Source organism: Stegodyphus dumicola, chromosome 4, assembly GCF_044657685.1.
Source record: "Stegodyphus dumicola isolate Sdum_Otavi_A_Nest chromosome 4, ASM4465768v1".
Classification (NCBI taxonomy): domain Eukaryota; kingdom Metazoa; phylum Arthropoda; class Arachnida; order Araneae; family Eresidae; genus Stegodyphus; species Stegodyphus dumicola.
Window position 1 is genome coordinate 47,810,141 of NC_140771.1, and position 72,089 is coordinate 47,882,229.

A 72,089-nucleotide genomic window follows, 5' to 3' on the forward strand; every position below is an offset into this window, starting at 1 on the left:
ACTTTCGTTCTTCCAAAAATTTATTACTTTAACTTTATTCATGTTGCCAATGCTAATTGTTCAATGTCGAAAAATCTGGGTTTGCACATTTTTAGTTCGAACTGAGGAAAGTGATGAGAAAATCACAACTTTGAAGATTTATGTAACAGACAATGGTCGGAATTTCAAGAAATTGGTGGAAGTAACCCGAAATTTCCTACTATAGGTATAACGGAAAAATTTAGAGTGCAGCATATTATTGTTTAGAATAAATTCCATGTGATAAGGAAAACAAATGAGGTGTAAAGTAGTACAATAAAATTAAACACAGAAGCCCTTATAAAGTATACGGAAATCGCAGTTCAAATGGTATGGAATCAAAATAAAATAGAAACCTGATAAACAGGAGTATTTGATGCATTAATTAGCAAAATAGAAACAAAATGCGTGGGCCATGTCATGGAGGTTAGAACAGATAGACTATGACAATGTGACAATGTGACGTCACGACTTAACATGGCCATCATGTAGCATACGGCTAAGACTACAAAACACATTTTTAAATGCAGTTGCCTTAATTTTGAGAGCAAATACCAAGGTAGGCTGCTCAGCAAAGTGTCTTTAGGCAACATTTGCACAAAATATGATTAACCGGTAGAATCATTTCACAAGCTGGTGTATATTTCTCTTATAGTTATCATTTACACATTCTCATGTACTTTATTAAATTTGAAATAGTTATTTGTAGTTCTTGTGACTTTTCTATATGCTAAGTCGAAAATCATTTATGTTAAATACTTAGAATGGGAGACCTTTCAGTGATGAGTAGCTAACATGTAGACAACACCGATTAGAATGCAAACAAAACCAATGACATCGGCCATGATATGGCGTGATGTCACACCGTGACATTTCATGGCTTCATTTTCATTGCACGGTAGATACGGGGAAGGCTTACTCCATTTATTCTAGCCTTCTGGGGCCATGTCTGCTATAATAATTCTCACTTCAAATGCTGGTGCAGAGTCAATATTTTACTGGGATTCCTATCAAATAGTGTAACATTCTAATAGTTGTAAAAATCGTTTCCAGAGAGCGAAAGTTTCTTTAGAGCAATAAACCACTTTTGAAAAATGTCATTCTCAACAGAAAAAAGACACATCTCGAAAAATAAAAAGCCTCATTTAACGCAACATTGTTGAGTCCTCATTCATTTCAGTTGCGTCTCCATTCTTTGTAGCTCAAGAAGAAACACATCGTTTAAAAAATGATAAATCAATAATCTTCGATTTATGAAACAAAAGTAATGACAGAGTTCAAAGCGCTCCCTTCGTTTGTGCTACTATAGGCTCACTAGACCAATGAAAGAAATCCGAACATTTTTCGCATCTTTTTAAAGCATGCACTCCCAACCTTTTGAAGTGTCTGGGCCGCATTCCCAAAGGAAAATATTCCAAAAGGCCGCCATTCTGAAACATTATGCCACGTTCTGCATCTAGAATTTAATATTTGATAATTATCTTCACGTAAACTGTTGTGATAGCTCATAAATATTAAATTCTATATTATTTTTAATAACATTATATTCCTTTTTATTCAATTAGGAAAAATGTAACTTAAAAATTTTAAGTCAAAACTAAACTGGTTTTTACATCGTGCATGTGAACAGTTTGATAGACGTTGTGGCAGTAACGAAAGATATATTCAAGATGTTAATCACAGAAAGTTAATACCAAATGTTTGTTCTTATTTTACTTTTTGTACTTCATAATATAAAACATCTGCCTTAAGATGTACCATATTTCTTAGACTCTAAGATAGACTCTAAGATCTGTTTAATTTTAATACCTACTATAAAAATAAATGAATAAAAACTAAAATAATTTAATTCTAAGAAAATAAAGTCTCTTAGACTCTAAGATCTGTTTAATTTTAATACCTACTATAAAAATAAATGAATAAAAAAATAAAATAATTTAATTCTAAGAAAATAAAGTCCCAAACCATTTAGCAAACGTTTTTAATAACAGATTTTGATTTCCACGAACAATAATACTTTTATTTGGTTCAGTAATTTGGAAAATTTTATATTTTAGGAATAAGTAATAATTTAAAAAAAGCAGTAGTTCCGAAATGCATCATGATTTTAGCGATGCTTAAAAGGAAGAGGGTGTTTATCTTAGAATTAAAGAAGTACGGTATATGGTTTCAAAAAAAGGAGCATGAACAAAAACCATTCGTGATATGAGGCAAGGTAATTTATAAAATTCCACTTCTTTTCTTTGCTCTGCATATCTGATAACTAGTCTATGCATTACATTTATAAGTTCTGTGGGTAAGTTATATATAGAGAATCACATTAAATTCATGTGTTCTGAATGGGAGATTGCTGCGATTTCAATTTAGTTTGGATTACTGATATTCTTTGAGAATCATTTATTAGTTGCTTTTCTCTAAAAGAAAAGGTCAGTTACTTTAAGTAAACAGTTATGACCAATAAACATCGTCTATTTCAAATTCAACATTCCATGAGCTTCTCCTCCTATTATTTTTTCCATTATGCTTAGCAAGGTTGCATTCACGGCTTTGAAGCCTGCCTGTAGCATGTGCTCAGCTAGGTTCTCGGGGTGTCAACTACTCAGTCCATGAGTAAGCTAAGAATACCGTCTAGTATCCAACAAGGAGTGTCTATGCTAGATACCTGCTGGCGATGAAGTATCTGAAATGATCAGGTTACTATATTTGCACTCCCTTTTCATCTACCTAATTTTGCTGTAATTTTAAACTTGCTAACTTTTAATTTCAGAAAGTCTTTTCCTTCAGGTGAATAAATCTGTAACTCCTCACTGTAAATTAGTTTCTTCAAGCGACTCCAGGAGAATAAATCTAGTTAGATAAATACTTGCAATTCAAGGAGATGGGTTGATTGTGTTCAGTCCATTATCTGGAAAAGAAGTCTAGCATATTCTTCAGGAACATTGGAAAATGCGTAGCCTTTGTAACATGGTGAAAGAAATGCAGTTTGATTTATCGCTATCCTTAGTTTTAAAGAACAACATTGTATCTCTAAACCTTCACATTCTCTTCATTTCTTTAGCACATATATTTCGGTACAATGCTATTTAGTGATAATTCAGTCATTAATAGCGTTCAGTGTAAATTCAGTAGCTTTCGTTGAAACAATTAAGTGTAGACCTTTATGAGACATAATTTGCCACCACATTATATGTTAGAAATTATGTGTATTTATCAATGGATTTCTATACACATTTTAACACATTCCTATGAAGCTTTTCCTTATCTGTATACTGGGTATGTTCATTTTCAGCTAGTCAAATATATATATATTGTTTACAAGCACAATTTATCTTAAGGATAGACACTAAAAGTAGTCTAAACTGGCAACAGCCTAAGATGTTGGTGATTATAATAGTTGACGGTTTCTAAAAAAAAAAACCCTTAATTTTAGCATCTTCATCTGCTGCAGAGCTATAAGAATTTTAGCCAACATTTTGTTGCTACATATTAACAACATGCTCTAGCTCTTTTCTGCACTTTCTGTTTCTTTCGTCGTGTTCTATCAGAATGCAAATTATTTTGGGCTTAAATAAGAAGCGAAGCTGTAATCTAGAGAGAGCATTTCGGCAATTAGCTGTTAGCTTAAGAAGAAGAGTCGTCTTACTTAACTGGCCGATGAATTAGTGAATTCTATATTTGTCAAAGCGCATAATTTTAATCCCAAATGCTGTAACCGAATTGGTATTTTAAAGTTATACTGTGTGTTGTATTGTCTTAAACATCTGACATCTTCAATCCTCTCATGTAGTTGTGGCTAGTATTTGTTAATTCATAGTTATACTACAAGATTTACTTTTGTGGTATCCGCACTGCAAAAATAAAGAATGCTTTTTCACTTCATTAAAACGTAGATACTACAGAATGTACTAATGTTTTCTTTCCTGTAAAGGAAACTTCTTTCTCTTTTATCAAAGGTAACAAGGTTAAAAATTGTCCTTTAAATTTCACAGCCAGAGTTTTTTAAGTCTTGTTATTCCCATTTTCCTCTTAGTTTAAAATCAGTTTTAAAGCTATTTGTCTTTTTATTCAAATTATTTGGCATAGCTTTTTATTTCCGTAAATTACATACAAAATAAATTAATATCTAGCTTATTCAAAACTTTTACTAACCACCAATAAGCATGATTAATTATAATAAAAATTTATGTTAAAATATTTTATAATCTCTTGAGTGAATTATTTCAATTTCTCAATTCCCTCCACAAAATGTAAATAATGAAATTATTTTTTGACTTTTATTTTCCGTATTAAACAAACATATTTCTTAAAAGATGTTCTTTTTCTTTTGAAGAGAAAATCTTTTACATCATTTTATCTCAAACAATATTAAAAATAGGATCTGGGATTACCTCTTAATAATAAAATATTTTAATATTTTAGTTGGTTGCAGGCCATCAGTATTAAAGCAATTAAGAAAAACGAACTTTGAAAGCAAACAAAAGTTCACTTTAAACACAGCGCCGAAGCGACATACTTAACTTTTGTTTTTATCAAAAGAATTAAAACGCAGAATCGTCTGCAAAATTAATAAATCGTTCAGAAACATTCTCGCATGAATGATTTGAACATTAGGGACATCCCGTTCCATTAGCCAATCACAACATACCTCTGGAATGCCTCCGGAAAAAGAGAAAAAAAATTCTTTGTGCTTCTTACTTTATTGGGCAGAAATATCTGTTTCCATGGAAGCGTGAAGAACTTTTTGGAGCGGCAACAGTGATTTAAAATTTATCGTGCTAAACACACGGAAAATCTTAAGGACATTGAAAGAGAGCAGGATGCCAGGACAAACTAAGGAAAGGGAAAAGAAAAATGCCGTCGTGGTGAAAGAAGAGATTGTAGTTTTCGTTGCCATGGAACATGATTTTGGAGCAAGCTCGGCTGTGGTTTCCATTATTTGTAATTCTCTTACGATGACCTGTCTTTTTTTTTTGAAAGCTCGACATTTATTGTTTGATGATACTGTAGAATTTTTTGCGCTTCTTAGTTATTGTCAATGAAATTTTTCCCCAAAATTAAATGATTTTTTGGAAGGAAGAAAACTTAAAACGTCTTTTATTATATGAAAATGTTTTTATGAGTTTTTAAATGTGTTCGTAAGAGCGTAAAAATAATAAAAGAAAGATTAAAAATTACTACAGTCTGAAAACTTTAGATTATAGTCTAACACCTCAAAGAAGTGTTTATCATTAAAAAACTTTAAATTTTCTTTCTCAAACACAAAAAATTTAAAACTATGACAAATCATGCAAATATTTCACTGCTTTCTTATATAAAAAATAATATTTATTGTTGGAAACTTGCAAAGTCAAATCTTTATTCTTGAATAAATCAAAACTCCATTAAAAAAATAAGTTCACGAAAATACATTTATTTCCGATTTTTTTTAAGACATTAAGTGTTACGAACAGAAAAATTTCAAAATATTAAAGCACACTATCGTTTGACAAAAGTCAAAAATAAAAATATGGAGAGAAGTTTTTAATCTGCACGTTACACAAAAATATCATCGTAACCGCTAGATGTGTCCACCAGCGCCCAAGCCGTAAAGTCGCTGAAGACTTGCAGCTAGGTTCGGGATTCGAATCCCGGGAAAGGCTCGCTGCATGGGCTTTTCATGGTTTTTTCCATGTGTATTCTTTCATCACAAGTGACGATCCTGTCCAAACCTTTGTTCTTGCGTTGATATTCGAGCAGATTAATCCCAGCGATTGAACTTGTACGTCAAGTTTATGCGATGCATAACGCGACTAATGGACATGGCGCTAAGAGACGAACGTCTTCCCTTAGCAAGTTCTCGAGTGGTTGTGTACTAGTCTTTTTCCACACGTTTTCGCAGGCGGGCCTCACCAACATCAGTAGGCCGGCCAGAATGATGTTCTTCTTGAATGTCATAGTCCTTGTTTTTGAACTTTCGGTACCAAACCTTCACAGTGTCATATGATACGTACCTAAAACTGTACACATGATTTGTGACATTCTGTAGCTGACGTTTTGCAACAGAACTGTTGGTAAAAGAACAGAAGAAAAGAAATGTTTGCAACAGAACTGTTGGTAAAATAAATGACGGTTATAATCTGGTAGCGTGATAGTTCCATTTCAGACACTTTGTACTTAATGATAACGATATTTTTTTTTTTTTACAAATTTCAAAACACAGTTTTCTAAAGCAAGACTCTTTCTTTCTAATGTCAAAAATCGTTTGACAAATTATGATTACACATTCCAACGCGAAGTGTTTGCGTAGACGATATTTGCGGTGGCGGAAAACTTTCGTTAAAGCCCAATATTTAAAATCCTTATTCTCATAAATTTTTGTTTCATTTCGTTAATTTTGCTCACTAGAGGATGTCAAAAGTTTTCGTTCGGTTATTATCCTTATTTTATTTTATTTAATTCATTACCTCCCCAATATTTTATTCCAAAACCAGAATGAGGTGTTGTGTTCTACATATTTAATGATTTGTGATGGTTCACCCTCTCATTTATTCAGTTCGCTATTCGAAAAGTCCCATTATCGTAGAAAATAATTCTGTTCCTTACTGTCTGAATGTCATTGACCTAATCTCTACAATTTATCTCGGAAGCTTTTAGCACGAAAGTTGCTCAAATATCGCAGCTAAAGAATAGTGCCTATTTCTGGTTCTCATTAGAGTCACCGAAATATACCCCTTCTTCACCTTACCGAGCAGTATGTGCTCTCGCAAGCGGGAACTGCAGCGCCATCTATCGATCCAAAACGAACTGATCGTGATTACCATGATGATTTCTATATTGCTTTATTCTTGAGAAGGAAACTGTTCATTTATGTTGTGTCGGCGATGAAATTCGAAACGCGGACGATCTTTAGCACCAGGCCTAAATCTGAAGATTTCTTTTACAATATTACGCGCTAGGATCTCATTTGTTCTTCAAGTGCCATTAATCAACCGAATAAAAATAAAAGTGGTTTCGCATCATTTCATTTTAGTTTTATATACAACTCCATTAAAAATATCAATATAAAACTCACTGAATGAGCTTTTAAAACATCTGTTCTATAGGGACAGAATAATTTTTGAAGAAATAACTTTAATTTAGAAATCTTCAGAAAATTAGCAGAGGTTAGAAAAATGCAACTCAGGTTGGAGACTCTTGACTTTAAAACGTGGTTGTAATCTAGGCCATTTCAAAATATCATACTATTATATACATCAAATCACCGTAAGAAGTTTGCAGTTCGTCATTTTGAACAGAAAATAATTTTAAATTAAAAATATTTGCAAATTAATCAGGTTTGTAAGGAAACGTTTCCAAATATCCTCTAATTTCAAAACTAAAAACTGTCTAAAATCGAAAAACATTTTAACTGCTTAAGATGCTAAGCTACACATTATATAGTTAATTCAAATGAAAAGTTTACTAATTTAAAGAATTATTTAAATTACGAAATAAATTTAAGCATTTTTAGTAAAAGGGAAAACAGTAAAGAGAATTATTATGTACTGCGTAAAAAAATTAATATTCTCCACGTTTTGTTTTGAAGTGCTTTTTAGCTTAATCGATAGGAAATTCTAAGATTAATTAATTATATGTCTTTTAGTTTCCTTTAGCAAAATATTCTTAAATTTCCAAAGCCTTCATTTTAAATATTCGACGTTCAGAAAGACAGCTGTGTTTGCATTTCTCCGACAAAGCGTTTACGGCTTCAGAAGAATTCTGCTTTATATTTGACGTAAAATCTTTAAACAAAAAAAGCTTAACTATATTTTTCGCTGACAGCGCAAGTTTAATGCTTGGTTGAAGATCGGAAGTTAATACACGGTTAATTAAATATACGTCAGATCGTCTGCCTCGCGAATTAACCGTTTGAAGGGAAGTCAATTCCATTTACAAAATAAATTCCATAGGGTTGAGTTGTTTTGCATTTCTACGCTGTCAGACGATTTGAATGAAGTTAAAGAGCAGAGCAAAGATAATTATAAAACGTTCAGTGAATATTTATAAAAGCGTAAGTATAAAATTCTATTAATGAGATTCAATAAGAAGAAATCTTTGAACAGCAATTGAGTAAACTTAAAATTTTTCATTCGGAATAAAATTAATCTTAATTTTTTAATATGTATCTCATATCTTTCTTCATGGAGAAATCGCTTATAAGGAGCTTTTAACTTAAAAACATAAAGTACAAATTTTCATAATTACTAATTGGATATATTACATAACAAACGCTTGTTAAATTATATTAGTTATGTCAGTAAAGGGTAAAAGAATTAAATTATTAATAAGTGTATTTATTGCTTTTATATCATTCAGTATGTAATGCAGTTATAGCTTGAATGATAAATTAAAGATTTTATGTCACCTCGAATGGCGTCAATCAGTAAGCAAGTTATTTGTTAAGCCAGGCCCTCGTGGAAGATTTAATTAGAGATCTTACGGTACATGTAAAGGAAACACTTATCAGATATCTCACAGATAATAAATGACAAGCTTGTATAACTTAAAGGCTACTATTATTGCATTATTCCATCAATACAATCAGGTTTTATTATTTATACAAACGATAGTGTACATAACAGGAAGAATTCAAAAATTAGTGTCCAACATATTATACTGTTATAACGAACGTTTTCAGATATTATATAAGTGGTATAAAGAAAAATTTGTTGCAAAGTGTTATTAAAAAGCAAGATAAAGACCCTTTTTGAAATATTCCCAACTGTTGATAAGCAGTGCATTATTATGTATTACAAGATAAATAAAAGTAACCCTTAGGCTTTGTTAACTGCCAACAACTTCTGATTTTTATTTGTATTGGATACAAACTGCTAAGTTAAAACAATTAAACTTTCTGAACTTTTAGCGCCATCTGCCACAAAAAATATAAACAAAATAACTTTAAACTAATTTAGAAAAAGTCCCATTTTCATTAGTAACAGTTATAAGGTTTTTATCCCACCTTCTTAGCATGCCTTCGTGGTGTAATAGGCAGCACATTGGACGCGTATTCGAGAGGTCCGAGGTTTGAGTCCCGACGAGGGCATTGCTCATTTGTCACATCTTTGAACTAACCTAATGTCTCTACAGTGGCGCCCGAACTAAAAAAGGTGGTGGATGATGATTTTCCATAACCAGGATTTGGCAGTTGGGTTCACTCCCAGTCGGCCTTTGAAAGGGGGAGTATATAAGCTATTTCTCCCGCCTTCTTAGCATGCCATAAATTTAAATTAGGAGCTTAGAATAGTAGTTGGAGTTATAAATTTATGAAGACTATATTAAATAACTTGGGGGTTGATACAAATAATTGGATAAAAAATAAGACATAAGAAAGTAATAAAATTGTTGTGACGATGTTTAATATAAAAATGCCTTTGTGACGGCAAAAAAAAAGAAAGTGTTTTAAATCTTTTTATACATATAAAAATGGGAAAAACTTCCTTTCTCTAGTAATTATGATGGTATGTAATATCTCCTAAACGTGGAGGAACATCTTAAATTCTGTTATAAAAATGGTATGCGAAAAATTAAATTAGAATATTTTTAACTAATTTCGCTATTTTATTCTTTGCAAAGCAATATATAATTTTATAAAAATAAAGATTCAAGAATTTAAAGGAGCAAACAGCTGGCGGGAATGTCAAAAAAAGTGCCTATAGAGTTCTTAAGGCACCTTTACTTCCAAAGAAATTAAAAGTTTAAAATAGTACTTCTAACTTTTATCTTGTTTCGATAAAAGAAAAACAATTCCTGTATAATCTTATGAAAGCAGTACATGTTGGATATATGTAGAAAGTATATTATACATATAAATTGCAAATTTATAGAACTTGCTGAAATTTTCTTCATGGTGAAAAAGACGCATATATGTCATAGGAAAATATCAATAGAAGGTAGAAAGCTAATTTTTACTCTCCAGAAAATATTTAATGTGCTAGAGAAATTCTTAAAAATTAATATCCTGCATTCAATTTTAGTAACAATAATTTTTTACTGTGAAGTGCGGTTTCACACTTCAAAACTTCTGTGTGGTAACAATGCATAGTGGCCTTCAAAATCAGGAAGCGACATTAAAAAGAAGTGAATAATGATAGTCAACATCAATTTTAATCAGAAAGACACCAAACTCCTTACCATATTCATTAAGAAGATAAGAAAATTTTCGAAACTGCAGAAGAAATGTCTCGATTCCCTATATCCATGCGTGTCACGAACTTCGATCGGACAATATGGGTTTCGAAATTTTTCTCAAGATGTCTAATTTCAGAATTGATTACAAACACTCATTTATTTTTAATCATCTCACGCATGTGCATCATGATATATTTCTCATATGCAAAGTTTCAAATGCCTGTGTTTTAGAACCCTAAGAATTTTTGGCAGGATTTCGAGATTAAAAATTTCCGTAACTGTTCCAAGAGTTCGACTACATTTCAGGCCCACCAGCGGCCGAGCGGTAAAGTCGCTGAACACTGATATTTCGGTCTGAGGTTCGAATCGCGCAAACGGGCTGGCTGCATGGGTGTTTTCGTGGTTTTCCCCATATATAACGTGTATACGAGTCAGTTACCCTTAGAAAGTCCTCCACGAAGGCATTCCTCCCCCTAGGCAGATAGACCTCGAAGCTTTGTCATAATCACACACACACACGACTACATTTCACTGATTCAGGCTACATAGGCGATATAGTATGGTTAAGGGAGCCTGACTGCGATATCAAAGGGTCCGGGTTCGAATCCCGGAGAAAGCATAGATATAAAATTGTCTGTCCCTTCATAGGAGGTAACGGTGGCCCCTATTAGGTTCCTCCACAATAAAATGGCCACCACTTCTGGCCTCAGAAGTGGCCAATGCCATTATAGGCAAGTGCCCGCCATTGGGAAAAGAAGAAAAAAAAAAAACGCTGATTCATTGGAATTCTTTGTGACTGTAAGTGATGAAGATCGACTCTGTCCTGCATTGTGAATGCGAATAAAGTTAATGCGCATTAACACTGCAGTCATTGTTCGTTCATTGTAAGTCGAACAGGAGTATGATTCACATCTTCTGTGGACAAAAAGGAGTTTCTTCTTCACTACAGTGCTAGGCTATGTTTGGCACGACAGGCTACGGAAAATATGCAGATAACTATTGGGTAATCTCCAGAGCATTCTTCATAGATCTTGAAAGAGTCAGGAGGATGAACTTTATCACGAACTAAGAAATGAAAGCTAGCATTCCACTTTCTTACATCCATTCTCAGAAAAAATTCCCTGACTTGTGTTTGAGAAAGTACAGTACCTTTAAAAATAACCATATAATATATAATATGAAAACTATTATTTTGAAATGGAAACTCACACCTAATGACTAATTTTAAAAAAATTATGGTTGCGCATAAACTTTCGGAATAGCACTCATGAACACAAATAACGGATTACAAGTTTAAAAAAAACTTATTGCCCTCAAAAAGTATTCAAAATATTTCTTATAAATATAGATTGATTTTATGTATGCAATTTATCGCTTTAATCAGAAATATAGTTTCATGATATGAAATATAAAAGAAAAATAATGACCTGGAAACTCACTTACATTAGGCCAACTTCAGAATTTCTTTGCAAAGTTCAAATACTTTAAACAAATCTTTCAGGTGCTAATAATAAATAAATTTCGATTAATAAAATTTTGTAAATAAAGATGCTAAATCATAGAAAGGGTAAGTTGGTAAAAGTTTGAGCATGAATGGATTTTGGATGGGGATATGTATACAACACAATGGCCAAAATTTAAGAAAAGATTAGCTAAGCTTCGCTCAGACTGTCTGCAGGAGCATTTTCATTTTTAATCTATCTCGTGCATGCAACCGTTTTTCATCTAAAGAACAAATTAATGGTTATTTAATTTAATCAAAATCACAAATTTTGCTATTAGATGCATTTGCTCACGTTTTCACCTCCGTCCAAAAACTAAGACAGACTAAATGAAGAAAACAACTCTAAGGGAGAAACACTGGAGTAAGTTAGAATAACTAAGCGCATGGAATAGTAATTAAAAGAAATCATACTATGGAACCAAACATCCAAATTATCGAGTAAAAAAGATTGTTTGAACAATTCAAATTTCGCTCCTTTAACCCATCTTTTGTGTTCAAATGTCTCTTTGAAGTTCTCCGCTCAGACATGTTTAACGATTTCGAATAACCGACCGTTCAGATTTTCAATCTCATTTATTTTTGATACAAAGCAGTCGATTTTCAAATCCATAAATATTGCCGCCAAACTGTATTATTTCACAATCTCATTGTGTACTATAAATGCGTCTTATATTTACTAGATCTTGATCCAACTAGGGCAAATAAAACGCTCCCTTTTCTATACGAAAGCCATTATTTCCTTTGAGACAGAGACAAATGCGTGCGATGACCCTTCTTCTCGTTTATTTCCCAAGCAGAATAAAGCACCTTATTTACAGAAAGGCTTTGTTTTTTACATGCTAGAGGTCATAAAATAAAAGACGGGATATATGTGCTATTAAATATTAATGGTTATTGCAGGTTTTTCGCTGACCTGCAGACGCATTTGCTTTTGCTTCTGCTTCTAGCCTTCAAATATTTTCCTTAGTTTTCGAAACACAGGATACTAAATTCGTTCTTTTAAACATTTATAAAATCTCTAAATAAATATTTTAGAGTAATACAAATTGGTCTCTGTTTACCCAGTAACATAAGTTAACGGTGGCTTAAAAATAAATGAATCATTACTAAATGCTTTTACTTTCATTAAATTAACGATGTTTTTCACCGCCGTTGGATGAGAGAAATACTGAAAAAAACAGAACACATTTTATATACTTTTATAACAAAATTACTGTTATTTTAGGCTTTTTTAATATACTTAATTTGTATGTATTTAATTGTTTAACCGTCTGAGGTTTCTCGCCAGTCTTTAAAATCCGATTTATTTCCGCTTTGACACCAGTAGTATTACTTTATTAAATATTTTATTCTTTTGTGTTATTATATCTCGAATGCGATTTATTCTTTTATCATGTATTCGCTGTAACAAACAATACGTATGTATTAGAGAACTTCCTGTTCTCCTGGAAACGAACGGCCCACCAGCGGCCAAACGGTAAAGTCGCTGAACACTGGTAGTTCGGTCCGGGGTTCGAGTTCAGGCGAATGCGCTGTCTGCATGGACGTTTTCGTGGTTTCCCTAAGTGTAACGTGTATACGAGCCATTTTCCCTTAGAAATTCCTCCACGAAAGCATCCCTCCTCTTAGGCAGATAGCCTTACTGTGCTTTGCCGTAATTAAATAAGCCAAACCAGACCTTGAAACGAACAGCAGTGTCTGCCGCGAAGGCCGGTGAAAGTGATCAGGAAAAAGTCATTAAGGACATCCGCTTTGGTGGGTTGGGGGGTTTCCGTTGACTCATAATTGTAAGTGTAAAAAAAAAAAAAAAAAAAAAAAAATGCCGAGAGAGTAAGATACTACGCACGTCGAAAAAGCTGTTGCCTTTCCCCTTCTGTAATAATACTGTAATGTTACTTTTTAATAGTCAAGAAAGCCTGTATTAAGTTTTTAAATAAATTTTAAAAAAGACCGCTGGTCTTTGTTTTTCCATCCCGGAAGCTCGGCGACGTTACATAGCCAAAAAAAAAAGCAAGTATTCATGATATACACGCTTTTGCAAAAAAAAAAAAGCGAAGCACCAAGAAGGACTTTTGCGATCGTCACGAAATTTGGTATGCAAAATCATCTTGCTCGAACATGTAAATGATCAAAATTTCAAGGAAAATGAACAGGAATTGCGATCATAGCGCGCATTTCTAGTGCGCAATTCGCAAAGTATGAAACCAATAACAGAGCCGGAAAAATTATCTTTTCTGTTGCTGGATATTGTAATTCCGTAAAGAAGCAATAAAAGATGCCATTACGACGATATCGGCAGAATCGTAGCTAGGGTTTTCAGCGCCCAGGAACAACTGAAGATTTCGCACCCCCTACTGCTTGCCAAGGATGGAAAACATTTAATTCTAAAATGTCGTAACATCAGTTTGGCGCCCCTTGGAATCTGCGCCCGGGGACAGATGCTTCCCTTGCCCCCCTCTAGCTACCATCCTGGATATCGGAGACCTTACAGACAGCTAAACGACTTCGAACGTGGTCGCATTGTAGGGTTGCGTGAAGCTGGGTGGTCATACCGAGCAGTAGGCCGCGACCTACAGAGCACAGACACTGCTGTGCAAAGATGTTGGCAGTAATAGTTGCTACAAGGAAATTGCCTCTGGAAGGCCAAGGATCACAAACGCGAGGCAAGATAGGATATTTGTTCGCCAGGCCCGAACCGCCCCAACGGTATCATTGTCGATTATTCAACGCACTACAGCCACGTCTATACCTCCCGTGCTACCGTCCACCATCTCACGACGCTTGTCTGAGGCAGGGTTGCACTCACAGAGGCTTTTAAGACGTCTGCCTTTGACCCCATGACATCGGCGGTGTCATCTATGTGGTGTCGCAGCCGATCATCATGGCTGCCATCAGACTGGCATCGTATAGTGTTCAGCGATGAATCCCGCTTCACTCTTGAAGCATATAAACACCGTGTTCGTGTCTGGAGAGTACGGAGCCAGCGGTCCCAATCAGCCTTTGTTTTAGAAAGGCATACAGCCATAACCCCTGGTGTGATGGTGTGGGGTGCTATTTCTTATGCCAGAAAGTCATCTTTAGTCATCCTCCGTACATCTTTAACAGCTGAACGATATGTTGACACCATCCTACGGCTTACCCTTCATGGGACGTCATCCTGGGGCCCTTTTCCAACAAGATAATGCCAGGCCACATACCGTTCGAATATCTCTGGACTGCCTTCTTGCGGTTGATACTATTCCTTGGCCAGCAAGGTCACCAGACCTTTCACCAATCGAGCATACCGTTCGAATATCTCTGGACTGCCTTCTTGCGGTTGATACTATTCCTTGGCCAGCAAGGTCACCAGACCTTTCACCAATCGAGCATGTCTAGGGCATAGTAGGTCGCCAGATTCGGGCACCACAAAATATAGCAGATCTGGAGCGAAAGCTGATGAATGCCTGACAGAATGTGTCGCAGAATGACATTAGGAACCTTTTGTAATCATTTTATTACCTGTGTATGAGCTACACATACATTCACTTTCATTAAGGTATCCGACCTCGTACAAAAGACGATTTTCGGTCAAAATTTCGATTTTAACTTTATTACATTATCTTAAAGAATACATCTTTAGCTATCAAATACAAGTTTCTGCTTGTTGATAGGTTAATTAGAACTGAAGTTATAAGCATTTTTCTGTAACGGAATAAACCGGAAGTTCCAATATTCTGGGCCGGAAGTGAGTGTATAAATAGATATACCTATTAAGAAACCTTATTTATTATCAAGATTTTGTAAATTATAAACCTTCGTCCTAAGTTTACATATTTTGTAATACATTTTAAGAATCTGGCGATAGTTTTTCCCTTTATTTCGTATTTAGTTTGGCGCGGAGGGTATTGGACGTTGAATGGATGTGTTGCTTTGTCGATTAGCGTTGACAAAGTGCTTGATTTGAAAGCTATGTCAAATTTTTGCATCATTTGCAACAAAATAAATAGAATTGAATGCAATCTTCAGCACGACATATGTAAAGCGTAACATATAATTGTTCTGCAAATTATAAAGAAGCAGCCTCGGGTAGGGAAGCAGTTGGTGCTTATGCACTTTTTGAATTACTTATTACATTACGAAAGCTAAAGTACACGCAGTGTTATGAGGATGGGGACTCTAAGGGGTTTTTAACTGTGAAAGATATATATGGGAAAGATTCGGTCAAGAAACTGGAATGCATTGGACATGTAGAGAAAAGGGTTGGTAGTAGACTAAGAAAAGTAAAAAACTCCGCTCCTGAATTGAAAGGAAAAGCTAAACTGGCTGATTCTTTTATTGATAAACTGCAGAATTAGGAATTGCAATTAGAAGTAATGTGGAAACTTAATTGAGATGCAGCAGGTTGTACTAGCTGCTTGTTCCATTGTAGTTCTTCTGTGAAGCCAATGCTCTCCTCAATCAATGAGTTGGAATGTGCGATTGCAGAAATCAGGAAAAATCAGGCAAAAACCTCTGGTATATCAACACATATTTTGATTAAACCTACATATATGAAGTTGATTACATAAACAAGAGTTATTAAAAAAGTGCATACATGGCAAAACTCAAAATATCAGGGAACGTTTTAATGGCATTTTATTGCAAATTGTTCCGAAAGAAACATTCATAAACTTGCGAACATTAATGTTTGGAGCAAATGTAAGTGTTGTGTTATTTAATGATGGATTTATAAGTTTGCTTGAAGCATTTTCAAGGTTAGGTTTGTATCCTGAATTTTACACTGAGCAGGGAATTCGAAAACTTGATAAAGTGCAAAATCATGACTCTTGGCGGCATTCCACAAGTTTTACAAAAACCCAAACAAAAATTTACGCTTTGTTTGAAAGAAAAAGTGCAAAGTGTGTGAAGAAAAAATAAGGTGTCAGTTACAAATCAGGCGAATTTTAATTATCAGAGAAGCTTCTTTCACTAAGAAATTGTTTTATGAAAACCTTAAACTTGTTTTCTGAAAAATGATTTTTCTGTAAATATTGCCAATAGTAATAGCCATAACTCAAATTTTTGTCGATAAAATTAAATGATGCTTTCTATGCATGTTTCATATACTCTGATGCATGCTCTGAAGCGGAAGATTTTAGAAATATTAATTAGAAGTTGAATTGTTACTTTTTATTTTTAGATTTTGAATGCAATAATAGGAAAATATATAGTAAATACTATACATTTTGACATATCTCAAGAATATATGAATATTTCTTAATTATTTTGCTTCATTGCATAAAAAACAAGTGTAAATATAAATACAAATTAAAAAAACTGCATATTTATATATAAATTTTTCACCGTGGTTGTTGCCGTAAAGGCAAAATTTAAGGAAAAATTATCCTTTTTTCATTATTTTTCAAAATTAAAACTACTCAGCCTTACGTTTTAAGCTGTTTTCATTAATTAATATGCTTATCTTAAAATTAATATGTTTGTAGTTAAAATAAAAACCATTTTTAAAAAAATGGTACCCGAACGAGGTCGGATACCTTAAAAAGAACCACTTCCTTCATGGTGCTTCGTTTTTTTTTTTTTTTTTTTTTTTTTTTTTTTTTGTCCAAAGGGATTTGAATCCCGAAGGACTATTAGTTTCGTTTTGGCATTTTGCGTCGGACGGATAAATGTCGGTTCACTTTTCAAACTGTTGCCATAAAATGTTAGAGTCCTGCATTATATTTGAAGAAATTAAATAATGAAAAATCTGCATAAATGTATGTATATTTCTCGTATTGTGATAAAACAACGGTACATAGAGTCATCGAATTTTGAATAACGTAATCCTCCAACGAATATGAGCATGTGGAAGACCAAATTTGAAATTTGAAATTTGTTTTATGATCGATTTCCTATTTTTTAAAACTTTGACGAATTTTTGATTAACAAACTCAAGGATTTCAAAGCGAGCAATGGCAACGTTGTGCAGAAAAAACATTTTTATCTCCAGCGCGTGAGTCTCTGTATCGGAAATTCTAAAGATATACTCGTTTTAAAACTATTTTGCGATATTGCTGTTGCACTGGATCTTATGGTTTAAGTGCGAGGAACATGATATTTAATAAAGAAAGGTAACACACAAAATGTTAAAAAACGCCCCCTTGGACGTAATTTAAAATCTAAAACATTTCAGATTTTTTTTTTTTTTTTTTTTTTTTTTTTTTTGTTTCCCTTCGAAACTGTGTATCTTGAAGGCCTAGGAACGAAAAGTATCTATAAGAGCAAAAACTAAGTGGCGCAACAGCTCTAGTAGAAAAGGGGCCTGCAATGCCAAGTCAAGAAAAAGGAGCCTGTGTGCCTCTTTTTCTTGACTTTTGGGCTCCGGAGTGCATCAGCACATGCCCTGGGTAAGTGGTCAGCTTGTCGCAAGATTCGCGGTGTTTAGTCCCCAAGCGAACTTGGTACTCATTTTATCAACTCACCTAAGGGACGAAAGGCTGAGTCAACCTTACTTAACCCGGTGATCGAACCACGGACCTGTGGTGCAGCTACGCGACGCGCTAACCACTTCACCATCGGGCGATATCTATACAAGCAGTCCTTGGCAAATATTGTCACTGCGTGAAACATAAGATATTTAATTCATCTTCCACGTGCTTTATTATGAGACAGCATTCCCATCCAGACATCTTTCGCATAGATATTTCTCAGCTTGCTGTCATTCGGAAAAGCACCTGCTACCGGATTGAACGAAAGTTTTCGAGGAACTTTTGCTCCCTAGAATGCTTCCAAGAAGCTTGCTAGAATAATAATGATTGCTAGAATGTTGGCAAGAATTCTACGTAATTAAGATATCCGGTGTTTAAATCTGGTAATACTTCCTTTTCCTTTCCTTTTGAGAGGATAATTTGTGGCGAAAATCAACGGAATGGAACATGGAGATTTTTCATCTTCTTAGAATATTGAGGCTAAAAACACGCCTTTCAAACTTTTGGTGGAAAGCGTTTCTAGGAATAGTTTGTGGGTTTTTTTTACTTTGTCTGAAACTGGTAATTAGCCCAATAACCCCAAATCTACTTAATCAACGTAATCTACTAACGTACGTAAATCTACTTATCACGATGTCTGAAATAACTACAAAACCTTGAGAAGATCTTTTTATTTAGAAGATAAACGCACTCTCTTGGGTTAACAATATCAGCCACAACTCGTGGTGATAGAACTGAAGGAATACGTACGTTAGTAGATTACGTTGATTAAGCAAATTTGGGATTATTGCGCTAATTACCAGTTTCAGACCAAGTAAAAAACCCCACAAACTATTCCTCGAAACGCTTTTCACCAAAAGTTTGAAAGGCGTGTTGTTTTTAGCCCCAATATCGTCAAGCATTACACTGTTAAATACACTGCTGGCCATTAAAATTGCAACACCAGGAGGGAATGATCTGACGAACGTCAAAGTCACATGAAAGGAAGAAGAGGTTGGCATATGCAAATAATTAGTATTTCAGAGCATTTAGACGGCACAGGAGGAAGGAACGACATCTGTAGCACTGTATAAAAGAAAAATTGCGTAGTGGATTTCTCATTTGGAAAGTGTTTTGTAAGGTTGGAGTTTGCTCATAATATCGTGTTATGCCTCGAATAAGAAGAGGAAATGCTTAATAAGAAGTTCCGAGTGTAGATTATTGTTCTGTGATATCGCCGGTCGCACTGTTCGACATCCAACCACTGTCATGCCAATATGGAATCAATGGATTGCTGAGGGTCATAGTGAACGGCATGCAGGATCTCAACCGCCTTCCATGACTAACGCGAGTGAGGACAGACATATTGTGAGGTCAGCCCTGCAAAACCGTACGACCACATCACGGAGCATTAGTCAGGAAACCGGCATGTTTGCAGCATGCCCAGTATCAGCTCACAAGGTGCGTCGACGTTTGCAGCAGCGTGGACTATCAACAGAGTGATCATTACTTCGGCTTCACTTGACAATGCAGCATAGAGAGAGACGGCGACTCTGATGCGCCAGACGACAAAGCTGGGTACAAGAGTGGGACAATGTCGCCTTTTCAAACGCATCCCGGTTCTACGTGCATATTTTGATGGCCGTATACCTGTGTGGAGTGTACGAGGAGGCCGCGCGTCGCCTGCTTGCACTCGATATCGGCATAGGGGCCCTGTACATGGTGTGATGGTTTGGGCAGCCATTGGGCACATGACATGCACGTCTCTAGTTCGGATCGACGGTAATTTGAACGCAGATGGGTACATTTCTGACATGTTACGTCCAATGGTTGTGCCTTCTCTTCAACGCTCCCAAACGCCATGTTCCAACAAAATAATGCAACACCACATATTGCACGTCGTGTTCTGACCTTCCTAGATACACAGGGTATTCGATCGCTGCCCTGGCCAGCACGGTCTCCATATCTGTCGACCACTGAAAACATCTGTTCATGGGTCGCTGAGAGACTAGCCCGCTACCCCTCTCCAGTTAATAGGGTTGATGAAGTGGGGTATAGACTTGAAGCAGCATGCAATGAGTTACCCATTTCTGTCATCCAATCCCAGTTTGATTTTATGCCTAATGTGGTAAGGGCCGTTTTAGCTGCCAGGGGTGGCAGCTGTTTCTACTAATTTCGCACCCCTGTAAACCTCCAAAATGCTTACAAATTTAATCATTTTGTCTTCATGCCATATTGTTTACGTGAAATAAATATATTTTTTGTATTTGCTTTACTTCATGGTGTTGCAATTTTAATGGCCAGCAGTGTATTAATCGAAGCTGTTTCGTAATTTTATCGCAGTGTCAAAAGCAAAGTGTCGGCAGAGAGGTAACGCAAAGCCGAATAATTATAACTAACAGAGCTGTCAGGAAACTAACACGTAGCGTACAGGCGAAGCCAGAAAATACACTATATCTGAAAATTCAAAAACCTAAGTTTAAATGCTGGCTATCTCAGTTGCATTCTAGTGAGGAAAACCAAGGTGAGAAGTTATAGTAAAGATCCAAAGCATGAAAACTGTTGAATTTAAATAATTGAGTGGTGGAGATAAAAGTGTGTTATTCCTTACAGTGTTGTCGCTGCTCGCTTTTGGATCACTTAGTTAACCGAAAATAGATTACAAAGTTTTACAAAATATCAAAAAAATAATAATATCGTCATTCTATGAAAATATGGAATAGTCTTAATTATTATGAATTAAATGTATTTTTATTATTTAAATAGGTCTGATTCAAAAGTAAAAAACGAATATTCTTAAGAACTGCATCTATTGCTTTCAAACAGTTCAATTTGTTAATCCACAACAGACAGATTTGAAAGAAAAATATTTTACTTTTTGCTGAATGGTAACAGATTCGAACGAAAAGTGAAACGACACATTTACAGTTATTCGACACAAAACTGCAGTTCAAGACTTATAGTCATTGTACTAATAAATAAATGAATAAGTAAAATCTGAAAGGATTTAGATTTTAACATCGCACCCCAAGATTTGTTAAGGATTTTATGCTCTCACTGAACATCCCAGATTATCAGTTTGCTTTTGGATTCACTCCTAATATAATGTTTTGTCTTTTTAGATTTATTTTTTAAGCATCGCTTTCTCCACATTTACGCCACATAAAATTCAATAGAAAATCGCAAAATATTTAAAATGGCTATAGTTTTAGAATTCTTGATAAAGTATTAGGAGTTGCCATACATTTTGTTTTTTGCATTCGCTTCATTATTTCATAGAAAACTGGCCTCTCGAGCTACCTAAAAGAAAATATCATAAAAATGAAAAAAATAGAAAATGATTTTAATAAACACAGTCATTCATAAAATACCTAAAAATATTTAATATTTATAATTAAACATCTCATGATTTAAATGGGTCTTCGTTCTAATCAATCAAATTAAAAACAAAGTAGGTTTTTAAGAACTGCCTCTAGTAAAACGCAGGTCTTAAAAATAAGATTAAATTTGAAAGTTAAATATCTTTTGCCGTACTGCATCTCAACAGGTATCTTATTTGAGGCAGTGGCAATACATTGCTTTCCAATAGCCCTGTTTATAGATGAAAAATGAAAGATAGCTTAATTTTGCCGAACGGCAACAGTCTAGTGTGCTGGAGATAAAAATATTATTTTGAACAGTGTGTTGTCACTTCTCGCTTTCAAATCGCTAAGTTTGTTAAAGCAAAAATCCTTAAATATGTACAAAATATGAAATAAATCAAAATCAAATTCGAAATTCAAATTTCAGGCTTCAAGGTGCTTATGTTCGAGAGAAGGTCTTAACGTGTATTAAAAATACATTTCCTCTAGGTGCTGTCGTTTTCCACAATCCGAGGAATTCATCTAGATATTTAAAGATTCTTCATTATTAAATTTTGTTAAGTACTACGTAGCGATAACATTTGGAGGCAAACATTTGAAAGTAAATCGGACACAAATGTTCTACACACAAAAATAGTGTTTCGAGACTAATCTGGTGCTAAAAATTAACGCTTCTGTTTTCGATTATCTTAACAAAAGTGAAAATACTCCTTAGGTTTCTTTCGTTTGATTATCTAAACCAGGTACAAACTTGGATTTTCTTCTAAGTGAGCTGGCATATAGTGAATTTTAATGCAGAGTAGAAAATTTATGTTCACTAGTTTACTAGGTAAGGCTAAAAATATGACGCACAAGATCATGAATTCAAAACGTGGCCGACACTTAAACTACTTATAATGGTACACTTCTAAAATGTGATTCCTTATAGCAGCAAAGGCATCTCTCCATCATACGCACGAAGTAAAGGGTGATGTAAGATGTATATACAATAGTTAGCCCTTACACTACATCAAATATTTCCTATATCAGCATTCTCACGTGTCTGCATGAAATAATCCATTTTCCATATCGATTTATCATCATTTTTCTTCAACACCAGCAGATTTGTTGAACATTAATTTTTAACTCATTGACAAATTTCTCGACTAATTTTAAATAAGTTTATTTAAATTATCCTCAAAATCATCATTATATGAATAATAATTCGTTTTCTTTTCTACAAGAATAAAAGTAATATTCAAATCAAATACGAGTTGTGCACACTAATATATAAGTAAATGACCGTAAATAAGATGCGACATACTTCGTTTCATTCTGCATAATTCTTTCCTCAACATTTCTTGAAAAAAAGTTTATTTTCTTTTTTTTTTAAATATGTGTATGTGCTTGTTGTTGTTATGTATTTCGTAATAAAATAATTTGAAAAGAGAACACGTAAAAGGGCAAAGTGAAATTTATGAGACAGATAAGACACGAATAATGAGAAGTTATGGAGCTGCAGATGAAGAGAAAGATACAAACACGGTTCGTCACGGTACTCACAATACCTATGGTAAAACTCCTACGTATCTGCTTAGGGAAATGACATGGAATGGTGCATGTCCACTGTAAATATCTTTGTAAATTTATTGAATGTTTTTTTGCGCTTGGTAATAATTTCTAATGTCCCATTTCGTATAGATGCATAAGAGCTGCTACTCAAGCAGTTGCTAAACAGGATGAATACCCTCAAATTAGAGTTTAGATTTTGTTGCCGTACGCACAAATGATAATATGCACAGATAACGCAATAATTATGATTTTTAGTTATTGTTATGTGCTTGTGTTCCATTTGTTTCGTTGCAAGAAAAAAATTTTGAAATCGAATTTGATAGTTTATTGCCATTTCATCTTCTCGTGTAATATATTTTACATACCAGGTAAAAATAATATGAAAATTCACAAAATACTTCGAAAACATTCATTAAAGGTATATCTCCTTAGCAGATGACTAAATGACTTAACCTCTTCAGAAACGAACTATGTCAATAAAAAATTTCATACGTTTCAAAATTCTATCACAAATAAGCACAAAAAGAAATCATAAAATATCAGATGTGGGCACCACAAGACTTGCTTATACAGCCTATTAAATTATACACGAATTTGTTACACTTCGATTAAACTTATTTCATCGAATTTCATTAGAGATATTCTTTCTCATCGAATCAATTCAGATCTCTCTTCGCGGCAAGGGAGAAATACATAAAAACTCAAAACATCTTCATTAAAATCTGTAAAATACAGAAAAACCTTAAATACCCAGTACAGTTAAAAAAAGGTTAAAACAATTACCTATAAAGTATTTCTCCCACTTCCCTAGCGTACCTTCGTGGTGAACTTATAAGGTATTTCTCCTGCCTTCTTAGCGTGCCTTCAGTGACGCCCGAACTAAAAGGGTCTTGGATGTTGATTTTCCACAGCCAGGATTTGTCGATTGGGTCCTCTTAAAAAAACCAGTCGCCCTTTAAAAGGAAGATTATATAAGGTATTTCTCCCGCCTTCTTAGCGTGCCTTTGTGGTGTGTCTGCATGTTGTGCGCGTATTCCAGAGGTCCGTGGCTCGATTCCCGTCGAATGCATTGCTCAGTTTTCAAGTCTTTTGCTTCAATTAACTTAACGTCTCTACAAACTAAGTAGGGACTTATCGCTGAGTTCAAGTACTTACAACTTAGATAAAAGAAGGGTTAAAATACCCTTTTATTCATCCAAAGAAATATAAAAATGGCCCCTACTCGGGCTTATATCAAAGCCACCACTCTAGCTTTTAAATCAGGATAAGAAAATAAAGCACTAATCCAATAGTAAGTAAAATATACTTAGCCGGAGCTATACACAAATATCTAACGTAGTTGGCGGTTAATTTAAACTAGTCGGCGATTATCAACAGGCACATACAATAGGGCCGAGTGTAATAGATTCAAGAACAAAGTAACCAGAATGCCAACACGCGCCACTAAGACCTCCTAAGCCTTCTCTTTCGAAATACGTTGAACTTCCTTTAAATGCTACTTCTAACTCATTTGCATTCAACGCGATTTTAAAACTCATTCTAGTGGGGAGTTGTAAGTGAGAAACAAGAATTGAAAGAAAAGGGTTTCAAAATTAAAAATAACTGGTTTTAAATTAACATACACTAAGCAAACCATACAAACTAAAGCAGAAAACCATACAAACTAAAACAGAAAAGTATATGAGGCTCATTATAAAAGTGGAATGTCAACGCAATGTACGCCTTGAAGAGACATAAGAAGTTGCAAGTAGACGAAGGACACAAGACTCTCAGCATCATCGTCAGATTCGATTCAAGTGGAAGAATTATAAACGGATGTCACTAAACGAAGAACGCAGAGGGACATAACCCAGCGTATCCGGGACGCTTAATGGCAAACCTCACATTGAGTTGATAAGTGTTAACAAATTTCGCTTACTGCGCATGCTCAATGGTGTACCGCTGGCGTTGGAGAAAATACTGGCGACTAAGCATAAACAACCCTACACAAGCCTGTTCGTCATGTAGGTCTTATCGACTGCTTACAATTGCAACAGTCTATTTCATTTACTTAAATAATTTATTTGACCTTTAATTTAGTAATTTAAACTAGATTTAATGCTTAATTTGTTAAAGTATATATCAATATATATCAACGGAACGTATGGTAAATACTCAATTGTTTTTATTCCTCAGAAGTATAATTAGCTAATACATCTTTTAATGTTTCCTGTTTTGTAATCCTTTTTAAAAGAAAATTTGGGTAGTTTACAATCGACATTTACACTCCAAGTAATGAAGCAACTTTCAACCTGACACGTTTTAAAACCTCGAACTGTTTACGTCCAAGATAACACTATATCAACCATATACCGTATTTATCTTTTAAAATTGCGCCAAAGTCGTAACTGCGCCAAATTCTCTTTTGGGCATGCTCAGTAAGTGAAATTCGTTTAACATTGGCCAACTCAATGTGCGGTTTGCCATTACGCATCCGGGACGCAACCCCAGGGTGAACCAGGGATACCACCCCGGGCTACTAGAGCCACAGTTTCAGCTGTGGGACCTGCCAGACCAATAACTGATCTTTCCAGGCCCTCAAGGACCATAAGGTTCGTAATTTGTATACCCCCGTGGCTGAGACTGTCTAGGTACAGATTCTAGCCAGTAGCTTCGCAGCGTTCTCTACGTCAACCCCCCCCCCCCAGGAAGGACATACTCTACACAGAAGTCCAAGGTTAGAACATTGTTTCTTCAGAACAGAAACAATAGCTATACGAATTTGAAGAAACAATAGCTATACGAGAAGACAGGCTTCGCATGAATACGGCACGACATTCACGTAACACTCTTCAGAATGCAGGAAGATGTGGAACTCGAAATTTACGTTGAGCAACACAATGTCGGTTCAATGGGCGCTTGCTGCAGTCTGTGCAATGGACTCTTCTTTCCAGGATAAAAGAACACGGAGTTGCATGCACTACTTTCACAATGGAAAGATTATAGAAGCTGAAAGAAGATATTCAGAAAAATGGCGTAATTTAGTGAATGAGAACCACCGATTTTTTTCAAGATTTGTTTACTAACATACGTAACAATGATTCTTAATTCATGATGGTGAAGGATTCAGAGTTGTACAGCAGTACACAGAGTAGCAGTTTCATAGCCACAGAGTGTCTGTACGGCAGCATTAGTGCAACCCTATTTTGTGTGGCTAAAAATTGTTAATCTAGCCAAAATAAAGCTGAAACATTTCATATTGAAATTTTTTTATAAATTTTCTTTTCAGATATATATCGAATTTATAAATTTTGCTTTACCTGCAGCCCGCTAGTTTTGCAATCACAATTTGAGTGTCTAAATAAAAAGAACCAATTAAGCAAACGGAAATGAAGACAAAATTTTTGGTGCACAAAAACGGAAAGTTAACTTTCGGTCCCACTGGGCAAAAAAACTCTGAAGGCAGTGCACCAACTGACTTAATTCTGAAAACTACTAAGAATTTCAGATGTAAAATAACAATCGCCACGTTAAGCCTACTGCCACTTACACTTTTAAATTTTTGATAATTCTACAACTATTGCACACAGATTAACTAAAGCATAAAAATCTTAACCGCAACATAAACTCAATCACTTTTAAAGTAAAAATGTACAATTTACCAACATATATATGTTGGGTGCGGCTGTTGCTGTTTTCAATATAAAAGGGAGGTGCACAATTAGATGTTATAATAGTCTTATATACAAAATTTGAACGTTGTACGGCTACTCGTTTTTGAAATATGCAAGATGCCTACATAAGTATGTTCGTAAGTACAGACGTCATGAAAAAATCCCTACTGAATCCATTTTAAATTCACATTTTACAATCCGGCTTGGGAAAAAAAGTTCTTTATTCTATCCGTAAATACAGATGTCAAGCAAAAAAGATCGTCGAAATAGATTCGAAAGCAATTAAAATGGATATTTTCGTGGAAATATGATACCCGAAAATCATCGTGGTTATGATATTGCCTTTACTTCGTACAAGGATGTAAACGTCAGCTAATTTTATAAGCAGATCGCAGCTTCTATAGTTCAAATGGCTGGCGAAAATTATCAAAGCTGTCATATTTATAGACATCTAAATTTTTATTCGAATTGATACGCAGTGACTTGTAACACGATTCAAAGTTCCATCGAAGAAACAAACAGATGTAAACTAGAAAATCATCCCTGTAGTCATGTCATTTCTAAGATATTCTGGAAACTTAATTTTCACTTTGGTGAATACTTCTGGAATATTCTGAGGCATTAAAATTCACTTCTTTCTTGTATAACAAAAACCTAAAAATCAAATGCGTTTAAATCAAAGGCGTTAAAATTTAATGTTAGATTTTGAAGAGTGTGAAAGGCTTTAAAGTAAGCTAATTCAACAAATAAAGAATGCTTTTTATATTTCTCTCAAACTGAAGCAAAACGAATGGTTAAAGGACCAGCAATTGGTCCATTAATAATAATTGGCAATAATCGGACCATTTATAATTGCTTCTTTCTTCAGAACTTGATGTGTTCTTTAACCAGTTAACTGTGGCGCTCTCGTTTAAGAGTGCGCACCGTTTTGAGTCGCCAGAATCGAGCCATGACGAGTATATTCGTGAATCACAGAGTAAGTTGCGCTGGTAAGATATTGGATGAAAAAGATGGGTATACTTTATAAAATTGAAAATTTTATTACGAATATTTACTTATTTGGTTAACATAAGCGTATATTACATACATATTAAACTGAAAACGCAATAAATTAAACTAAATATTATACATATAAAAGTAAGAATTTAAATTCCTGCTGTGGAGTGATATTCAGCGAAACAGGGTACTATACACAATGAGACTTTAAAAATCGAACACTAGTAACGCAATTCCTTCCTGATCTTACGTTTATCGAAATGCGAGCACCTTCGCGTAGGGTTTTTTTTTTTTTTTTTTTTTTTTTTTTTCCGATTTTCCGAGTATATAATCCGGAACATGATACCCTCCTAATTGGATTATATTAGGTCTAAATGGCCGAGTTTGTGTCGATTTATTTCTTTCAATTGGATACGTCACGAAAATGTCTTCATTAAATTTGAGCAAAAAGTTGATACGCGATAATGTTCCATTATTTTTTTCATAAAATATGGATTCATTCAGACACATAATGTCTAAGAAATGGAGAAATATTATTTTGTAGTACTTTTTGAATCTTTTCTTGCTGTGGAGTACGCTATGATAATTCCATCGCTCATATCCACTCCACCCATTTTTTTATTATAATCAATCACTAGCTCCGGTTTCTTTGTTATTATTTTTCTTTTCTCTGTTTCTATTACCTTGTCATTATGTACAGCACTTACTAAATAAACCTCCCTCTTATCTTTACATTTCATTAACATAATATACGCATGACGAGTATACTCGTCAATACACAAAATCGTGTCGTTTCTCCATAACGAGTATACTCGTCAATCACAGTTAAGTGATTAAACAATATTTTAAAACTCATGCGTTAGTCGTTGGTTGCTAAGCCTGTTGAAACATTAGGTATTTTTTGGAAGCAGGCAAGATGAAAAATGAGCAATTGCTTTCACCGGGAATCGAACCACGGACCTCTGGAATACGCCCAGCGTGCAAAACCACTACACCACGAAGACATGATAGGATGGCGGGAGAAATACCTTTTAAGCCGCATTTGTAAAGAATATTAATAACGCCTCGAGAATTAAAATTTTAAGCTTTTAAGGACTGAAAAACGAATTTTATTAGTAGAAGGAAAAATATCTTGGAAATTATGGGAATTTCAGCAATTTTTAACCTATAGAAGATAAAGTGAGATAGTAATAAAAGTAATTTAAATATTTTTAATTAAATATACTTCTTTATAAGGATGAGGAAAAAATTTTAAATCTTTATCAATAGAGTATTTATTTTTAATTCTTTCAGAAATTACACAATATTTTTCTAAAATAAACGCCATTCTAAGTTTGAATTATAATGAGGTATAAAAATAAAATAGCAGAAACTAAAATTAAATTCTTTAGCTTATAAGAGTAACTTTTAATCAGTAAATCTCGGATTACATCCCTAGAAAAAGAAGAGATTATGGCCAAAATGTTTTTAAAAATAAAAAATTCAAAAAGGTAAAATCATCCAAATATTTCGCTTCTCATCTTATATTCAAAAATAAAACTTAATATCTGCTCCTATGAACACATACAGATATTTACCGTCGAATAAAATTGAAATCAAGCAAAAAGAATCATAATTTTAAAAGCTTTGATTCTTTGAGTCTGCATTTCATTTTAAAGATTAACTGGAATTAAAAAGTATCGAAGTATTAAAAACCGTCTTTCAGTTAAATAATATTTAGAAAAAATGTGATGTGTACACGACATGACTTCCTGGTATGGAATGTTAAATTATACGCATTTTTTCCTGCATTTCATTTAAACTTATTTTGTCGAATTTCAGTAGAGGTATATTTTTCATTCGGTTAATTCAGTTCTCGCTTAGCGACAAGGCAAAAATACATAAAAACTCTAAATACAGTTAAAAAAATTAAAAACAAATTTTTTACCATTAAAATTACAGTATCTAGCCAAAATACAAGCAATTCGGCCAGTGGGCAAAAAGGCAGATGTTTCGGTGCACGAAACTGAAAAATTAATTTTGGTCTCACTTGGCAAAAGACAATGAAGGCATAGAAACTGACTTAATTTGTTGTGGAAGCTATGCTGAATCAATATATGAGATAATTTAATAATTTATATGACAATTTAATTTGTAATAATGAACGAAGACGTTACTTTGTTGTTGCAAAGCTTAGTTTCTCTAGATTAGCAGCAAATCTACTATTCTGCTAAGTTTCAAGTGTAAACAAATATGGCTGCTATGGTAAAAATTTAGGCTTAGCCGCATCTAAACAACTTTTAAATTGTAGATAATTCTACAATTATAACATGTAGGTTAACTAAAGGCATAAAAACCTTAACCAGAAGATAAGAGTAACATAATTCAATCATTTTTTAAAGCAAAAAAATGCGCAATCTACAAACATATAAGAATAAAGAAACTGAGCTGAGCCGTATAACAGAGTGGACTTGTTTACTTTTGGTGCGGTCGATTGCAACCAAAGAGGTAGGTGCACCTCTACATGTTATAGCAGCCCCGCATACAAAATTTAAATGTTCTGAGGCTATTCGTTTTTTAGTTATGCAAAATACATATATATGTACAGATGCTACAAAAAAATCTCTTTTAAATCCATTTTAAATCAACTTTATAATTCGTTTCGGGAAAAGGAATCCTTTATTCTGTCCTTACGTAGATTTCACTCAAAATCATCGCTAAATTGCCTTCGATAGCGGTCAAAATTTATATTTTCGTTGAAATATGGTACCCGGAATTTTTCGTGAATACAATATTCCTTTACTTTCAAGGAAGTAAAAAGGGATTGAAATATAAACGTTGTAACAAAATTGTGTCATCAATATTCGATTTTATTTGGACTCAAATAAATAAGTTACCGAAGATCTAAAGTTCTTGTAGATGATAATAGTATTATGATATATTATTATCAACCACTAGAAATTATTTTATTTGCTCTCTTATGGTAGATAATATTACTTTTTCAAAAGATTATTAAAAGGAGGAGGGAACATTTTAAATGATTAATTTCCTTATGCTGATGAACAACAAATTTTTATAACGTCAAAAATTAATAAATCTTATGATCGTTGGTTGTCAATAGTGTGTTTTCGTATTTCTGATCTTGTAACTCTACTTGTAAAGGGTAAAATTTTATTGTTAATGACAGTAATACTATATATTCAAGATATTGAAAAACAATTTTTGTATTATTTTTCTGTGAACATTACATTTCTATATAAACAACGTATTATGTTGCAACTAAATAGGAAACGCTATCTAATGTTGTATGAAACAGTATAATACGGCCCATTAAAATTGCTATATGAAGAAGATAGCGCACAAAAATTTCAAAGGTAGAGCTTGCTGGCATATATGAAAATAACAAACATAACTCGGCATGCGTATATTACAGGCAAGAATAATGGCTCTTCATATTAGTATGAAAAAGCGAACTGAAATGCCAATTTTTCAAATAAAAATAATGTTTGTCAGAAAGAAACGAGAGTTGTTTGTTTACAAGTAGTATTGTGTTAGATGTAAAAAGGAAGAACTCATACCACCGTGTCTCGGAATTAAATCACAGAAGTCCGTAAACTACCGGGAATGTGGGACATCGTAATTTCTCTCAGCGTTGATCAAGATTCAATGACAATTTTGTAAGTTTGCAGTTGATGGGACCGAAAAGGCTATACAGAATGTGAGAAATCTCGGTGACCTATGCTTGCCAATAACCGAAACGGCTGGTGACTTATCATCATCACTGTTAGGGATCATACCAACCAATCATGCATCCTGAGTCAAGAAATTAGGTGTATTTTACAGCACCAAACATCTCCACTTGCGGAGCTAGGATGACTGCAACGCCTCGGATTGTTAAGCTAGGTGACTATGCTTAGTGACTTGGTGCTTGGTCATGAAAGTGGTGACTATGCAAGGTGACTAAACTTTTTCTGACACTGCAGCGTAATAATGTGCCCCTGCAATGATATTTCACTGCTTCAGATCGATGCATTAGTGGCATGAAGTCATTTTTTCGGACAACTCTTGCTTCTGCTTACAGCATAATGGTAGCCATATCTCTGTGTGCACGCACTAAGAGGGAGAAAAATTAGAAGCTTCATTTTTTATCATTATACTGGCCTACACTGGTGTGCAAAAATTAAGGACGAGACGGTTTTTTCAATATAACTTTGTACAAAAGCTTTCCAAATCAACACATTTAATACCGTAAGATCCCAATACGTAAGGAAATGAGTTATGTAAGCAACACTTACTAAAAGAGAAATCAGAGGGATAAAAAGAAGCTTTAATGAAAAAGTAGCATGGAGCGCAATGCGACTGAAGGCCAAAACATCCCTGTGATGGGTGTCCAGCAAGAAACATCCGGTCTTTAATAGGGGATATGATCTCCCCTGACTGGCTAGGCAGGTTTCACAGAGTCTGCCCATGCTGAGAATGAGGGTGTCAATGAGTTGTTGAGGCATTGCTGCCCATTCGTCTTTCAGCGCCAATCGAAGCTCCGGAATCGTTACTGGTGGTAAGGTACGAGCTGCCAAACATCTGCCTAGAAAATCCCATACATGCTCGATGGGATTGAGATCCGGAGATCGTGCCGGTCAATCCATACGTTCAATATCCTCACTCTCTAAGAGCTGTTCGGCAGCTACTGTGCGATGACATGGTGCATTGTCGTCCATGAAAAGGAACTGCGGACCCAGCGCCTCTAAAACGACCATACCTACCATAGCGCCTCTAAAAAGACGCACATATGGAAGAAGAATCTCGTTACAATAACGGGTCCCGTTGACTGAACCTACGTCGAAGATGTGAAGGTCTGTACGACTACCAAGCATTATGCCTTCCCAAACGAGAACACCGCCACCTCCATACCTGTCCCTTTCAATGATGTTCGAGGGATGATTGCGGCTTCCCCGCTCTCTCCAGATGAGTATGCGATGAGAATCGCTACTCAGACTGAATCTGCTCTCATCTGTAAAGAGTACTCGTCCCCATTCATTGTCTCTCCAATTCCGGTGTTCCCGGCACCACAGAGAACGCTTTCTTCGATGGACAAGCGTTAGAGGTACACACCGTACAGGGCGTCGTGCAAACAGACCACCACCGTGCAGTCTTCTGGCCACGGTAAAACGCGATATCGGTCGTCCAGTCGCCTGTGTCGTGTGTCTAGCGATTTCTCCCGCTGTCTGCCGCCTGTTTCTTCTGGCCTGTAAGGCAATATACCGGTCATCTGCGGGTGTGGTTCCTCGTGGACGACCACTACTAAACCCCCGGATATCTGTTCCTGTAGTTTGAAATTATCTCCAAAGTCGTGAAACGATGCTGTGAACAATTCCGAATTCTGCAGCCACACTTGTCACACTACGCCCTTCCTCCAACTTCCCAATGATTCGACCTCGGGTAAAAGCATCCAGATGTCGTCTAACAAATTGATTATTCGCCATTTCTCGCTGAAGCAGCAACTCGGTGTGATTTTAACTGCTATACGGCGTGCAATCTCTTTGCCAGAAATACTGATCTTACACCGACAACATGCTTTATACTACTCAGACACTCCGCTATTATGTCTACCTGCATATTTGCGCATGTGCTACCATACATCACCTCACTTAATCTCCTGATTGGCCTTTCTGTCCGCTCTGCCTCTTCGTTCCACTGATATGCTAATTTTTCGACTTAATTTTTGCACACCAGTGCAAAAATTAAGTCGAAATCCTTAATTTTAGTTAATTTTTGCGCACCAGTCCTTAATTTCCTTAATTTTGCACCTTAATTTTTGCACACCAGTGTAGTCTGGATGCATGGTATGGGTTGCAACTTCAAACCACATCTAGTTTGTAAATCCAACACTTTGGCTTGGCCATCCATTATATTATAGAGGTTTTTAATGTGCATGGCTTTACCATAACTATAGAGCCTCCAACTCCGTACTTTTCAACAGGACAGTGCGGAACCACATGTTAAGCCATTCTGTCTTGCTTTTTCTCAATACACAAGGATATTCGACTCTTGCCGTGGCCAATGCATTCTTCAGATTTCTTGCCAACTGAAAGCATCTAATGAATAGCTCCAGAAAAATTTGCAAAACTAATACCTACTGGCCAGTACGATACGTGAATTCTGGTGCAAAATTGAAGCAACATGGCTTGCAGGATCCAACAATGGAATCCAAAGTCTCTTCGTCACAATGCTATTATAAGAGCTGCTATTACTGAGAGAAACGAATGCCCAGGTTATGGATTTCTGCATATTTTCTATCTCAAAACTGCCTGAAATTTTAATTAATTCGTCGTTTCATTATAACGTATTTGTGAAAAACAACATGTGATGCTTCTAATTCCTTTCCTTCAAGAACGTTAAAAATTAAAAATTAATATTATCTATCTACAATTATATTGTTACGTGTCTATGCTATTGGTCTAAATGTGATATTATCATTGTGAATATTTCTTAAAACTGCTGAGTTTGCCACAAGCAATAAAGCCCTACAATTTCATATGTAAATTAAATATTCTTTTCTGCCCAGTTCTGAGAATTTAAACTCGGTGAATAATAATTCAGTTGTGTAATATTAAACTTAACGTAATGAAGTTTGTGATATAGATCAAGGGGGGCTAAATTCTCGTTAGTAAGAGCCGCATATTGGAATTCAAGGAATTAGATCTTTCGAAGGCCACAAGCCATACATGCACCATTTTAAAAGTTGTGAAACAGGTTGTAAGGCGTATTTTAATTTTATAACAGTTATTTTAATTTTGAAACACTTTTTTTTTCATTCCTGTTTCGCACTTACAACTCCCTACCAGAATGAGGTTTTAGAATCACCTTAAATGCGTATGAGTTAGGCGTAGTATTTAATGAAGTTCTACTTACTTCAAGAGTGAGTATGCCTAGGTGTCCTTAGTTGCCTTCTGGCTGTTTCATTCCTGAAGCTCTTACGCTCAACCGTATTGTACGCGCCTGTTGATATTGGCCGGCTAGTTTAAATTAAGGGCTAAATACGTTAGAGATTTGTGTTTAACTTCAGCTAAGTCTATTTTAGTTATTATTAGATTAGTTTCTTATTTTCTTATCCTGAATTAAAAGCCCGAGTGGACGCTTCCCTGTAATATCGAGAAAGGGTCAACTGTTATTATTTTTGTGAGTGAATAAAAGGGTATTTTAATCTTTCTCGAGTCTACGTTATCTACGTGAACTCAGCAATAAGTCGTTATTTAGTTCACTAGGTTCCTCGACATTTTATCATATACAAAAAAGCGAGGAACATTATGATGTGTCAAATGGAAAGAAACATTTGAGTCTAAACAATCATTCAGTGACGATTTGCCTTCGTATCTGATGCGTCGAATACAACGCAGTTTTTCTATATCCTTGTTTTCCCTAATTACATCTTGATGCGGTGAAAAGCACTCTTTTCAATTTTTAAATACGGCAGTTCTTCTGCGATACTTTCTGGTGAATGTAGATCTATCGCAGTTCTGTAATGCTGTGGCAGATCAGCATTTACAAGAAGAACATGAAACAACATTTTCAAGATGAACATGTTTTCATGAAACTTCGGATTCTTCTTGAACCTGCTCCACAGTGACTCTAATCATTTTCATGGTACCTCAAAATCATCCTGTAATTCCCTTGTGTGCTTGTCCCACGTCAAGCAAGCCAAATATCTGTTGGCCTCAATTTTTTGGAACTCTCAAAATTTTCTAAAGGCCACATCGTCTGTCATCAAATTTATTAAAAATTCCCAAGGCTTCCAGTTGCCACAAATTTCTCATTAATTCGAACGTCGAATCAGCTTCTAAATTATTTTTCACTTGTATCAAATTCTGTAAGCTATTAAATGTTTCTGATATATTACAAGCATTTTCTATTCCGCTGGCAGACCACCTCAATTTAGTTTCTGCCGCTACTAATAATTCAGATTCGGCAGACGCTTCCTGTAAAACACCCACAAGCATCCATTCATCCATTCATAAAGCATCCATAAACAAATCTAACTGTTAAAAGATTTTTTTTCGCAAAAATTGTTTGAAGTACAATATTTTTAGCTGCTTATTTGTTAGGGGCTACTTATTTGGGCTAACCAAATAGACTAAAATGGCTATTTTAATCTCAAAACGGAATTCTGGATCGAATAACTTTAAAGCCCAAATGGGTGTTAGCCCAAATAGACTAAAACCGCTATTTTAGAGTCAAAGCGGAATTCTGGGTCGAATCACTTTTAAAATTGTTGCCACCAAATATTATCGCTCTGTATTCTAATTTAAAGAAACTAAATAATGAAGAATATACATGAACGTATGTATGTTTCTCACATTTTGAAAAAAACAAAGGTACCTAGAGTCATCAAATTTTGAATAACGTAGTCCTCCATCCGATAATGGGCACCTGCAAGAAGCAATTTGGAATTTGTTTTATTGTCTCTTTCATATTTTGTTAAACTTTAACAAATTTTTGATTAAAAACTCAACAATTTCGAAGCAAGCAGTGGCAACACTGTAAGGAATAAAACATTTTTATCTCCATCGCAAAAGCCTGTCTATCAGAAATTCTAAAGCTATGCTGTTTTTAAATATTTTTAGCCCCATGTGGCGTTAAAGCAAATGACCTGGGAACGTGTATGTGTCTATCTGTAAATGAAACAAACGCCCGTTTGGGCGTAATATATTTATAAAATCTGAAAGCTGTCTGTTTTTATTTTTTAATGCATTTATTTATTTTTTATTGATTTTATTATTTTTATTTTATTTTTCTTTATGTTTTTTAATAAAATTCTTAACGTTTCTTAGTTAACAAGAAAGGAAATGAAATAATTACGCTTGGATACTGATCAGTTCTAATTTAAGAATAGCTTTGTAAAATGAATTAATTATTCTTAACAGAGAGTAACTTTAGTTTACAAAACGTATGCATTATTTTCATAAAAACCACACCCTCACTTGAAGCCTCAAGCGGCCTGCAAGTCACGCTATAGGTACCTCTGGTATATAGATGTGACTAATGTTAAATTATTTTTTGTTAGAACATACAAGACATTGACAGGGTACATGAAAGATTAAACAAGTGAAACATTCTGACTTAAATAGGAAATAAAAAGGAACAAAGAAATTGTATGTTTAGATTATAGATGCTTCTAACACCAAAATTAAAATTATGAATTGAATAAATCTAGTCGCATTCTGAATGGCTCTTTATTTTCCATGCTGCTACTTTTTCGCATTTCTTTACACTCTTATCAAAAAATAAAAATTACTTTGTTTCCTTTTTCATCGAGACTTTCAGAGGCTAGCTCTATCCTTTTTCTTTGGGATACAAGAAAAAACGAGGCCACTGAGCGATATTAGAAAGATAGATGTTTTTTCCCGTGTGAGGTCACAAATCAAATGTGTCCCATTCGTTTATTTCGGCCGAGCAATCGGTGACAGGTTGATACACTGCGCCTCGCCGGCTCTTCTGCTCCGAAGATGAATAGCTTACTCTCGGCCATCTTTTCTAGGAGTCACAACAGATGAGCAAAATGGAAGCGATGGGAGAATGACTATATACGCTAATAATACATCATTCGAATAATAAAACGTAAATTAAAACGGTCTAAGCAATAAAAAACCTAAATTTTAAATGCACAATTATTAGTCCAAAAAAGACGTTAGTTCGGAATGAGATATTAGTCTCGAAATGGCATTTTGCGTTGGATCACTATAAACAGCGTATCACCTTTTATAGTGCTGCCACCAAATATTACCAATATTAAAACAAATAGAAAGGGCGCCAAATTAGCTACGAAACTTTGGAAATAAATTTTAAGAAAGAAATTATGGTTTTTAATTTTCAACTTTGGAATACAGCAAAGAATCTGAAAAGAGTTCTGTGTTATAAACACTCCACCTAAATTTAATGAATGAATATCATTAATTTATTTTCCAAAGAGATGAGGTTTCAGAGTAGTGTATATATAATTTTCTAACATTTATTGGAAGCAGCATACTGAGGTTAATTTATAGTACTTGTTGTAACAAGCTGTAAATACTAAACTTGCCAGAAAATATCGTACTGCCGACATTAGTAATTCTGTACTTTGTCTCCCATTAATTTGCACTGATTTCACTTTGCCAAAGTCTACTAACCGAGCATAGAATGCGATGTCATTGTCGATATATTTTAGCAGCTTAACGAATAAATGCCCATTGGAATAGCATCAGGAAACTAAACAAGGGGGTACTTGAAAATGAAATGTACCTCATTATTGGTCTTTGTTTAATTTTTTGTATAGAATTTTCCAACGAACGAGGCATATGTTTCGATATTTGTCTTCTTGTATCCACGTTTAGTTTGCGCAATAACTGTACTATTGGTTTCATTTTATAGTTATTTCTGAAGCAGACATACATTGGTATTAAACTAATAAGTACAGTAGTTTGTCGTATTCTTTGTCGACTGGAATGTAAATTTATAAGGTAAGACATAACTTTGCTTTTTATAGTTACAGAGCCTATTATTTATAAAGAAATAAAGTTTAAAAGTTTGAATATTTTGTGGAGGATTTAAGGCGAACTGTTCTGTCTAATTAACGTAAATGACTTGGATGCAAAAGAACATGTCTTAAAAAGTCTAGTTTTGTTTTTTGATTCTACGGCAATCGATATAAAAGCATATTTAAAAGATGTAAAGAAAATTTTTAAAAATACAGTTTCGGAAGGACGAAAACGTGAAGAAAGAAAACCAAATGAACGCCATGAACTGTTGATTCAAAACCTGAAAAAAAATTAAAGCATCCAAATTAGACCCGGGTTGATGAATCTGTGCAATCCTGCTAATAAACATTATGGCAGACTTACAAACGTACATCAAATTCGCGACATTGTACACATGAAAACACCCTCAATTAAATGACGATGATGAGTACAATAGATAAAATATGAAGCATCATTAACTGTCGTTAATTTTAAAACTGTACTTATATTGTAGAGATATCATCGACTTTAAAGGAAATCCGCCTATCGATGGAAACTTGTTTGATAAATGCCAGATGGTTTCAATATGAAATAGCAATCACGCTCGCGTTACAGTCTACATACGATTATTAATGTAAATTAAGAATTCTGGATTATGAAGCCTTAATAAATTAATTGTGACAGATATAATCTTCCTTTGATCAAGAAAAACTTTCGGACATGGCCATTCTCTCTATATAACATAAATTAACTTATTAGGTTTTGAAAAATTATCGAAAATTTTGCTTCGTTAAAAGCAAGAAAAATTTAATTATATATATATATATATTGTTACGAATTTGGTATTTAAAAAGCTAATGTTAGTTCAATTATAAATTAAATGGTTTTATTTCTCGCGCAGTGCAGCGCGTGACGAATATTAAAAGAAAGCTAAGCCGGAAAATTAAAAATACAAGAGCGCGTGCGTTAAATAAATAAATATCTCTTTTTGATTTCGAGAAAGTACTGGAAAATTCTAGCGCGTGATTTTAAAATCTTATAAAAGGAGGAAAACATCTCAGTTTGTAGTAGTTGCTTAGTTTTTGTTGTTGCTTAGAAAACTGCCGTTGTTGATTATAGCGAATTCGCGGATTAGCGTTCTTTAGCTGTTTTGAATTACGTTCTATTGTACATTTAAGTAGTTAAAAGATAACTACTGTGAGATATTGTAATACTGCATGATAATTTGAGAACATTTAAGCATTTCTGTTGTGATAATAATAAATTTTTGTTCATTTTTCATCGGACTTGTGCATTCATTTCATAACGAACCCGTACGCACGCAACAATTTTTGGTGGCAGCGGTGGGATTTGAATGCCAATAACAAAAGCGATGGAAGAGCAATTAAGGCAGTTGATCTCAGCCTTTGCCTCGTTGAAAGAAGATATGAAATCTAATCAGGAAAAGATTGAAGCAGGACAGGAAAAGATTGAAGCAAGACAAGAAGAGATGAAAAGAGAAATTATCTGCATAATAGAAAATAAAGTTGAGGTTATGGGAGGCAGAATAGACGCGGTTGAAATTAAAGTTGGACAAATTGAAGAAAACGTCTTTTCTGTGAAAGAGCAAATAGAAGACAGAGTTTCGGCAGTGGAACAACAAATAGGTTACAGAGTTGATTCTGTCAAAGAAGAAATAGAAGGAAGAGTTTGTTCTGTTCAACAACAAATCGAATTCCAAATTGATGATAGGGTTTCTGCTGCCGTCGCCAAAGAAGTTGACAGCCTAAAGAAGTCCATAGCGATGGCAGGAAGCAATTCTGAAGGTTTTAAATTTCTATCTATGCCTGCTCGCTCCTCTCTGAAGCTATGCACATATGATGGAAGACATCCTGGCAAGTGTATAAAACACAATTTTCTATCGTTTCGGATGCGAATGGATGGGATTCCCAAACTAAGGCCTGTCATCTCGCCGCTTCGCTGAGAGCAGACGCAGCGGATATCCTGCAGACGCTTCCTGAAAATCAAAGACTTGACTTCGAAGCTCTATCCGGCGCATTGGAGCTGCGCTTTGGCGAGAAATGTTTAAAAGACTACAGCAGGCTTCAATTAAAATCCCGTCAACAGAAGCCCACCGAATCACTCCAGGAACTCGCCACGGATGTTGAAAGGCTGTCCCACCTCGCCTTTACGGAGTGCCCGAGAGAAACGAGGGAAATCCTGTCGCTGCAATATTTCGTCGATGGCATCCGGGACCCTGAAATACAGAAAGCACTGCGAATGGCGGATGTTAAAGATTTGAAAAGCGCTTTAGTGTACGCCATGAAATTGGAGGCAGCCCAGCAAGCAACTCTTAGGGATCGCTACCCAATCAGAGCTGTACGAGTTCACGACCCAGGGGACCAATTGATGGCTCGTTTAGGTGATTTATCCAGACAAGTCGATGCTTTGATACGGAGTAGCAGTGAGAACAAAGTGTCTGTAAGATGTTGGAGATGTGGTTCTGAAGGTCACCTACGACGGCATTGCAGAACACCCCAGGGCACGGATAATGAAACGAATGAGTTGACAAGACCAGTGAATGCTTTAAGACGGAATAGTGGTGAAACAAAACCGATCCTAAAGTGCTGGAATTGCGGTGTTGAAGGCCACCTACGAAGGAACTGCAGAACTCTCCAGAGCACGGAAAATAAGGCATACGATTTAAACAGACAATTAAATGCCACGGGAAGGAAAAGGACTGACAAGAAACCAAAGTGCTGGAACTGTGCAGCTGAAGGCCACGTACGAAAGAATTTCAGAACACCCCAGGGTACGAAAATTGAGACAATTTCTGAGCAACGACGCAGGAAACAAATTAATGACCATATCAAGGAACGGACGTTGCCAGATAATGAAAAACCCTGTTCTAAAGCGCTTAAGATCTCTATAGTGAGTGGCAACAATAACGGACTGTCCATCAATGGGAATATCGATGGAGTTCCTTGCAATATGATCATTGACACAGGAGCTAATGTTACCATCATTAGGAAAGATTTAGCTGAACAGTTTAAAGATAAACTTATTTGGACGCCATCCTGTGTTACCCTTCAGACTGCGTCTGGTGACAAGATCGACATAACTGGGAAGTTAAACGTAAACATCACGTTTGGAAGTGCCGCCTACCATCACACGGCATATGTGGCGTATATTACAGATCCATGCATACTCGGATTGGACTTTTTAAGGAAATACAATTTTTCCTTAGATTTCAAAAACAATAAGCTGCTTTCAGCATCTGATGGCATGACTATCCATCCTCAAAAGGGATCCTCGCCTGGAAATGTCGACGCCTTGTCAGAAAGATCGAGCTCGGGAAGCTGCCGAAATCATACCAGGGTCGAAAAGAAACTCAAGACTACCAGCTATTCTCCATCCCAGAAGCTCTTCGGTCGAGACCTTCGTCTGCCTTGTGACCGCCTGTTTAGTCGCCCTACGGATGCGCCTTCATCGCCTGAGGAACACATCCAAGATGCCCAGGCCCGGTTTGAGGGGATGCACCGTTCTGCACGAAAGCGAGTCAACTTGGCGACGGAGAAAATGAAGACCAGATACAACACTACTGGACATAGATCCAACAAAGGAGACAAGGTGTGGTTGTGGAACCCAATTCAACGAAAAGGACTGAGTCCTAAATTACAGTCACCTTCGGATGGTCCATATACAGTGCTGAACACGAATGACGTCGTGGTTCGGATCCGTGAGTTTCGAACTCTTACGACAGGTTAGCTTATTACTATGGCCATAGTACGTAATGTAAATAATTGTAAATAGTATAAGACCATGGTCCTTTTTGTTTTTAAATGTATATTTGATTTGATTTGTATTTAGTATTTGATTTGAATTTAGTATTTGATTTGTATTTGATAGCATTTGATTTGTTTTATGTATTGCATTTATTGTTCATGTTGTTTATTATTGTAATGTAATGCTTATTAATGCATTTATGCCACAGTTGTAAGTTTAGCTTCCTCTGTACAGGGATTGTACTGCCCGGGACGTGCAGTCCTTGGGAAGAGGGCAGTGTTACGAATTCGGTATTTAAAAAGCTAATGTTAGTTCAATTATAAATTAAATGGTTTTATTTCTCGCGCAGTGCAGCGCGTGACGAATATTAAAAGAAAGCTAAGCCGGAAAATTAAAAATACAAGAGCGCGTGCGTTAAATAAATAAATATCTCTTTTTGATTTCGAGAAAGTACTGGAAAATTCTAGCGCGTGATTTTAAAATCTTATAAAAGGAGGAAAACATCTCAGTTTGTAGTAGTTGCTTAGTTTTTGTTGTTGCTTAGAAAACTGCCGTTGTTGATTATAGCGAATTCGCGGATTAGCGTTCTTTAGCTGTTTTGAATTACGTTCTATTGTACATTTAAGTAGTTAAAAGATAACTACTGTGAGATATTGTGATACTGCATGATAATTTGAGAACATTTAAGCATTTCTGTTGTGATAATAATAAATTTTTGTTCATTTTTCATCGGACTTGTGCATTCATTTCATAACGAACCCGTACGCACGCAACAATTTTTGGTGGCAGCGGTGGGATTTGAATGCCAATAACAAAAGCGATGGAAGAGCAATTAAGGCAGTTGATCTCAGCCTTTGCCTCGTTGAAAGAAGATATGAAATCTAATCAGGAAAAGATTGAAGCAGGACAGGAAAAGATTGAAGCAAGACAAGAAGAGATGAAAAGAGAAATTATCTGCATAATAGAAAATAAAGTTGAGGTTATGGGAGGCAGAATAGACGCGGTTGAAATTAAAGTTGGACAAATTGAAGAAAACGTCTTTTCTGTGAAAGAGCAAATAGAAGACAGAGTTTCGGCAGTGGAACAACAAATAGGTTACAGAGTTGATTCTGTCAAAGAAGAAATAGAAGGAAGAGTTTGTTCTGTTCAACAACAAATCGAATTCCAAATTGATGATAGGGTTTCTGCTGCCGTCGCCAAAGAAGTTGACAGCCTAAAGAAGTCCATAGCGATGGCAGGAAGCAATTCTGAAGGTTTTAAATTTCTATCTATGCCTGCTCGCTCCTCTCTGAAGCTATGCACATATGATGGAAGACATCCTGGCAAGTGTATAAAACACAATTTTCTATCGTTTCGGATGCGAATGGATGGGATTCCCAAACTAAGGCCTGTCATCTCGCCGCTTCGCTGAGAGCAGACGCAGCGGATATCCTGCAGACGCTTCCTGAAAATCAAAGACTTGACTTCGAAGCTCTATCCGGCGCATTGGAGCTGCGCTTTGGCGAGAAATGTTTAAAAGACTACAGCAGGCTTCAATTAAAATCCCGTCAACAGAAGCCCACCGAATCACTCCAGGAACTCGCCACGGATGTTGAAAGGCTGTCCCACCTCGCCTTTACGGAGTGCCCGAGAGAAACGAGGGAAATCCTGTCGCTGCAATATTTCGTCGATGGCATCCGGGACCCTGAAATACAGAAAGCACTGCGAATGGCGGATGTTAAAGATTTGAAAAGCGCTTTAGTGTACGCCATGAAATTGGAGGCAGCCCAGCAAGCAACTCTTAGGGATCGCTACCCAATCAGAGCTGTACGAGTTCACGACCCAGGGGACCAATTGATGGCTCGTTTAGGTGATTTATCCAGACAAGTCGATGCTTTGATACGGAGTAGCAGTGAGAACAAAGTGTCTGTAAGATGTTGGAGATGTGGTTCTGAAGGTCACCTACGACGGCATTGCAGAACACCCCAGGGCACGGATAATGAAACGAATGAGTTGACAAGACCAGTGAATGCTTTAAGACGGAATAGTGGTGAAACAAAACCGATCCTAAAGTGCTGGAATTGCGGTGTTGAAGGCCACCTACGAAGGAACTGCAGAACTCTCCAGAGCACGGAAAATAAGGCATACGATTTAAACAGACAATTAAATGCCACGGGAAGGAAAAGGACTGACAAGAAACCAAAGTGCTGGAACTGTGCAGCTGAAGGCCACGTACGAAAGAATTTCAGAACACCCCAGGGTACGAAAATTGAGACAATTTCTGAGCAACGACGCAGGAAACAAATTAATGACCATATCAAGGAACGGACGTTGCCAGATAATGAAAAACCCTGTTCTAAAGCGCTTAAGATCTCTATAGTGAGTGGCAACAATAACGGACTGTCCATCAATGGGAATATCGATGGAGTTCCTTGCAATATGATCATTGACACAGGAGCTAATGTTACCATCATTAGGAAAGATTTAGCTGAACAGTTTAAAGATAAACTTATTTGGACGCCATCCTGTGTTACCCTTCAGACTGCGTCTGGTGACAAGATCGACATAACTGGGAAGTTAAACGTAAACATCACGTTTGGAAGTGCCGCCTACCATCACACGGCATATGTGGCGTATATTACAGATCCATGCATACTCGGATTGGACTTTTTAAGGAAATACAATTTTTCCTTAGATTTCAAAAACAATAAGCTGCTTTCAGCATCTGATGGCATGACTATCCATCCTCAAAAGGGATCCTCGCCTGGAAATGTCGACGCCTTGTCAGAAAGATCGAGCTCGGGAAGCTGCCGAAATCATACCAGGGTCGAAAAGAAACTCAAGACTACCAGCTATTCTCCATCCCAGAAGCTCTTCGGTCGAGACCTTCGTCTGCCTTGTGACCGCCTGTTTAGTCGCCCTACGGATGCGCCTTCATCGCCTGAGGAACACATCCAAGATGCCCAGGCCCGGTTTGAGGGGATGCACCGTTCTGCACGAAAGCGAGTCAACTTGGCGACGGAGAAAATGAAGACCAGATACAACACGAGAGCTACTGGACATAGATCCAACAAAGGAGACAAGGTGTGGTTGTGGAACCCAATTCAACGAAAAGGACTGAGTCCTAAATTACAGTCACCTTCGGATGGTCCATATACAGTGCTGAACACGAATGACGTCGTGGTTCGGATCCGTGAGTCTTCGAACTCTTACGACAGGTTAGCTTATTACTATGGCCATAGTACGTAATGTAAATAATTGTAAATAGTATAAGACCATGGTCCTTTTTGTTTTTAAATGTATATTTGATTTGATTTGTATTTAGTATTTGATTTGAATTTAGTATTTGATTTGTATTTGATAGCATTTGATTTGTTTTATGTATTGCATTTATTGTTCATGTTGTTTATTATTGTAATGTAATGCTTATTAATGCATTTATGCCACAGTTGTAAGTTTAGCTTCCTCTGTACAGGGATTGTACTGCCCGGGACGTGCAGTCCTTGGGAAGAGGGCAGTGTTACGAATTCGGTATTTAAAAAGCTAATGTTAGTTCAATTATAAATTAAATGGTTTTATTTCTCGCGCAGTGCAGCGCGTGACGAATATTAAAAGAAAGCTAAGCCGGAAAATTAAAAATACAAGAGCGCGTGCGTTAAATAAATAAATATCTCTTTTTGATTTCGAGAAAGTACTGGAAAATTCTAGCGCGTGATTTTAAAATCTTATAAAAGGAGGAAAACATCTCAGTTTGTAGTAGTTGCTTAGTTTTTGTTGTTGCTTAGAAAACTGCCGTTGTTGATTATAGCGAATTCGCGGATTAGCGTTCTTTAGCTGTTTTGAATTACGTTCTATTGTACATTTAAGTAGTTAAAAGATAACTACTGTGAGATATTGTGATACTGCATGATAATTTGAGAAAATTTAAGCATTTCTGTTGTGATAATAATAAATTTTTGTTCATTTTTCATCGGACTTGTGCATTCATTTCATAACGAACCCGTACGCACGCAACAATATGTATATATATGTGTGTGTGTGTGTGTTATTTGCCATTTATTAAAAAAGATATTTTTGTGTTTATTTGAGATAAAAATTGTAAATCATTCTGTATTACTGGAACTTTCTGTCCACAGGAACTGTTTAATTTTTTGGAATATATAAAAGTCATATATTATATTTTAATTTAATATATGTGTATGCTCACAGTAATGCATGTTACAATACTATATACAAAAAGATGCAGATATATATATTCTATTGCAATTTAATATATATATGCGCACAATATCGTATGTTATAATAGGTAGGAAAAGATTTAGAATAATGCACATATCGCCCCTTGCTTCCCAGAACCATATGACATACTGCACTGAATATAGGAGGTGCGCATTTACTTCTTTGCCTCGGGTGAAAAAAATATATAGACACGGCTCTGCCTTTAAGGCAAAACCGGTTGAAAATTGCTTATTTAAAGAATTGTGCAAAATAAGTATTTCGTGCAACCTTAATTTAGTTTAAATCATTGCATTCTGTAGTGGAAAAGAAAGTTCGATATTTAGAAAATAAACGTTTAGCATATTATCCAGTTGTTATCATCGAAGAGAAATTCCTGAAGGCTTATTTCCCCGACTTTAGCTTGCACTGCAGATAATTTGAATTAATTAAAGATGACACAGCTGAAAGTGAAATGTTGAGTAATTTTCGTGAAGCATTCCTCTTTCAATTATGTTGCCTCTATTAATTAAAACTGATGCTTAATAGCTCTTCCTCTCCATTTAATTTATTAAAAATGAGTTGAAATATTTTGAAAATAAACGACAATGAAGTTCAATTATGAAATTCAATTTCGGAAGCTGTTTGCTAAAATAGTGTTCATAATACATTGTTAGACTTTCGCGTGTAAGCATTTCATACACCTTTGCATTTTATCAGAAGATGTCATTCATATTTTCGTAAAAAAAGTATTAAAATAACATGAAAACATACTGAAATCAGCATTTTTATCTTTACTACATTTGTTACGTTAGCCAGTATGCTACCTATGTATTTTGCTAAATATACTGCCATCTGAACAGTGATCTAAAATACAAGTAGAATACTCTCGTACCCGAATACGAGTATAAAGAATCCACAGGCACTGTATCAGTGCCCTCTCTATAGTTCTGCAATTGCTGTGAGTGCCGAACGGTATACTGATATGCTCGAAACGTTTCTTCAGGTTTCCACAAGTTCTCGTCATCGTTAACTGAGATTTCTTCAAGAACAACTGCACACACAGCTAGATCCTGTATGTGCTGCATTCCATGCTTCGAAAGCTGTTTCCAAGACTACTGATATCGCGGTTATGAGAACTTCAAATACCAAGCAAGTACGGTGGGCCTAAAAAACCCTTTTTTTTATTTTTGTATCGATATACCCGGGAAAAGTTGCTCATAGCCTAGCTAAGCAAAATGAAAAAATTTGTTTTTCAAATAAAATTATATTTTCCGTTTATGCATCGAACGTAACGTTTCGAAAATTTGTGAAATTTTTATGTATTTTGTCAATTTTTTATAGTTACTAAACTCATTACTATCGAAATGCTGCAAGTCCTCATGGGAATTCTGGGGCATGAGAATAGCGAAAAAACATTAATTTCTATAATTTCAGTTTATTTCTTGTTCTTGCCGAAAGCTCAATAACACACGATTGTTTTGTAAAAACAGCAATATTTCGTCATTTCTGCTACAAACCTTTTAAAGTATTCGTTACTAAATATTCGGTGACTATTGGTATCAAATGTTATGCAACTGTATTGCATAATTGTAAATATTCTGCACATTCTAAATATTATGTAACTATGTATGTGATAATTGATTTAGATAATTCTCACGCCGTTGAGAGAAACAAAATAAGAAAGTAAAAGTCGTGAAAACGGAAATGATTTTCAGGATCAATCTATTAATCTATGTGGTCTGTACTTTGATGGAAGAAAAGACGACATGATGGTAATTAAAAAATTTAATTTAAACTTTTTTCAAAAACTGAAAACAAAGACCATTATTCCCTCATACAAGAACCTGAATCAGGATATATCGGCCATGTTTCTCCTTCTACAAGTCTTGCAAAAAATATAGCTTCTATCATAATTTCCCATTTGACTATACATACGATGGCTTTTGAAGAAAACGACAGAGAGCGACGGGCCTGTAATTAATACTGGTTTGAAAAACAATATAACGTACTTAATCGAATTGCACTGGGAGACCACTGCAATGAGCTATATATCTCCTATGCTTCTGTGCACTACAGTTCCGTCATCTATTTCATTTTTTGGATAGTGTTATCACAAGCCTCAGATCCTTCAGTGGACCGATCGGGAAAAAGAAGCCTCCCTTGCTGTGAGAAATTTCCACTGATTCGCTTGGACTTTGTTGAATTCTTCATTCCTCTAGTCGGCAGAGAAGTGTTGAGCAAGTATCACATTTACTCACTTGATTTTTTACTGCCATAAAGAGAGATATAAATTTAGAAGATTTAGAAGCTCATTATCCTGGCCCGCTTTACACTCAAGACAACAGCAGATCGAGTTTTCAGACTTTAGGTGAGCTTCGAAAAGCAGACTGATGAAATTAGGCAGGTGATAAATTTTATTTTGAAGTTCTACGTGCTTCTCTGGTTCAAAATCCAAACTAGCAAAACTTTCACAGACAGTCCAAAGATAGTTTTCGAAACCATCATAACATCACGATATCTAACTCAAAATTTATTGCAAGTCATCAGTCCAGTTATTCAGCAGAATTCATTATTTCTTTGTTCATCCCGAAAATTTTATCCTTCAATGATAGTGGATGAAATGAGATATTATTAGAAAACTAGAGCTGCGCCGATTGTTGAAAGCCCGATCACTTTCCAAAGAAAGGACTTTTCGAAACTTCACCACACCAGAACTTGTAGAGTTATTAGGCTTTTTTGAAGCTGTAGGCGTGCAAAATACACAATGACTTCGCCTGGACTCGAATACTGGACCTCTAGAATGCGCCGAGTATGCTTCCAACTGCACCTCGAAGGCATGCGGGAAGGAGGGAGGAAATACCTTATATACTTCCTTTTCAAACAGCGACTGGGGATTAGGGGACCCAATCGCCAGAGCTTGATGGTGACAAATTATCGTCCACCACCTTTTTAGTTCGGGTGCCATCGTAAAGTCATTAGGTTATTTTGAAGCAAGATACAGAAGGCTAGACTGTAACAGCTTTAAATAGTATTAAAATCTTGTAGTTTAAATAATTTAAATAGATGAACATTAAGTTATTTCTGAATGGCAATATTTGAAACCAGACTCGAGTGCCTCGTGCGACTCTCGCACGAAGAATGTAATTTATTTTTAAATGATAGAATATGTTTTTTTCCTTGTTTGTATGTCGCCATTTTTGAGTGTTAAATAAAAGTTATTGCTGTGTTCCATCATTGGAGTTGCTTATTATCGCCAAAGAAGCATCACAAGACTTAGACCTCCGTCCTGTGTCTACTGAAAGACTTAAAAATTCTTCTCGGAGTTTTGGTGTCTAAGGTCCAGAAACTCTCGTCCACACAGGTGCAAACCTCGCAGTCCTCGCCCGGTTTTATACAAAGCATTGGGCAAAGCAATAAATACAATGCAAAAGAAATACGCTAGGACACTTTTGCTTCCAGGTACCACTCCATTAGCAAACATATATTCAAATTGGTGCTCTGTCCGCTATTTCAGTCTCCGCCGCGGGAACTGAATGGGGTCAAACCCCCGGGGACTTGATCGGTGATCTCCGATCTAGCTCCACAACAACCGAAGAAACGGACACAACAGTACCAGTACAGTCCCTGCTAAGCCCGAAACAACCTTCGAATGAACGAGGACTCTAGCCCTGTGAAGACTGATTTTATGCACCCGTGGTTGAGACTACCTAAGTACAGATCCTAGCCAGTATTTCCCAGGAATTCTTGGGGAGTATCCTCGCCGGAACTCAAACCCTGGACTTCTTGAATACGCGTCGAGTAAGCTTCTCAATTATACCACGAAGGCAAGAGGAAAGAAGGGAGAAAATACCGTATAACCTTCTAACTAGGTTGTCTGATTTTGCCATATTATTTATAATTATCTTCTTTCCCACTATCTCAGCGATGAAGTGTAAAAAAGAAGTCCTCGTACTTTTATGAATTAAAGAACCGAATTAGAGGCTTTGTGTTGTACCTCAGGCAATGCTTCAATGTGCAATAGCATCCTTTCGTTCTGACCACTGCTATATATATTTTTAAGGCAAGACAATCAATTATCATGCATGACATTCAAACTACTGCATGGAGCATTTTCGCTTACATAATTTCAAAACAATATACTCGATACTAGAAGCAATGAAACTCCAAACATTTTATAACATTTTTTCAATATACTTGACTATTTACATACATGTCACTCATATTTTACAGATGAACTTTCGTAAAAAGTCGTGAAAACGGAAATGATTTTCAGGATCAATCTATTAATCTATGTGGTCTGTACTTTGATGGAAGAAAAGACGACATGATGGTAATTAAAAAATTTAATTTAAACTTTTTTCAAAAACTGAAAACAAAGACCATTATTCCCTCATACAAGAACCTGAATCAGGATATATCGGCCATGTTTCTCCTTCTGCAAGTCTTGCAAAAAATATAGCTTCTATCATAATTTCCCATTTGACTATACATAACGATGGCTTTTACGATGGTTCTCATGCTACAATTATACAGTCTGTGGGTATTCTTTCGTAGCATAAACCCTGAATTCTACGTTGAAGACTAAGTAGCCAACTCTTTCTATGTCTTTAAGAATAAATACTGCAGAGTAAATGGTCAAATATTTTTTTTTTATTTAAAACTAAATTAAAACAGATGCACGCACTTCTCTCTCACAATCGCCACCACTTGTGGCTACGTAACAGAAAATAAGAATGTAACGAATTCCTAGTAAATTACTATAATCTAGTGACTGGCTTCTTAGCTTAAACTAACACTAAATCGACTGCACATAGCAAATCCTAGCCGAGAAATATCAGTATAAACTGAAAGGTGTGGAACACCGGACTAGAGAGTTAATTTTTAAACTCGAAGCATAAACACCGAAACTAAGTCCGCTACTACTCTTTAAACTCCTGAAACGCAGCTTAAATATTGCTTCTGAACCCGTTGAGGATTTGCGTCTACGTCATACAAAATTTACATTCCGGCAGGAAACTGAAATCAGTAGTCCTGCACTGCTTGCTCGGCGTCCCACAGATGCCAGGGATGTTTCTATTTTAATTGCTTTATAAACAGATGTGTCAGCAGGCTTATGCTGCCGTCTACCTTTCTGTGAACTATACACAAATAAGTAGAAATCGTCGAAACAGCGCTATTTTCATTTTAGTGCTGAGAGGAAGAGGTTATAAGCCGATGTGCATTACTGAAGTCAAGGAGACGCCACGCGACCGTTTTTGATTTTAAAGGTAAGTGTTTTAAAATTTATATATTCTAGTATTTTTAATTTATATAATCAACAGCTGTCCCTAGTAGTGGTTTTTTTTTTTTTTTTTTTTTTTTTTTTTTTTTTTTTTTTTAGCGATAAGTGAAAGAAATTGTTTGTGAATATATTTAATTTTAAATGCAAAAGGAATGTATTTCTTTTGGTATTTATAATTTTTATGTATTCTTTTGGTATTTATAATTTTATTAACATTTATTTTTATTATTTATTTTCTTACCTTTAGAGTCAAGATGACTTCTCAGAAAAAATTCAATATGGCAGATGAACGTGACAGAGAAATAGTACTGCGTATGCTGATGGAAGAATATAAGTCAGGTGATGAGTTTGATGATTATAATGATGCAGAAGAAAATAGAGTGGAAACAATAGAAAACACAGACACCGAGCAAGAAAAACTCCAATGATAGCGATAGTGATGATTATATTGCCGATAATTATTTCCTAGGCCGGAATAAATCATCACAATGATCAAACGTTTGCCCACCTAAAAATAAAAAATATACATTCTCGGCGACATAATATTATCACTCATTTGCCAGGGGTGAAAGGTGTCGCCAAAAATGCTCGAAAGCCGTAGCAATGTTGGGCATAATTTTTCTACATTGACATGCTATCTAATATAGTTAAGTTCACAAATGAATAGATGTCCATAATACAGGAAAATTATTCTCGGGAAAGGGATGCCCATTTGACCGACATAGTTGAAATAAAAGCGCTCTTAGGCGTATTACACATTTGTGCTTCTAGAAAGGACGATCATGCAAATACCAAGAAGGTATGGTCCTCTGATAAAATGGGTATTGAGTAATACCATCTAATAATGTCTGAAAAACGAGTTAGGTTCATTTCACATTGTTAGAGGTTCGACAATAGCGATTTTTTGCTTCAAAATAATCTTACTTGGTTGGGATTATGAGAAAGAATAAGAGTGAAATTCCTTCAGAGTTTACACATACAAACAATCGGAAAGTAGGAACACCATTGTTTGGGTTTCAGAATGACTCTAATGTCTTATGTAACTAAAGAAAACAAGATGGTTCTGATTCTCTCCACTATGCATCATGACGATGTAACTGATGAATCACGTGAAAAAAACAAGCCACAGATGATAACCTTTTATAACGCAACTAAATCAGGAGTTGATACTGTTGACCAGTTGTGTAGCACTTACAATGTCGCCAGGAAAGCGAACAGATGCCCTATGGTCATATTTTATAATATGATGAATGTAGCAGCTATAAATGCTCAAATAATATATCGTGCAAATAACTTATCAATTAGCACCAGACGCAGTGAGATTTTAAAACTTTTGGGTAGCTTATGATTTCTTGCGCAGTCGTTCTCAATGTTCATCATTACCTAGAAACCTCAAGCAGGATATTCAGAGCATTTTCCCAGATGAGGGTACAGTTCAACTTACAGTAGAGGCTTGAACTACTAAAAGGCAGAGATATCAGGAATGTGGCCGTTCCAAGAACAGGTACACCAAGTGCAAATACCGCAGTTGTAAACATTTTTATGTTTAGAAAACTCTCAACAAATATGCGCTGATTGCTAGTTTGTGCAACTAACTCAATGAGACAATTTCATAAACATAAATGAGACAATTTCACTTGTATTTTTCCTTTGTATTTGAGTTAAGTTGAATAAAATTAAGTCTCACTGTAAATTGAAGTTTTGTTATTTGTGTTTGTAATAGGATACCACAAATATATGTATGTTATTTCAATAATCGCTTTGCATTCAGAAATTTTAGTTGAATAACCTAAATATATATTAGTACAACAAAAATACTCCTGGCGTCTGTTAGACGCCGCGCGACCTTTAACGTAACAATATTCCATGCGAGCACTGCAGGGGTAGGGAAAGGGAAGAAAACTAAAAATAACTGGTTAGAATAAAATAAATCCTTACATTGTTATTTATGAAACATTGTGTCTCCCAAACGTTTATGTTTAAAATGTTTTGGAAATGGATAGTTTGTTACACTGTGGGGACGTACGATGACAAAAGGCAGACTTCTGCATTTCGATGACATTCAGTGGACCGTCAGATCGCCTGACATAAGTGCTGCGGACTTCATCATTTGAGGACATTTGACGGATTAGGTGTATGCAACCAGAATTGGAAGTGTGAAAGAACTGAAGGAAAAAATCAAGGCGAACACTGATCACAATTATGTGATATCCGAGATTACACGATATCCTTGACTGTGTCTTGCAAAGTCTTCGTAATCGTCTTATGCGATGCTAAATGATCATTTGCAGATAAAGTGTTTCACAAATAATTGTAGCAAATTCACAAAAAGCGCAGTAAGGCATTATATATGTAGACGGATTAGTATGATTGATGTAAAAGATTGATATAAAATATTTGGAGTTTTATTGCCCTAGGGCCGAGTATATTATTTGCAAAATAAGTATTTTAAAATGCTGCACTTATATGATGGTACTATGGCAAAATGCAGACCTTCTGTCATAAATGTATGTGGGAAAATACATCTAATTTCTCTTTTGAATTTTTTTAAAAATTTTCTATTGTTTAAGATACAGCTTGTAAACGACACAGCGCTCATGCTGACTGACTTTCTAAAGTAAATTCTTACTAACTTAAATACTAAATCCAGTATATTCTGGCACTTTTAATTCATATTTCCCTTCTAGAAGAGGGCAATATTTATGCAATATGAAAATAGTTGCACTTAAAACGTTCTGTCATATGTTTCTGCCCTTAAATCCAGAAACACTCGTTCGTATGTTATTATTTCAAATGCTACTTTATTGCTTTTATTTTGTTCCTATTTCGCCTCGAACAAAAATGAGAAACGTGAACACAAATGCTCCGTTCCTGCTGTAATACTGTAAAAATATAGTATTGGGGTATTATTATAGAAATCAAACTGTATAAACATTTATCCATAATTTAAAACATTTTAAGAGAAAGAATCTAGTATGTAAGAAAAGGCATTTACCAAAATAACAGAATACAGCAAATCTAAAGTTTAGTCCATACATTTTACATTCTGAAGTTCCTATCCAGTTTCGTGAAGACATTGTCTTTGAGGAATATATTTTATTCAGCCTATTTTTCCCATCAAAATGATGCCAATAAGTGTCCCTGCAGGGGTCACGACCTTCTCCCCCCACCTCATACTTTATGCATGCGCGTCAGCATTACCGTCAGCGAAAGGACAACTCTGCCCGATTGCTAAGTCAGGATTCCGTGCCGCTTGCCCACGAAAATTCATTCCGAAGGAACTCGATATATGCCTGTCTTCTGGCAGATTCGATACTTTCGTTTTCGTTCTCACGCTTCCTGGATAGTTTGGAAGAAATTGCGTAGTTTTCTCCTGGGATATTTCACATCGGTTGAAGAATCGTTGCATAAAACTCGAAGCGTTCGGGTTGTTTTTGCTTGGCTGTCTACTCGCCTTAACGTCGAATTCTTTTAAAATATATCGATTCTAAATTTGTTGAATAAAAATAGAATGGGCTTTCTTGGTCAGTTTCTTTACCCGCATGCGAATAAAATGTGGCGTAAAGGAAGACCTTAAAATTATTTTGGAAATTCTTGTTTTGACATAACATGAATTCAGTTTGAAAACCCATTTCTTCCGAATATATTTAAGAAATATGCAATTAATGGAAAGAATGTACTTTTATATATTCATTCGGGCCATGTGTCCCGATAATTGTTAACTGTCGTCCCCGCAGAAATTAATTGTAACAATTCAAAAGTTAATTTTTGAATATTCTGTGAAGTAGTTCTTGTCCGATAAAAGTGGAAGTTTATTTTACTAATCTATACATCCCAATCTCGTTCTTGTCTAGTTTCTAACTATAGTGATATATTTGACATCAATATGGAAAATTAGCGAACAAAAACCTAATTCTTGAGCGGTTGAAAATTATTACTCCGTACTAATTAGCATAACGTATTGCGTTTAGAATGTCATTTATTAATTACAATAAGAATATGAATGTTTAAGATTTTTGAATTTTTATGTTTAAAAGACGCGAATTAAAGGCGTAATAAATTGTATAAGTTAGATGTTTTATTAAAGCCAGAATAAGGTAGGTATTACCAAGAACCATGCACATGGTTATTATACTTAAGCCATATATAGGTTTAACTTGAAAGGAATCATATAAATTTTACACTCAGTCCAATGGTGATACTTTTGAGAATTTGTAATTCAGCATGCGGTATGGATAGTAGATGAAACGTCTTATGTCTCATAGAAGTATAGATCTTATGTGCATGGCGCAAAGAATACACTTCCCAACCACCTGGATGACTGTGGTAACTTCACGTAATGTAATTATGCGTAAAACATACATTGACCCAACTATATACACCAAATAAAAATTTTACTCTTAAATAAAAAACTAATGATAATTTTGCAAACATTTCAAGATGTTCAGGAAACAGATTCACTAAATGAACTTGTATATAATTATATTCTGAAGATGATTTCCTGTTACATAACAGCCTAAAATTAACCAATCAGATTAGCTATACTTATGCATCATACTTAGTATAAATACTCTTTGCAAAACAGCTACGTCATTCCTGTTCCTAGCTTCCTTTTCCTAAAATCATATCCCCCACCTACATATATATATATATACATGTGTTTTTTATAAGTAATAATGGCAACTCGCTCACCAGCAAGACCATGTAACCACTTGGCAGACGAGACGCTAAACGGGAATGATGATGAAGTTTGAAAAACCAAAAAGAACTCCGAATTCTTTTTGAACATTTCAAATTCGTATTAAAAACGAGCTATCTAATATCAGTGTAATGAAAGCAGATGTCCCTCAGTGCTCGAATTTTTCATCTTTTCTTTTTAACTTCTACACAAATGATTTTCCCAGGCACAAAGATACCATTATCGCAATTCTCAGTAAATCCATCAATCCGCAAAGAGCCATCCGAAACCTCCAAAACGCAATAGACTATATCTTCCCATGGTTTAATGTTTGGAAAATTAAAATCAATGAAAGCAAATTCACTACAATATATTTCCAAAAGAACCCTTCCAGAATACATCTCAACAATATCCCAATTAATATCTCCATCCCAAATGAAAAATGTGTTAAATATTTAGGAGTTTATCTCGATCAAAAACTAACCTTCAAAAACCATATCGAAAATATCTGTAAAAAACCCAACCGAGCAACAGGCAGTATCTATGCACTCATAGGGAGAAATTCTAAACTTAGTCTCGCTACAAAAAGAGCTATTTATCTACAAGCTTTTATCCGCCCGATTTTACTGTATGCTTCCCCAGCGTGGGCTGCAACTGCAAGAACTCATCGCTAAAAAATACAAAGAATTCAAAACAAGGCCATCCGAATAATTACAAATGCGCCTTGGTTCGTACGAAACAGCACTCTTTACAATGACTTAAAAATTAAACTCACGGATTCTGAAATTCTAAAAGCTTCTCATAACTTTTTTATGAAATGTGACAATCAACCTAAGAACATCATAAAAAAACTAGGAAATTATGATTTCACAATTGAACAACTCCACAAGTTTAAGAACAACGCCCGCACTATTCGCCATAATAGTCGGTGGTAATGTATATATTTTCATTTTCTTCTTATTTAGCCAAGATTTTACTTCATTTTCTTTACTTATAGTTTTTGTTAGCGCCTGCGCATCTGTAATGTAATCCACGCATGCGCATCTGTAATGTGATGATCAGACGACCAGGAGAATCGCCATCGACGGTTTAAGAGGGCTGGTCACAGCTATGAGTTAATTGTAATTAATTATGAGAATTAATAAAGAATCGAACCAGCGAATTTATTTAGTGTGTGTTATTTGGGACGAGACCCAAACATATCTGGCCGTAGTCGACCGGAGCGTGAGTAAATAGTGTTTCGTTTTTGAGAACACAGGAGTGTTTGTGTTTGCCAGTATTCGCAACTTGTTCTTTTCAACGAATATCGCTGATTTGGGATACGGATATTCATCAAAAGTGAATCACTGCAGAGGTAAGTGATTCCTCTCTTGTTAATTCTGTACTTTCTGTGCTTGTTCTGTTATAAATAACAATGTTATTTATGGGTGCTAAAAAAGAAGATTTAAGACTTATTGCGTTAGAAATAAATCTAAATGTTGACGAAAAATGACTATAGCAGATTTGACTGATATTATTGATAATAATGAAATTTTCAAAACTAAACAAGATTTAGTAAAAGAGATAGCAAACTCTATTATCGAAAATAGAAAACAGGAAGAGCAAAAACTTGTCGAGTTAGAAAAAATAAAACTTGAGAGATCAAAGAATGAGTTAGAGTTGGCTAAGCTTAAAGCAGAAACTAAACTTGATGGTGTAAGCGAAACCGAAACAAAATCAGAGTCACTAGATCAATTAATAAAAAGTATCAGAACCTTAACTGTAAAAATTCCTATACGGCCTGAGAGTTGGGGATTTTTCTTTTCGTCATTAGAACGAGCGTTTATTACAAAAAATGTTTCGGAGGACTATAAAGCAGAAATTCTGTTAAATCTGTTAGGAGACAAAGCTTCGAATATAATAACCTATTTACATGATAAGGATATCGCGAATTATGAAAGAGTAAAAGAAGTAGTTCTAAAGGAGTTTCAGCCAACACTATATTCGTGTTTAGAAAACTTCAGAAAAACTGTTAAACAACCACATGAAACTCATGTGCAGTTTGCTTCTCGCTTAATAACTGCCTGGGATTATTATTTAAAATTAAGGAAGGTAACTGACTTCGAAACCCTCAAACAACTAATAGTTTCAGATAGGTTATACCAATCTTTAGATGCGGGAACAGCTTCTCACATTGCAGTGAGGCAAGGTGATTCATGATTTTCACCTAGTGAGTTAGGTAAAGAAATAGATTTATATTTCACGTCACGAGGAAAACCTCTTACTGAGAATTCTCATGTTAATCGTAAGTATAATAGCTCAAAAAGTGTAGCTAAAGTGTTTTTATCAGATGTTAAAACAGAGAACTGTATTTTATGCCACGAGAATCACAGATTGGCAAAATGCCCATCGTATTTAAAATTACCAGTACAAGAAAGAGTGCAGGTTGTGAAATCTAATAAATTATGTTTTAACTGTCTACATATGCATTCAGTATCAAATTGCCCATCGAAATATTCTTGTTTTTGTCAAAAACGGCACCACAAAACTATTCACTTTCCGAAAGCAAATAATATCGTAAAGGAGAAAGAATGTTCTTCATCGGAACAAAATAAAAACAAAACAAATGTATCTGACTGCAACATTACCAAACTAGATGACTCATCGACCTTGAATACGCAGGAGTTCGTTCAAAAGGCATTTATTAGCAATTATTCGAATAAACAGAGTACGGTTCTGCTTTCAACAGTCGTATGTTTTCTAATTGATAACGAGGGGAAAAAACACAGAGTGAAGTGTTTTCTGGACGGGGGCAGTATGTCGAACTTTTTGACACGGAATTTTATTGAGCATTTGCAGTTAGAGAAAGAAAAAACAAACATTTCCGTTTCGGGAATAAATGATGCTACTTTAACAATAAAGCATAAAATTAATGCTTCGATATGTAATAAAGAAGGAACTTTTATAAAGAATTTGGACTTTTTAGTAATTCCAAAAATAACTGCTGATTTAACACCTTCGCGCAAAATTAAAATTTCAGTGCAAGATCTTCCTAATTTAAAATTAGCAGATGAAGGATTTAATGTTCCAGAAAGGGTAGATATGTTGTTGGGAGCGGGAGTTTTTTATGAACTTTTGAAACCGAGTCAAATTCGAATGAATAATCCTGATCTTATTTTTCAAGATACAGTTTTTGGTTTTATCGTGTCTGGAAGTATTCCAACAGAGACCGAAAACAGGGTTCATTGTGGGTTGATAAAGGAAGAAGACAACTTAGATAAAACTCTTAGAAAATTTTGGGAATTAGAAAATATTGAAACTGATAAACCCAAAAACAAAGAATTTTTAATTTGTGAGAAACATTTCGTAGAAAATTATACACGAGATAAAACCGGTAGGTACGTTGTTAAAATGCCATTAAAGGAGGGTCCGGACACTTTAGGAAGTTCTAAACAAATTGCAACGAGTAAATTAAATTCCTTATGGAAACGCTTAGTAAAAAATCCCGAATATTTAAAATTATATTCAGATTTTTTAAAAGAATATCAACAGTTAGGACATATGGTTGAGGTGAGTGAAAGCGAGGAGGAACGAGGTTCATATTACATTCCTCATATTGGAGTATATAGGGGAGAAGAGAAAAGTAAGTCGACTCCCTTGAGGGTAGTATTTAACGCTTCTTCTTTGACAACCAAAGGAAACTCTCTAAATTCTATACAGTATAATGGAGGTGTGATACAAGATGATTTATTCTCAATTATGCTGAGATTCAGGAAATATATTTTTGCTTTCACTGCTGATATACAAAAGATGTATCGAGCTATTTCTATCCATCCAGATCAGTGGAAGTTGCAAAGGATTTTATGGAAATAAGGCATTGATAAGCCAGTTAAAAACTTTGAGCTAACCACCGTTACCTATGGAACTGTGAGTGCGCCATTTTCAGCAATGAGAACACTTGTACAGCTGTCAAAGGATGAAGGAGATAAATTTCCTTTAGCAGCACCTGTACTGAGAGAAGACATGTACATGGACGATATTCTGTCTGGAGCTGAGTCGCTAAGTTCTGCGTTAGAACTTCAAAATCAGTTAATAGGCATTTTGAAGAGTGGAGGTATGTTATTCCATAAGTGGTGTAGTAATGCTACTGAACTGTGTCAAACAAACGACAAAACATATCCCTTTGGTAAATCAGAAGAATCTAAAGCATCAGGTATTTTATGGAAGTCAAAAGGAGATTGTTTGAGCTTCAACGTTAAAATCGAAGACAACGTAAAGGTTACGAAACGGCAAGTGTTATCCGTTATATCTCGGATCTTTGACCCATTGGGTATAATTTCCCCAGTTATAATTGTAGCAAAAATATTTATGCAGAAGTTATGGCTGTAAAATTGAGCTGGAATGATGTTTTGCCAGAAAAGGAGGCTAAAGAATGGAAAGAATTCTCCACTACCTTGCAGCTAATTAACAACATTGAAGTCCCTAGATGTATTTTATTACCGGATAGAATCAAGATTGAATTACATGGTTTCTGTGATGCCTCAGAGGCCGCCTATGGAGCAGTTATCTACTGTAAAGCAACATCAGCAACAAACCATACATCAGTGAGGTTGGTGTGCAGTAAATCGCGTGTCTCACCCCTAAAGAAGACTACAATCCCAAGACTTGAGCTTTGCGCAGCAGTGCTATTAGCTAAACTGATGCATCGAGTGAAATCATCGTTAAAATTGGAGTTTACTGCTATCTACCTTTGGACCGATTCTATGATTGTGCTGTCATGGATCAACAAAGAGCCACATCTGCTCAAGACATTTGTTGCAAACCGGATTTCAAAGATACAGGATCTGACTGAAATAGCACAGTGGCATCATATCGCTTCTGAAGAAAACCCATCAGATCTCATATCTAGAGGTATGTCTGCCAAAAAACTGCAACTACGTCAACTGTGGTGGAACGGGCCTGACTTCTTAATGAAGGATGAGTACCCTATAAGAGTTATACCTGAAGCAATTAATGAAAAGGACAGTAATGAACTTAAAATCTTTGCTGATTCTGAACTATCTACATGTTTAAATCTGAATGTGAATAATTTTATTAATGATTTATTGAATTGCAGTAATAAGTATTTAAAATTAATTCGTATTATAAGTTTTTGTTTTAGGTTTTACAAGAATTGTAAGCAAGAACAAAAGCAGGTAGGTAATTTACAAGTGGGAGAATTGAGAGCAGCTGAAGAAACTTTAATAAAATTAGTACAGGGTGAGTATTTTATAAATGAGATAAATGATCTTAAAAAATCAGGTATTGTTCCAAGAAATAGTTCTATTAAAAGTCTTAACCCTTACATTGACAGTAATGGACTGTTGAGAGTTGGAGGTAGATTAAAAAATAGCAATTTAACTTATGAGAAAAAATTTCCTATTATTCTGCCTTCTAAACATAAATTAACAGAATTAATAGTTAATTACTATCATTTAAAATATTTGCATGTGGGTCCTCAATCTTTGTTATATCATATAAGACAAAAATTTTGGATTGTAAGTGGTAGAAATGTTTGTAGAAAAATTGTAAAAAATTGCATAATATGTTTTAAAGCTAATCCCATTGTAGCTCAGCAAATCATGGGTGATTTACCCAAGGAAAGAATCACAGCTAATCTTACATTCAATTGTACTGGAGTTGACCTCTGTGGCCCATTCTTAATTAAGTACAAAAACCAGAGAAAAGGTATATATCAAAAAGTTTATGTGTGTATATTCATTTGTATGGTTACTAAGGCCATTCATTTAGAGCTGATAACAGACCTAACATCTGAAGCATTAATAGCTACCTTGAAACGTTTCTTTGCACGAAGAGGTAAAAGTTTAACACTATTTAGTGATAACGCTACGAATTTTGTAGGTGCAAATGCAGAATTAAAGAGATTAAACAAAGTTTCAAACGACCAATTACCAAATTATGTGTCTTACCAATACAAAAATGAGTATTGTCTTTATAGTTATTGTACAGTATTGAATGTGTTTCACATAAAATGTCATTATGTAACTGAAATGTTATATTGTATTGCTTTGAGTTGTACGCTAATGTATATGGTAAATATCTAATTATAATAATGATTTTTATGTAATAGTACTTATTCAAAATTGTTTATGATATACTTGTTTAATTTTTTTATGCTATATCTTAATTACAATAGTTGAATGCTAAGCATTGCAACGCGGGGCGGCATGTTCGCGCCTGCGCATCTGTAATGTAATCCACGCATGCGCATCTGTAATGTGATGATCAGACGACCAGGAGAATCGCCATCGACGGTTTAAGAGGGCTGGTCACAGCTATGAGTTAATTGTAATTAATTATGAGAATTAATAAAGAATCGAACCAGCGAATTTATTTAGTGTGTGTTATTTGGGACGAGACCCAAACAGTTTTACTTATCAAATTACAAAACTCTATGGACTTTGTTTCTGCCAAAGCAGGTAGACTTTGTGTGTTTGTGTGTTTTTACTCTTGTGAAACGTTTCAATGTACTGCAAATTGTATTTCTCATCGTTTTACTTTCCAATTATTGCTTATCAGAAGAATAATTTTTGTGAAATTTTAAAAATGCCTTACAATACATCTTGCAAGAGATAGCACAACCAGAGGTCCAGTCAACTAAAATGCTTTTGATCCCTACTAATAGATGGCGCCACACGAGCATCTCATTTGTTCAAAGTTTACTTATTCTACGGACGGCGGCACAGGACCCTCCGTCGCTAGTAATCTGTGAGTTCTAGCACAGCATGTGCACAAGTACTTCCATATTATTGGATACAACTTACTCGATTCTTCAAGCATTTGAAAGTCAAGTATAATACATTGGTAAAGGCCGTTAATGGTCGATTGCCTCTTACTAAGTGATAAGACATAGACATAGACATATGAATTCATTTTATGACGTGATTCAGCTTAATATAAAGTCATTCGTTTTTATGTTGCTATGAACCGACCTTTCTTGTTGTTATTTCTTTTTATGTGTTATTTGTGTTCATTATGTTCGCGTGTTTTCGCCATTAAATTACTAAATGTCACTACCGTTGTTATCAATGAGACTGTTCCTGTAGTTCGTAAATACAACTACATTCTACATGGGGGCTCGCCCGCTTTGAACTCTCTCTTCATTAAACTTAGACTCTAATTAAAATCCTGTGAAATCCCATAATTAAAATACCATTTGATGTCTCTCATCGAACACAGAACCAAAATGCTGCAGTTGCTGCCATCGCTGTGATTAATCGAAACTGTAATTACAATGTTTGAATCGTTTCAGGAAAACGATGTCTGTTGTTTGATAATAATTTTAGTTGATGACGCTCACTTGATGCTTCTTTGATGAAGTAATAGCATTCTAAAAAAGTCATTTGATGATGATATATTTGATAATGCTCAGTTGATGTTAATATGACGAAAAAATATTAAAAGGAAACAAAAGGTGTTTAATTGAATAAACGAAAGATATTTAATTTTGACGAAAAGTGTTTAATTGAAGAGTATTGTTTCGAAAAGTATCATTTTGAAATGAGTATTATTTTGAAGAATTGTTTGACGCACATTTTAAACAGTTGCTAGTTCGGCGAATCTTTCAATCTTCAATACTATTCAGAAACCATTTCTATTTTAAATCTTCAATTCGTTTTTAATCAACAAACAGTTTTGCTCATTTCTTTTGATGCATATATTTTGAAAGGATTATAAAACGTTATTTAAAGTTATTTAAAGCTATTTTCATAAAATAAAGGTATTATAAAGATATCTAAAGCTATTTTGATTTAAAGTAATCTAAAGCTATTTTGACCAGAGAGTGAAATTTTATTTTCTATTCTTAAGGAATATTTTAGAATTTGTTTGAACGTACGAATTTTTGAGTGTTTTAGCATTATAATTATTAACATTTCTTTAAGAATATTTATATGGTAATTTCTCGGAACTGAAAAATAATGGCCACCCTTAATGATTATCGCAACATTGCACGATAATTAAAAATTGCCAACACAGAATGCATCAAGCTCTTACATCGTTTAATTTTTGGTACGGATGGCAATAGACAAAATCGTGCTTTATTGCATACATTTTCAGGATTTCCCAAGCCATTTAATTTCGAAGATACAAAGATAATAATAGAATTCCACTAACGGATCTAATTGCTATATGTAATTTACTGTACTTAGAATTTTCTACTGATATTGAGAAGTGGGCTAACACAATCCTTACGAATCTTACTGATATCTCACTATTAAAATCAGATTTGTCTGACGTAGTGAAGCTCATAACGAACTTCTGGTGGAAAGTTCACCCCTCACTGATATCATAGCAAAATCGAGCATTACTCACACACCAGATGAATCTTTATGCATACAAATGGAAGAGAAAACCTGTCTTGATAACTCGCCTTGGAATTTATTACTTCCGGCTCAGAGAATTTCTTTTCAATGTTTTGGCCTGAAAGGCATCGTCGACCTGATTAAACCCTTTTCTTCTTGTGATAATTACAACGTTGAAACTTTGATTTCAGACTCTGATGACATTCTTAATCTCTATCAGATAACTAACTCTGATCACCAAGTAACTTTTGTTAAAAAATGTCTAACAGGTCCAGCTTTAACTTAAATAAGATCAATTCGTGAAATTACTAATTAGGGACAATTACCCTTTTAACTGTCATGCCCGAGATAATCTCGGGTACAGCACTGGTGTTCGAAAATGTCACGCCCGAGTATTACTCGGGGTAATTTTTTTTGAGTGCATCGTATTGTTATACCAGAATATATATCGGGAGACGTTTATTTCGGCTTCATCTCTTTGTCAAACCCGTCTGTATCTCGGGAAAAGTTAATGTGCGCTCAGTTCAATAGATGACAGCACTTTACTGAAGATTTCAAAGGTTAGAGGTTATTTGGTTCAAAGTGCATGGGGTCTTTTTGTTGTGAAATAGCCTCCAGTTTTTTGAAACGTTATATAGATGATTTAGATTCTTCAACCTAAGGTGAAGGATGTATGTTTGATGAGCAGTATTCATGATACTTCCATGGTCAGCCTCAAAAATAAAAAATGGAGATATACTCAAGCCGAAGATTGTTTCTAATTACGGTCTAGCTATGGGTGGTGTAGATCGCTGTGATCAGGAAATATCCTTTCATCCAACAATCCGAAAACGTCAGAAAAAATATTATAAAAAAGATATTTTTACATTTACTAGACAAAGTACTCTGGAACTCATATTTGCTCTATAAAAATGTAGTTGGGAAACGTATTACATTTTTAGAATTTCGAATCCAAGTTGTAGAAGAGCTTTTACATAAATATGATGATGCAGCTTCTGAACAAAAGAATGTTGGCAGACCACCTACAATAGATAACGCTGCCCGTCTTACTGAACGACATTTTATATCCCATTTTCCTCTTACTCCTGCGAAACGTGAGCCTACAAGACAGTGCAAAGTGTGTTGTTCGAAAAAGGATAAAAATGGGGAAAAGATAAGGAAGGAATCACGATTCTGGTGTAGTGATTTGCTTTGTGCTTGGAAAAGTGTTTCCAGTTGTACCACACAAGACTGAATTACTGAACTACTAATAGGTATTCACTTATATTAATTTATGTTTTAGAAAATAATTAATTTTTTTCATTTTTAGAAAATAATGCTCCACTAGAAGCGAACTTTGCAACTGCCATGTTGAGTGGCAGCCGCCTCAAAGCAAATATGCAGTGGCTACAAAACTTTAAAAATTTTACCCATGTACGTCAAAATATCAATTTTTAACTACTTAAGTATATTTTATTTTGTACTAAACATTTGGTTTTTGCAATAAAAAAATTTGACAATTTGTGTACCCAAATCATCAAAATAACTTGACAGTTAAAAGATTAATACACCACTTGTAGACAAACTTTCGGATAAAATTAACAGCCTTCAATTACATCAGATAATGAAATCATGTATGAAACCATTCGAAATTTTACAGAAATACTTCTTAGCCATGAGAGATCTCTCGCATACACGTTCTATTGATGATTCTTCTCTGATTGAGTATGTTATAAACGGTATTCCTGATTCATCAAACAATAAAATAATTTTATACGACTGTAAATCCATTCCTGGATTTGAAGAAAAACTGAAGATTTGCTAAAAACTCTTTAACAGTTCAAAACATTTGAGGCAAAATACTCAAGAAATTTCATAATTCCCTTCACAACGTTAAACTTGATAATAAGCGTACATCCAACACGCAACCAGCATACTATTCTTGTGGTTTAAAAGGGCATAAAAGCGTCAGTTGTCCAAATAGATCAAAAGGCAATTTTTTTATGGCTGCAAAAATTATAGTCACGTTCATGCCAACTGTCCCACAAATCCTCGTAACTTTACCACGGAATCTGCTCCTAAACATTCTACACCTGATAGAACACTTTCAGCTGAAAGTTTTTGCAAACATCCTATACATTAAGACACAATAACACGCCGAATAAATACTAATTCAGAAGTCAAACAACAAAAATCAGCGTTAATTTACAAAATTTTCACAGGACTAGTTTCGATGGTTTTACCGAACCACCATCTTCAGCTGCAAAACCGCAAATGAACAAGATAGGAAATAATGATTAGATAAGATAAGAAAGCCTGGACAAGAATAAGCAAGTGGCGCCATCTGTTGGCGAAACCAGAACTAAAACATAATTTCTCTAAAAGCCGAAAGCAAATTTGGATTGGAATTAGGATCGTTAACTAGAACAGAAAGATTTTTATGAATGTGAAATGCCTCCAGAAAATCCAGTTCTCCAATGGAAGATGTTTTTTGAATAATTTTAGCAGCAGAAAAATTGAAAGTGTGATTTTCGAACCAACAATGTTGAGCAACAGAAGACTTCTGTGTTTCCTTTTTTCTAACATATGCCTCATGTTCTTTGACGCGAAATTTTAAGGCTCTCTTAGTTTGGCCAATGTAAATTAAACCACACTGGCAAGGAATCCTATAAATACCCCAGGAATTCATATCCGGAATGGGGTCCTTGAGTATAGAAGTCCGAATTTTATTGATGGGAGAATAAACAACCCGAAAGTTAAATTTCTGCAAAATAATTCTGTTAAATTTCTACAAAAATGTTGGTTTCGCCAACAGATGGCGCCACTTGTTTATTCTTGTCCAGGCTTTCTTATCTTATCTAATCATTATTTCCTATCTTGTTCATTTGCGGTTTTGCAGCTGAAGATGGTGGTTCGGTAAAACCATCGAAACTAGTCCTGTGAAAATTTTGTAAATTAACGCTGATTTTTGTTGTTTGACTTCTGAATCCTATACATGTTGATATTTAACTTGCAGGAACCCCGTTAATCACAGTTCGTGACACTGGGCCACAAGCCACGCTTATTAATGAAAAAACGTAACGCGAGGTTGATTCTAGACCATTACATCCCTCCATAATTATGTTCTCATGAATTGGCCGAGACACATTGGACTCTTTCAGGACTCCATTTAAATTCAAAACACTATTTTACCTGCTAAAATCCATGTTCTAAAAAATGACATGACTCCTCTTGATGTGATTATTGGAATCGACGTTTTGCAACAAACTCAATTTACATTTGATAAAAACGGTATTCGTTTCTGCAACAGTAATCATGACGAAATTTTTGTTAACGTTGCTAATGTCACCAATGAGCAACCTTTCCAGCTGATCTTTCACACTTCTCGAACTCTGAAATTCACGAGAAAGCTCAACGTATCGTTACTCCTTACAAACCACATTAAGTTAATATTGCTATGAACAATTTTAAAGAAATGAAAGGAAATGAAAATCAATTGAAGAAAACAGTTAAGGATGACGATGATGATGACGATGACGATTTGGAATTGGATTTGTAGGATGACGACATGGATGAAGATGTTGATGACAGTGACGAAGCTGATGATGATGACAGTCATGAAACTAATGATGATGATGATGATGAACAATGTGTGCAGAATAATGAAGCTGTGAAAAATAAACTGAATCAGTTAAAACAAGGTTTACTAAAAAGTGCTGAACAAGCAAAAGAGAAGCCACCTGCTGAAAGTGCAGAAACATCGAATGAAAAGAAACTCGAGAAAACTCTGAAGGCGAAAAAGACTCCGAAAACTGAAAAAAGGAGCTTTTCATAGAAAACTCTTGATGATGAAGCAAGAGATATCAGAACCCTTTATCTAGGAAATTTACCTAGTAATAACATTAAGAAGAAACCAAAGCTCTGTCTTCTGATATTTTAGATGGTACGGTGCCGAAAAAAAGTCGCAAAGGAACGATAAGAACTTTTTGCATTTTTAGAATTTGCTAGTGAAGCTAAGGAAAATCACAAGATCTTGCAGAAGAAAGAAATAACATTAAACGCCCATTCACAAGGTCATTTTTCTTCACAAAAAAATGGAATCAATTGTTTCTCGTGAATTTTACATACCTCAAAAAAATTGGTTCAAGGAATTATTTCCTATTGCATCCCTTGCATCTTATCATTGCAGAAATCTGGAAAACAAGAAGGACTCCTCCATCCAATCCCAAAGGGTGATGCACCCCTTGAATGTTATCATTGCGACTTTCTAGGGCCTTTACCTTCGACGAAAAAATTTTATAAATATCATTTTATTGTCATTGATGCCTTTTCTAAGTTTGTCTGGACCTATCCAGTAAAATCTACATCTTCTACAGATATTCAAACTATTATTTTACAGATATTTGATTTACTTTTACAGATATTTGATCTTCTACAGATGATCAAATTATCCCTACAACAAACTACATTTGGCAATCTTTCAAAAATCATCACAGACAAGGGTAATACTTTCACATCTTCCGAATTTCAAAATTATTGCCAAGAGCAGTCGATTGAGTACATCTCAATAACAAGGAGTCTACAGCCTGGTAGTGGTCAGGTTGAGCGTATTCATGGAACTAATATACCAGTTTTAACTAAATTATTATTATACCAGTTTTATTACTGGTATGATAAAACTGTATACTATTATAGCAGTTTTAACTAATAATAAAACTGTATACTATTATACCAGTTTTAACTAATAATAAAACTGTATGCTATTATACCAGTTTTAACTAAATTAATTATCAATGAAACTGAAAAATGGTTTACGTAACTCCTGCGTTTGCAACGAATCTTAAACACCACCACCACACGCAGTATAACGTTCGCACCTTTTGAATTGTTGATTGTTGTCAAAATGAAGCAACAGGAAGATCTGCAGATTAAACAACTTCTTGGCGAGGAACACCAATAACGAATTCTTGATGAAGAAGACGCGTTACTCATTGAAACTAAACAGAACATCCTTCGTTTACAAAAAGAAAATATAAGACAATATAACAAACGTCGCAAGCCTGCCTGTAAATACAAGATCGGAGACCAAGTGGCAATACAACGCATCTAGTTTGGACCTGGACTGAAACTCCGTTTCAAATTCTTCGGTCCTTATGAGATAATGAAAGTTCATCCATCTAATCGTTACGAAATACGCAAGATAGGACGACATGAAGGCCCCGCCATAACCGCAACCTCTGTTGATGGGATGAAACGGTGGTGCACAAACTGAACATTTTGCCACCAAGATATTGATTTTTTCACTTTTTCTGCTTGCTTTCTTTTTAAAGACATCTTGTGTTTTTCAACCACCTGTGGACGTCCGGTGCTGCAGAATGGCCGTGGGGGGGGGGATATGCTTTTTTTTTATAAGTAATAAAGGCAACGCCCTAACCAGCAAGATCACCTGACCACTTGGAGGACGAGACGCTAGACAGGAATGATGATGAAATTTAAAAATCAAAAAGAACTCTAAATTCTTTCTCTGATGTGATTACGCCTAATATGATGTCTTTCCGTTTTTATGATGCCATAAACAGACCTTTTTTCTTCGTGTTAATGTTCGCATGTTTTCGTCATTAAATTACTAAATGTCATTATCGTTGTCATCAATAAGACTATTTCTATAGTTCATAAGTACAACTACATCCTACATATACATACATATATTTACAGTTCTCAACGTATGTTGTTTTAACTAACGACTGCAATTCTGCACCATGAAAACCAGTTTTATCTTAAAATGTATGCACCGAAACGTATAGAGACCCTTGAGTATTTTATTTTTTAGCTGGAGAAGCGAAAAGTGTGAAATTCTCTTGCCGGGACTCGAACTCCGGTCCTGAGTCCTAGCGGGACTGTTTTTCAATTACACCACGAAGGCACATGGTAAGGAGAGTGAGAAATCTTGTCATTCACTACCATTTAAAGGGACCCAGTCTCCAACAGCGATGGTGACGAGTAATTATTCACCATGTTTTAGTTTGAGAGCCCCTTTCTGCATTTTGTAACGCATCGCTGCTCACTTCTGTATGTCATTCATTGTATGACTTAAGATGTAAGCTACCACTCAATCTGTCTGTACGCGTAATCATTCTATTTATGAGATAAATCTTTTTCAAGTTACTATATATATTTTTTTTTCAAGCTACTATATGTATATTTTCAACCTACTATATACTATATATATATATATATATATATATACAGTAGACTCCCGATTATCCGCGCCTGCCGCACAAAGTTTTTTTTTTTTTTTTTTTTACAAGCGTAAAGCAAAGAAAATAAAAATGTTCACAAAACTGAGCTAAACCTTAAATTTGCTAACATCGTGCTTATTTATTTATTGCAAAAATATCCCAGGCCTTCTCGGAACCTTCCTCTCTGATAAGTAATTGATTTCTTACTCACCCTTGCAGAGTCCGCTCCACCGCCCTCTCTCATCTTAATCTTGGAATTCGAGAAATTGGACTTCATGGGGAGAAACTTAGTGGTGACCAACAAGCAGCCGACGATTTCCACCATGAATTTGAAGAATTTGTTTTGAAAGAAGAGCTATCTTTTGAACAAATTTACAATTCCAACGAATCGGGACTTTTGTGGAAATATCTTCCCACTCGCACTTTAGCATTTGAAAGTGAAAGTAAAGCGGGGGGTCATAAAAGCAGCAAGGAAAGGATCACTATCATGCCTTGCAGTAACGCTACCGGTGGACATAAACTTAGACTTGTTGTCATTGGAAAATCAAAAAAACCGAGATCTTTCAAAGGCACAAGGATAGAAAATTTGCCCATTGATTACTTTAACTAAAAAAAAAAAGAAAGAAAAGGATGGATAAGCCGAAACATTTTTCAAAAATAGTTCGAAAAAAATCTTTGTTCTTCAAGTGCGTAAACATCTTAAATCGAAAAACCAGCCTGAAAAAGCTGTGCTATTGATCGACAACGCACCTTCTCTCCCAGCAACAAGCGTGATAAAGTCTTCTGATGGACAAATTTTTGCAAAGTTTCTCCCCCAAATGTTACTGCGCTAATCCAACCCATGGACTAAGGAGTCATTGCAACAATAAAGAGAACATACCGAACCAAGCTATTAATGACCAAAATTGAAGAAGGTTATGATCTGAAAGAGTTTTGGAAACACTACACAATCTTGGACAGCATCTACGATATTGCATCTGCATGGGACTCAGAGAAACCGTCAACTCATAAAATCATGGAGAAAACTCATGCCTAATGTTGAAGCCAACAACAACGTAACCCCTTTGAGTTGTGAAGAAGTAAATGAAGATGTAGACACGCCCACGGCGACTCTTGTCGATATGGTGAAAACAGTTCCGGGTGGTGAGAACGTCGATGCTGAAAACATTAACGAGTGATTGGAGTGTGACGTCAACGAACCTGGCTTCGAACGTTTGACCAGATGACGAAATTGTGAAGAAAGCAAGGGGAGAGACCAATAATGAAGGACAGCGAAGTGAAGGCGCAGAACGAGCCCACTGTGCAGATGCGGAAGACTCACGAAGCGGCTTTGCAACAAGTCGACGTACTGCTGAGCTATTTAGAAGAACACGACGACGCGGAGTTGGCCGAGAAACTTATGCTACGAAAAATGCAATCTCGGATCAAAAGAAAATGCTTCCAAAGCAAGAAGCAAACACAAATGACTGATTTCTCTAAAA